This window comes from Crocodylus siamensis, chromosome 4 (genome assembly GCF_052110815.1).
Source record: "Crocodylus siamensis isolate JL-2025a chromosome 4, ASM5211081v1, whole genome shotgun sequence".
Classification (NCBI taxonomy): Eukaryota; Metazoa; Chordata; order Crocodylia; family Crocodylidae; genus Crocodylus; species Crocodylus siamensis.
Window position 1 is genome coordinate 44180329 of NC_143398.1, and position 62040 is coordinate 44242368.

Here is a 62040-nt window from a genome sequence, read left to right on the forward strand (position 1 = left end):
GAATGGCCTTGTGGGCCGGATGTGGCTCGTGGGCCATATTTTGCCCACCCCTGAAGTAATAGGATTCGTTCTGAAGTCTAGACTGGTCCAAATTCATACTACCTGAGAGTTTATGTACATTTTTTTCCTGACATTTATAAAACACAGGACCAATTTAAAACATGTTATCCTGCTTCTCACTCCAAATTTTTTAAAAGTAAATTATACTTTTCTTTTTTCTAATAAAATACATAAAAACAATAATAAACATAACTTGAAATTATCAGTTAAATTGTTACAAAAATGTTGTTGAATTCTGACACTCAATTTTGTTTTGATACAGGCAAGATCGCGATCTAGCGCTGGGATGGGGATTTAGCGCGGGGGATGGGGAGTCAACCCAGCTGGACTGACTTCCCATCCCCAGCCTATGGTCGAAACATTTCGACTAGCCTTGTTTTGTTTTGAGGCTATTTTGACAGCCTTTGTTTCTTTCCAATTCTGCTGTTTTGACCTCAAAATTGATCAAAACAATGTTGAAACAAAATTGATGGAGACATTTTGCACAGCTCTACTGTTCAATGCTCCGTCATGGGTTGAGGCTAGCGTAGAACATGTTCCACAATTACCAATCTATAACCAGCCCACTTCCTCTGCTTTGTCCAAGGGACACTGAGAGAAACTAAAAATCTGGACCGTTGTTTCAAACTGTTTTTGAATGCTGATTTTTATCAAATTACCCCAGGTATTACATGCTGTACTATAACATTTTTTTTAATTGTTCTTCTGGCTGACGTATAGTGGAAGTTGGCAGGCCTCGGAAAAATATACAGAGTGGTTATTGGTGGCCTGATTTTCTGTGAGAAAGCATCTCCCATATCTCATAGATTCACAAGTACTGGCCTGGAAAGGACCTACAGAGGTCATCTCACCCATCCCCTGGCTCACGAGGAGAATCATCTCTGGCGAGACCATCCCAGACAAATATTTGTCTCAACTGCACTTAAAAACTGCCAGTGACAGATATTCCACAACCAGTTTAGGTAACCTGTTCCAGTGCTTAATCATTGAGGGGGGGAGTTGTTTTTAGTACCTTATTGTTTAATACCTTATTGTTTTTAATACCTAATATCTCCCTTGTTGTGATTTAAGTCCCATACTTCTTGTGAAGACAGAGAACAATTGTATCACTGTCTTGATTATAACAAGCCTTTTTATATTTGAAAACTATTATAAATCCCCCCCCCCGCCCGCAGGCCCTTTAATCTCCTCTTCACTAGATTAAATCAAACCAATTATTTCAACCTGGCTTCATATGTCCGGCTGTCTAAACCTCTAATAGTTCGTGCTGCACTCCTCTGGACCCTTTCCAATGTGTCCATGTCTCACCTAGGCCCAGCTTTCCAGCCAGGGGCACTCCAGGACTGACACCGCTCCGGGCCGGGAGGGGGCGGGGCAGCGGCCGAGTCCTCCAGCGCCAGGGGGCGCCCGAGCGCTGCGCCCTCCCCTGTCCTTCCCCGCGGCGGCCGGGCCGGGCCCGCAGCATCGCGGCTTCCTGCTCGCTCGGCGGGCAACTGCCAGTCCCCAACGCCGCCCGCGGCGGGAACGCAGGTAAAACGGCGCGGCACTGCTGTAGGCCCCGGTTACCTGGGGCTGCCCTCGCCCCCGCCCGCTTCGCGGTCCTTGCAAGGTCTCCTGTCTGCTTCGGGTCCCGCCGCTCCCCTCAGGCCGCCGCCGCCTCCAGCGGCTCCCCGGCGCTTCTCTCTTCCCTGCTGGCGGCCAAGGATGCTGCTGCTCTGCGGGTCCTCGGCGGCCAGGCTTTATTGGCGTAACCGGGCAGTGAGCGGGAGGTAGTTTCCTTTGTTGGCAGCCCAGGGGTGCGGGGCAGAGCCCCAGCGAGGGATGCCGTCGCCGGCTCGAAACGGGGTTCCTCCATGCCCGTGTACCGGGTGTGCGCGGATAAGATGGACTGATGCTTCTTTCTCAGGGAAGGTCACAGCTCACTGGAGTTGGTTGCCTTTTGCTGCAGGGACGAGCTCTGCGTGTAAAAGGATGTGCCGCTGTTTGTCACACTAAACTCAGTTGCTACCGTGGTGGCTGGGTTTTTTACTTTCGATATGTCGATGTTGGTATCAGACACTGTAGGACAGAGCGAGTCAAAGCCTAGAGAGTCTCTGTCCATGGAGGATCCTGAGGCTCGGCTGGGCAAAGTCTTGCCTGGGATGATGCAGTTGGGGCTGGTCCTGCTTTGTGGGGGGGGAGGTTTGGACTAGATATGACCTCCTGAGGTCCCTTCCACCCCTTACTTTTTGGTTTGGGACAGACATTTCAAAAACTGGTTTTACCCAAATCAGTTGAGAGTGGGACTGCATTCAACCAGGTTTATCTTAAACCAGTTTCAGCCATTTTGAAACTAGTTTATATATACTGAGCTTTTGTTTTGTTACAGGCTTAAACAGGTTTCTGGTCACTTAAACCAGTTCATGTGTAATTGATTCAAATGTGATCCCTTTTTAGCCCAGGTGTTAAGGTTATTTTCTAAATAGTTTCTTCTTTGTTTGGACTTTTTCTTTGCTGCTGTCAGTAAGGGCTTCTACTTCTTTAACTATATCAGTGTAACTGAAGAAGTACACATTTTCTGCTGGAGTCTGGAAACTTTGACTGGGGGATGCCAGTGCTCCTGCTGGGACCAGAGCTGGTGGCCAAGCTGGCCCTGTACTTGACCAGGAAGGAGGCTCTGGCCAGGAGGGTCCCTGGGAACTCCAGAGTTGCTCCAAGATGTTCCTTGCCTTGATTTGCTCCCGTCTCCAAGCAGAGTATCACTGGGCAGTGTCTGCTGGTTCCTTGGACTTTTTTGAGGGCCAGTGGGCACTCTCTGGTGTGCTCTGCTTGTTGCTCCCACATTTTTTGAACCTCTGATCTGCACTCCCATCTCTGTTTTTTCATTTTTAGCCTCACAAACTCTGTTACCTTTTCCTGTGGCCTACCTGCCTAAGGGAGGCCAGTGAGTGACTTGGTGGGCACACGTTTTTTAAAGGTGTACAGATAGGCTGCGTGCTGTGAGCAGACCAAGAAAAACCTGTTGTCTCATCGTGGCTTAGGTAGGTCCCTATTAATGATAGTTTGTGTTGTTGGAGGAAGTATTGCTCTGAGGAAGCGTATTCTTCAAAGGTTTTGTGATTCTGTCTTTTTTAAAAAATAAAACGGTTAGTAAAGTTTAGTAACTGGTCATAAGAATTGTCAGTACAGAATTTATAAAGAGCAATCCTAGATTATGCTTGCAAGAAATCTTTGTAGGAGGCAGTGCTAGCCTGGCAGGGAGTTGGGCTAAGACCGAGCTCTTCTGTGGGAGAAATGTGGATACGGAGTTAGATTTTTTTTTTTTTTTAAATGCAATTCTCCCGTATCTCCAAGTTTCATGCTTCTGTGATTGCGAAGTGGAAAGGTAAATAAAGCTTTAAGATAGCATTTCCCAAACTTTTGATACCACAGGCAGGTTTTTTTCTAGATTAAACCTGGAGGCACATTTTACTTGCTCGTCTGAGGGCCAGATCCCAGCCATGGGCTCAGTCATGCACATGGTGCTGGCCCAGCCAGAGTCCCGATGTCTCTTTAGGGCTGGTATGGCCAGAGCCCCATCCAACTGCGTGGGGCTGATCCCTCTGCATGCGGGCTGGCACAGCCAGAGCCCCATCCAGCCCACCTTTCATAACATGTTTCCTCTGCTCTCTGCTGTAGACACTTTGGGAATTGCTGCTTTAAGAGCATCTGTCACTACTACTAGGTGCTACTAGGTAAGAGGAGTGGGATATTACATTATGTTCTGTTTGGGTTACTGACTAGTGCTGTGTTCTGGAACAGCTTGCTTAATTTCTCTGCATCTAAGTTCCCCTATTTTTTGGAGTGGGGACAATGATATACTAGACACTAATTTTTGTAAAGGACTTTGACAACAGATGGAAACTGCAGATTTTTATTAATAATAAGTAAAGAACCCATGCAATTCGCTAATAAAACCAAGCAATAAAACTTGCAATACAATGACAGTGGACATAAACAAAAACAGATACTATTTTATATTGTGCTCTAGAGTTCATTTGCAATTCTTTTGGATGAAGTCCAAATGCTGTATATAGTTGTGCATGTATTTACCTTTATTCCTGTTAATAGTCTGATTGAAGTCAATGAGTTTCAGGATTGAGAATTAACAGATTAGAAACCTATCCTACAAATCCTTTGTTTGCATTCATATTCCCACATTCTTCTCAAATTTGTGTTGTTTCCGCATTTTCCTTTGGAGTATAGGCATGCAATCCTACAGTTTTATGCAATTGCTTTAGTACTTAACAGAATTTTAAATACATTCATTTTAATGCATAAGTCTTAGCCATAGTAGCAAGAATCTTAGTAGCCATGAAATGCCAGGATAACACTTCCCCCCTTCCCGTACAGTTGTGACTAATTTGATTTAATTGCCATTCAAGCAGCATGTGTAAACAGCTGTTTCCCTGCCTGTTTTGATGGGACAATCACTACCTCCTCCACCCAAAGATAGGGATAATCAGCCCCTGAGAGGAATCTAGTCAATTGTTTTTAGCCTCAGGCTCTCTTTTTGATTTTGAATGGAAAATACCAGTGCTTTGCTCTAAACTCAAATACCCCTTGTTTTTTACAGATCAGAAAAACTAATCCTAATGAGAGGGAGCTGGCATTTCTCACTAGCTGAGAATATACCTGTATATGCTAACTAGACATTAAAGTCTCCTGGAGACTTTCAGAGACACATTGCTTGTGTTCCTCATTGTTTAAGTTCCTGGGAGGTTTGCTTAGAGAACATCTACTTAACTTGAGAGGTGCCTTTCTGCCTCTGCCTGGTCTCTGAGTACATGCCTTCAGGGTTGAGCCTCACCTCCCTTGTGATGTGTGTGAGTCAACCTCAGCTCCATTAGAATTCTGCAGTTTTCAGCTTTCATCTGATCCAGTGCCTATATTTCAACCCTAGCTATCCAGCAGATTTGGTTGGGTTTGGTGCCTGCAGTCTTTCTCTTTAGAGTCTGTGGTGAATATAGTGACCAGGGAAGTATTCTTAAGCCCAAATATTATTTAAACAATATCAGAATTAAATGACTTGAGGAAGATGGTTTTTATACCACAGATAGAAGTGCACACGAACCATCTTACCTAAAGTCCCATCATCTGACTTATAGGTTCTTCAGACACATCACTGACTGCTTGGTATTAGTCTGAACACTTCCACAAAAAATTGACTTACCCTGAAAAAAAAGGAGAGAACGCTTCTCTGAACTACTTGTATACCTGGGGCTCTTCTGTTGTGTCATGTTGACTAGGTATAGCAGAATAATTTGTATAATTTGCTTGGGGCCATATCTCAAAAATGTTTCTATGCTGTGCTTCTCATCTTAAAGCACTGCCATTTATATAAAACTGTATACCACCTCTCAAACCTGTCCTGTCTGACAGATGTGGAGCTACATTTGATCTTAACCTAAAAAAAAGGCCAAGGAAGCCTGCACAGTGACCTAGTTATTTAGATGTTTAACTATCCTATCTAGTTTATCATTGTAGTACATGAAATGGACAGGTTTCTTGGAATCATAGGCAGGAATTGAAACAGTAGGTTGGGATATGATGTATACTCCTTTATCTTGGTAAAGAGTTCAGTGCCATCAACAGCCAAAGCATTAATAACTGTGAAGATTCTATCTTTAGGCCCCAGATTAGAACAATTTTATTGATGATGCATTCTGTGTAAATAGTGTAGAAAAGATTATATTTTGGGGGCTTATTTACTTGTACTTCCTTTATCATAGGCCTGCTACATGACCTTGCAAAAACAAATACATTGTTAGGATGATTCTAATTGTAGATCACTAATGCAGTGGTCTCCAACTTCTTTATGGTGCACATCACTTTTTGGCACCCCGGGATCTACTGCCCCCTGCCCCGCTCTGCTCTGCACTCTCAATCGTGGAGCCTCTGACAGACTAAGATCAACTGTACTCTTCGATAACTTCATCAGTGACTTGGATGTGGGTGTGGTGTACTCTGTCCAAGTTTGCAGATGATAGTAAATTGTGGGATGAAGTGCACACTTTGGATGGTAGAGAACAATTGCAGGCAGACCTGGGCAGGTTAGAAAAGTGAGCAGTACACAATAGGATGCTGTAAAACAAAGACAAATGCAGAATGCTGCACCTAAGGCGCAAAAATATCCAGCACACCTACTGGCTACAAAGTGACTGTCTCAGCAGCACAGAAGCAGAAGGGGATCTTGGAGTTATGGTGGAGTCCAAGATGAACATGAGTCATCAGTGTGACGAAATCATCAGCAAAGCTAATCGCACTTTATTGTGCATTAGCAGATGCATGACAAATAGAACCAAGGTATTACTTCCCCTCCATTCCCCTCCATGCTGCATTGGTCAGACTGCAGTTGGAGTACTGCATCCAGTTTTGGGCACCATACTTCAAGAAGGATGTTGATTGACTTGAGAGTGTCCAGAGGAGGGCCACTTGTATGATTAGGGACTTACAGGACAAGCCCTATTGGGAGAGACTCAGCAATTTGGACCTCTTCAGCCTCTGCAAGAGAAGGCTGAAAGGTGATCTTGTGGCTGCCTACAAATTAATTAGGAGGATGCAGCAAGGGATTGGAGATGGTGTGTTTACCCGGGCACCTCTTGGGGTAACAAGGAACAATGGTCACAAACTGACAGAACAGATTTAGGCTACATATCAGGAAAAACTTCTTTACGCTAAGGGTGGCCAAAATTTGGAATGGGCTTCCAAGGGAGGTGGTGCTCTCCCCTACCTTGGGGGTCTTTAAGAGAAGGTTGGATAGGCATCTGGCTGGGGTCATCTGACCCCAGCACTCTCCTCTGCCTAGGTAGGGGTCGGACTCGATGATCTATTGAGGTCTCTTCTGACCCTAGCATCTATGAATTGGCAGAGGCTCCATGATTGACCACTGCTATAATGTGTAAGAAGTGTTATGCAAGAACCAATTAACTCATTTATGAAAAACAGTATGAATATAGACAAATTGTTTTGTGTAGAAATTTTATTTGGTGTGTAATCCATTTCATTCCTCTAACACGCAACTCAGATCATATCCAGTATTACAGCTGAAATTAGAAATATTACAAATAATCATAAAATCAATGAAATGTAGGGTTGAAAGATTTTGAGAAATTATTCAGTACATTCCCTGCTCTGAGGCAGGTTCAGTATACCTCAGTCATGCCCTACAGATATATTTCTAACTTATCTCTAATGAAGGAGCTTCCCCAGCTGGCCTAGATAGCCTCTTCCAGTGCTTAACTACCATAATGGGTAGAAAGGTTTAGGATTTCCCTCCTTAATCTCGAACCTAAATATTTCTACTAATAAAGCTAATTAATGCTTGTCATTTCCCCAGTGTATATGAAGAACAATTCACTGCTCTCTTCTCCCTAATAACCTTGTACATATTGGAACACAGGAATATTTCCCCCTTATTTTTACTAAAATAAATCATTCCATTTCTTTCAATGTTTCTTTGTTGGTTATGTTTTCTGAACCTCTTATCATTCTTCTCTTGTTTGTCTGTATCTTTCTTTAGTGGAATGTCCAAAACTAGACAGTATCCACAAGTTGATGGCTCCTCAACAACAAATAGAATGAAATTAATTACTCACTCATGTCTTTCATCTTATTCTCCTGTCAATACAGACTAGAGTGAGATATTTGCAGTAGCATTACATTGCTAATTCATATTCAGTTTATTATCCAGTACAGCACATTGATTCTTTTCTACAGCTTTGCTGCATAGCCTGTGCAGTTCATCATTGTGTTTCGTACATTTAATTTTGCTTTGTTTCAGTGGAGTACTTTACAGTTAGCTTCACTGAATTTCATTACTGATTTGTTAAAAGATCTCTCCAACTTGCTGGGTGTGTCTACACGTGCATTTGATCTAGTAGCAGTTTACTTGCGAGTAAATGCTCCTGAGTAGCTATCTACCCTTGCAGAGACTAGGGAGATTTGCTGGTCGTGGCAGCAATCTGCTCCTGGTCCTGCAGCAGCCAGGGGGAGCTCTGGGTGCTAGCCCAGGGGCTGGCAGGGAGCATGAAGCCAGGAGACAGCTGTCTCCTGGTGGGGCCTGGGACATTACTCCCTCCCTCTGGGGAGCTCGCTGCTGCTGGGTTAGGCTCTGCCACTGGATCCTATGTAGGGACAGTATCCCCCTGTTCCAGCAGCAGGGAACTCCTGGCCCTCGCTGCCTGATCAGGGACAGGGGGCTTGGAAAGAGATGCAGGGGGCAATTCCTGACTGCACCAGGGGCTTGCTGCTAGTTGTCCCACTGGCAGATGGGAGCAGAGGGCTGGGACCTATCCCACCCCTGCAGCTCTTTCCTTGTTCTGCGCTCTGATCACCTGATTGGGGCACAAGGCTGGGACTTGCCCCTGACTGGACAGTTCCCACCCGCTGCTTTATGATCACAAGATGGGGACTGGAGAGCCTGTTCCTTGTCCAGCTCCACACCTGTTCCCCACCCAGCTCCGCATCACAGAGCTGAGGAGGGAACAGGCTCCCCAGCCCCCACTCTGTGATTGGGGAGCCTGGGGGCTTGGAGATCCTCATCCAGAAGGAAGAATCTCCCAGCCCGAGCCTTCTGACTGCGGAGCTGGCACTAGGAAATAAGAATATCCCAGCCCCCATTCCCTGATCATGATTTCAACCAGGGGGCTGGGAGTTTCCTGCTGCCAAGGTCCCAGTGGGGACTGAGCCCACCACAACAACATTGCCCCTGGAGCCCCAGAGGGGACTGAGCCCACCACAACAACAGGGAGCAATCCCCCAGCCCCTGCTGCCCAGCTGACCAGGGGCACATTTGCTTCTAGTCAAGTGTCTACATGAGCGCCAGCAGGTAGCAAATGTACTCCCAATTGGCAAGGTTTACTGCACAGTAAGCATGTGCACATGTAGATGCACACATTTACTATGCAGTAAACTGCTCTGTGCAGTAAAGCGTCTTGTGTAGCACCTGCTTAGTTGGGGTTATTTTAGTACTTATTTCTCCTTCAGAGTATTTACAGTCCAAATCTTGATATCATCCTCACATTTTTGTAAGTGTGTTGTTTTGTCACCTATGTCATTAAATTGAATAAAACTAGGCTTGATGGGGGGTGGAAGTCCTGTGGTATTCCACTTGAAATGGCTTCCGAGTCTGATAAAGAATGATTAGTATGTATTCTGGATTTGCTGTTTTTAAACTAATTGTACACATGGCTTGTGGTATCCATGCTGAGGCTGGCTCTTCAGGGGTAGAGCAAAATTGCTGGACCAGTGATTCCCAAGGGTTCAGCTATGGCTCAAAGAGTGATGGAAAAGTACTGTAAAAAAAATGAGCTGGATCAACTCGCAGTTGTGCCAACTCTCTATGGCAGGCTAAAGGCCTGGCTGAGCTCACCTTGCATAGCAAACTCGGGTCCACAGACTGAATCTGGCCTATAGACCGTGACTGAAGTGTGCAGCCAATTTTAATGGGGGGGAGGGGAGAGAGTGAACCCCAGGCAGCAAAAATTTAGGAAGCACTGCACTAGTGTTTTGGACCTGCCTACATACAGACGCTCTGATTATCAGTGAGATTGTCAAGAAACCTCTGTCGTGATTCAACCAATACTTCCTAGAAGTCTAGATATGTCTTCTGTTGTGCTTTTTGGAGTGGTGCACTGGCTTGGCTGGTTCCCTCCCTCTCTCCCGCTCTACCAGAGACTCACCGACCAGTGGGATTCCAGAACATTCCCACAGACGTTGATGGTTTCTTTGTTGATGGCCTGATTGATCTGTGAAATAGCACGCTGACCATAGCCATGGCCACAGTGGCACCCAGGCATCCGCTGCTGCTGCTGAGGCAATGCTGTTGGTATATGAGGGAGGTTAAGGAGGAGGGCAGGCAGGTAGAGCGCTGGTGGCTCTCAACCCACATCCAAGTCAACTGCTTGTGACAGATCTCTTTCTCAAAGGACTATGACATGGTAAGGTGGCAGCAAGGAAGCTTTTTTCATCACTGCCATTGTACCTGCAAAGCATTTTTCAGTGGAACTGTTCTGGATAGCTAGTGGCTTGGTTAATCTAGCTTGTCTTGGCCTGGAAACTTAGTCTGCTGTGATGAGTTTGCCACCTATCTTGGATTAAAAACTGCCTGGGTCTGGCATTACTTGGGGACCACTACTTTTGTTGCAAAGTCAGAGTGTTAGGTGGAAGAATCTCGGTCATTCCTATTTATTTACTTTGAACTTCTGTCTCCGAATGATGCAAATGATGCTCCTGGGGACACATGGTCTGTAATCTTCATCTGGAGATCAACAATAGAAACTGTGCCCTGCTGATCTTAAAAGGTTGCTGAAAAATTTATTAATATAGTTGACCATGAGGTGTTGATAAAGCATTTACAGGACCTGGTGGGTATTCACAGGGCAGTATTAATTGATTCATAGATTCTGGGGTTCAAAGGGACTTCAGTGGGCCATCTAGTCTGACCCCCTGCCCCTGGCAGGCAAGAAAAGGGTGACCAAACCTGGGATTGTGTGATACCAGCCAGGTGCCTGTCTAGTCTCCTCTTAAAGACCCCCAAGGATGGGGCTGGCTGAGAACTGACCCAGTCAGGGTCAGGTCCCAGCCCCACAGCTTTTTCCCAGGCCCATGCCCCGATCAGGCAATCAAGGTACGGGTCTTGGAAAGAACTGCTAGGAAGGAGCAGGTCCCAGCCCCCTGCCCCAATCTCCTGGTGGGGCAGCTAGCAGCGAGCCCCCAGCTGGGTGGGGGATTCTGCCCCCCTGCCAGGTGCTAACTGCTAGCTGCCCCACTGGTGGATTGAGGCAGGGGGCTGGGACCTGCCCCTCTGCCACAGATCTTTCCCAGCCCCCTGCCTGTAGTCAGAGAGCTGGGGCCAGCATTTCTTTGCTGCCAGGGCAGGGTGACATTGTCCTCACCTGGGCTCTGCCACTGGAGCCTGCCCCAGCAGCAGGCTGTTCCTTGCCAGCCCCTGGACTAGCACCCAGGGGGAGACTAGAGCCCCCCCTAGCTGCTGCTGGCCAGGCGCAGCAAATCTGCTCCCAATTGGGCAAATGTGTAGAGGCCTGACCAGAGTGGGTTTACACTAGAGTAAATTGCTTTAGAGTAGATCCATCAAGCAGCATTTGCATGTGTAGGCACACCCCGAGAATATCATACAATCTCAGAAATTAGAGGATGTAGCTTGATCATGAAGCAGAACTGTTTTAACACCAGAGAAAACCCAGTTGAGACGGTTAAGTGGTTAATAAGTAAGGGAGAAAGAGTCCTAGCCAGGGCTGTCCCTTGCAGTAGGGTAGTCAGGGTGACTTCCCTGGGCCCTGCACTTTGAGGGTGGAGCAGCAGCAGCATGGAGCCAAGTGGAGCGGCAGCTCTGTGGCCAGCTGCTCACTACCCCCACCCACCCTCCACTGCCACCACTGGCATCGGTGCTAGCTTCTTTGGGTCCTGGGCTCAGATTGGAGTGGGGGCGGGTTCCCGCATGGGTTGGTTTGCCCCAGGCCCCACACCCGGTTTGTGTCAGCTCTGGTCCTAGCCACTGAGGTCACAATCTTCTAGATTTCCTTCATGGTGTTCCTATATGAGGGCTCTTCAACCTGGGTCTAACAGAGGCCTTGATGAAGTACACTAGAGAGCTCAGGTTCTTGAAAATTCAAAGGTCTCCAACTCAATACCTGCTACCCAGTGACAAATCTGGCATATCATATTGTACATAAATATGGATGGTGTACATTAACAGTTTTATATGCTGTAAATTAGGGCTGCCTGGCCTGTAGACCACCATGCAGCCTGCGAGTGGTTAAAGTGTGAACCATGAAGCTTGTTGACATAGCTCTGAAACTTGGGGGGGGGGGCGGGGGGAGCTGAACCATTCCCTCTTCCCACCCCCTTGCCCACTGTTGAATTAATTCAGTGTTTAATCACTGCTAGTGACTTGGCTTGTCAGCAGGGGAAAAGTGAGGAAGTCACGGTGGTGTTTAACCCCCAGGTTTTGGAGTTGTGAGGACAAACTGCTGTCCTGCTGCAGGAAACCCCATGGTCCGGGTGTGCAATATAGAGCCACAGTGGGACATCCCCGCCATAAATCTGTGTTATTTCAAACATGCCATGCTGTTGTGGAAGACATCTCGTAAAAAAATCCTTGGCAGTAGAAGCACCACTACCTTGAAGTAGCTTCTTGCCTGAAACAAAATTCAATGAAGAAAGGGTGGAGTTAGGAAGGGAAGCAGCCAAAAGCCTCCTCTTCCAATTGTAATTTCTTGCCACAGCTGCAATCCCCCAGTTTTTTGGATATGTAAAGACTATCTGGCTTTTGCATGGCAGAACTAGTAACTAATACAGTTCAGTTCAATTAACCGCACAACCACACACCACTTCTTAAATTTTAGTCCCAAAACTTAAAGTTTAGTCCCATAACTAGCTTTGTCAGTTCAGTAAATTGTCTAGACTGTTTTCTGTTTCAGAGAGGCTGAACAATTTATCTCTTGGTCTGGACCCAGTAGAGCAGTTCCCAAAGTAACTGATAAGGCATAATTGACTAACTGCTTGCTTTCTTTTATTTTGGTCAACAGCAGCTCATATTCTGTTAATTCAGTGAGAACTTTCTGAATCAACTTAACTAACAATGCATTCCCCTCTTCTTTGTTTTCTACTGTTGACTAATTCACAGCTTTTATATACAGGAATATGTTTGTTATCCCACTGAATCAGCATGGCTGGCTGACTGCTCTCTACTTTATTACTGGACCTCAGAAAAAATTACCAGATGCCTGTCAGCCAGAAGTTACCTGTAGGTGGCTGGTATTTTTTTATGAGGCCTGGCTGCCATCAACCTACAGCCCGGAGGCCAAAGATAATACAGTAGTACATTAGTGCAGTCTGGGAACCAATACTCACCTGTAAATTTAAGCTACCCCTACATACTTTTCATGTGTCTTGGATATCACAGAGTGTTGTGCATTTTTCAGATCTCCCTTTTCTAGAACAATACAAAGCAAGGATTACTTAAGCAGGTTGAGGAGGATAAGACATGAGCAGGGATCTGGGTTTTCTTCTTTAACAGAGAAAAATGTGGAAAAATGGCAGGTCCCTCTTGCAGGCTGGCAGGATTCCTGCCTGCAAGAGGCTGTTTAAGGCTGGGAGGCATGGAAGGAGAGCAATCACAAGAAGGGGGTGCCAGTTGCATGTGGGCATGCACACTTGCATGTGGCAGCTAGGCAGTGTGGAGAGCAGCTCCAGTAGCTCCCTTTAGGTAAGTCTCTGTGGGTGGGTGAGGGGGGAAGGGCTGATTAAGGCCCCTGTGGTGAGGGAGGGAGTAGGGCAGGGCCTGTGGCTGGGGGCACTGGCCAGCCAGGCTTGCATGGTGCAAGGGGCCTCGGGGCTTTCTAACCTGCTGCCCTTCCCCCTGGGGTGTCTGTGGCCCAGCTGGTGAGACCCGGCACAGGAGAGCAGAGAGAAGTGGCCAGCCTTGGTGCCACTGTCAAAAGCCCCACATTGGCCATGTCTCCATGGCAAGGTACCCCTTGCCTGCCCTGCAGCAGTGGGGAGCACAGTTGCCCGCTGCCACCACTGCTGCTGGGTGGGCACAGGGAGTCTTGCCGTAGCAATATGGCCTGGGGCTCCCAATGCCAACACCAAGCCTGTCCACCCCTCTCTGCTCTCCTGCTCTGGATCTTGCTTGCTGGGTGGTAGAGCCCCTGGGGAGAGAGCACCCAGGTGGGGAGCCCTGAGCCCACAGTGGACAGCCCACATCCTCCATCCCCCTCCTCCCCCCACCCCCCCAGCGCACAGATTTCACTCTGGTCATGCTGCCCAAGAGGGGAGGGAAGGGGGGGGGGGGGCTCCGCTCTGGGTGCCACAGCCACCGCTTCTCATGGGCAACAGCCAGGGGCTTGGGTGCTGCGGTGGGGTGGGGTGGGGCGGGGCGGGGCGGGGCAGAGGGCTGTGGGTCCTAGCATTATTGTCGTGGGAGCTGGGCCCCCTCTCTAGCTGTGCTGAGGGGGAGGGGCACAGGGCTATGGGTCACGATTGAGGGGCACCAGCAGCACTGGGGGGGTGATGAGTGAGGGATGGCAGCAGGGCCTGGGGGTAGTGTGGGTGTGGAGTGAGGGGCCATGGTAGGGGCAGGGCACTGGTGTATCAGGGCTGCTCAGTGCCACAGAGTTATAAGGGGCAAAGCAGCAGCTGGGCCCACATCCTGGTGAGCAAAGGGGGAGGGGGAACTCTGACTTTTCTATCATTGAGGCACTGGTAAGTTTCCCAATTGCTTTAAAATTGTAAATACAGGAATAAAACATTGTGTTCACCTGGTACCAATACATATAGTTGTATTTCATTTTAATCACGGAAAAATCCAGATTTGGGGTTTTTCAGTCAGAGATGGCCATTTTTACTTGGTATCAGAGAATTTGCAGTTTTTAAACAGAGAAAACCAGGATCTCTGGGAGACTTGTTAGCCAAATACGTTTGTGCTAAAGGGAATCCTGTGCTGTTTTGCAGCCAGGAGGTCGTGATTTCTAAACTCGCCTCTTCTGCTGACTGCCTATATTTCTGTTTGCTTCAGAACATTTGCTGCAGTGTGCCCCAAGGCCTGGGTATCGCACTTTTTTGTGATTTGCTAAATACAGGTTCCCCTCACTTTATGCTGTACATGTGTTCCTGGAAAGCGGTGCATAACTCAAATTTGCATAAAGGGAAGCCACTTCACAATGTAACAAATAGGGAAATGCTCCGAGACCTTGACTGTACTGACCCCTGGAGCCATTTCTCCCACTTTTACAAGACAGTATTGGTACTCGCCAACAGCAGACAATGCACGCGAGCATAAGGTGGTTGTGGTGAATGTTTAGTTGGTGTGAAGACAGGGTGGTGAAGGGTCTTCAGTGTCTGACTCCACATTACTGGTAGTAGGAACAGGCAGGGTCACATCCATAAGAGCATCAACAGGCATGTGGCTCTTATCACCAGTGGGGTGGGGCTGGGGGTAGCTGAGTGAGGCTTCAAGACTATATTTTGGTGCATGTCACTCCTACACTGCACCACACAAAGCAGCTGACTGTGGACTTCCATGACACCGATCGCGTAAGAGTGAATTTAATATATTTCATAGACATTAGGGGCTGGAAGGGAACCTCACAAGATCATTGAGTCCAGCCACCCTGCCTCAGTAGACTTCCTGCCTATGGTCAAATGATCCCAGCAAGATATACACCCAAACACACCTTTTGAATGAGTCTGGAGTAGGTGCTTGCACCACCTTTGCGGGGAGTCTGTTCCAGTCCTTGGACGCTTGGACTGTAAAGGAGCTTTTCCTTATGTCCAGTCTAAATCAGCCTTCCGGAAGTTTTTGATTATTAGACCTTGTTATCCCTTGGGTAGCCCGGGAGAACAACTGTTTTCCCAGATTTTGGGGCACCCACCTTATATACTTACAGACTGCCACCAAGTCCACCCTGAGCCTTTTCTGCTCCAGGCTGAAGAGTCCCATGTCCCTCAGCACCTCATCAGGTCTGCTCTCTTGTCCTTTGATCATGCGGGTGGCTCTCCATTGAACTCTCTCAAGCTTATCCACGTCTGTCTTGAAGTGGGGGGCCCAAAACTGGATGCAGTACTCTAGCTTTGGCCTTGCTAATGCCAAGTAGAGTAGGAGGATGATGTCCCTGGTTTTGCTTGAGATGCATCGGTGGATGCATGCCAGAGTTTGGTTTGCTTTGCAGGCTACGGCATCGCATTGGTGGCTCATGTTAATCCTTGGTCAATCGAGACCCCCAAGTCTCTTTCGGTCGTGATGCTGGCAAGTGTAATACTGCTGAGCCTATAACTATGATGCTGGTTCTCCCAAGGTGGAGCACCCTGCAGTTCTCTGTGTTGAATGCCATCTCGTTAAATTTACCTCGCATATGACTTTTTATACTAAAAAGTCATTTTTGCATAAGAGTGAATTTGCACATACAGAACCTGCATACAGTGAGGGAAACCTGTACTTAAATTATTTTTGTTGCATGTTAGCAATTTTGGAGTTTTAAAAAACATTGTGGTCTTAGCTCACTGTTAGGGTGCTAGGATTTTTTGCTGTGTCCCTTCTTTGAGAGCTGATTATTCTGTTGGCCAACCTCTAGCTATGAAGTGTGTGATAAATGTGACCTTCATACCTTCCTCCTTACAAGACTAAGAGCAGAGCTTGCTTCCCTTATTGGACTTTATTACGTTATGCAAGCATTTGGGTAGTAATATTCCTATCCCTGTTTAATGGGTTCATATCAAAGTAAAGAGAAACAAATTTATTTTTCAGTCAATTCATAAGATGATTTGAAGGACTGGTAGAATTATTGTGTTACCATACTCCATCTAGTGAACTTGAATTCTCAACAAGGTGCTTGAAACTGAAAGAGTCTGTGTGGTATTTTTTTAAATGTAAATGAGTCATCAGAAATAGTACTCATACCACTTCCTTAATATTTAAATAGAGTGGAGTTTTCATATCTCTTCTTGAGCCAATTAGGAAGTATCTCCTACTAGAGATGAAGTACAGTTGTCTTCATTAAGTTTTCATAAAGGTTCTGATAATATTCTGTGCTCTTCCTGCTTTGTCTTGTAATGAAATTTATTGTAATGAAGTATTACAACGAACAGGTTGTAACAAAAAGTTTTGAAGTTTGTAAATTACATTTTCTTTCAGTTTAGAATGCTTGTACAACTTGCATCCATACTTTTTGGTATCTAAACTAGGTATTATAACATTAGAATTTTAATTGTTCTCTTAGTATAAAACCTAATAATAATAATAATAATAATATGTGGACCACAGAGCAGGCCAGAAGCAGTCAGAGTTAAAAGTTTGCCGATTTAAAGTTTTGTTGAAGGTAGCACAGTACATCGGAACATTTGGAATCTGTTCAACATCCTGAGATGGATAGAATCAGTACAATCTGCTGTCATAGATGAGGAAAAAATCTAGGGTAGTATGACCAAATCTGAAACAATAGATGCATAGGGATGCTGCAATTTAGTGAGTTCATTAATCAGTAAGTTGTAAAGAGTCATGGCATGGGCAAAACAGGTAGTATAGTACAGCCAAACCTGGTACAATAGGTATGAAGAAGGAAAGTTGTAATTATAAAGATTATTAATCAGCAAATTGCAAGGTGCAATGATGTGTGCTTGATGTAATTACTTATAAAAGAGTGGAATAGAAATGCTCTTTTGATTAGTGTTTAATCCTGTGTTGTCCTTGCTATCTGCCAGTCTGATCACCTGACTAGCAGAATAAAGGCTGTACTAAGTTTATACTCATAAAATAGCTGCTGTATGCTTATGTAAATCCAACTGTAATAATAGGCCCTTGGAGGCAATAACAAAGTTAACCTTGGGTTTTTTTAAGTGCAGATTCTTCTCCAGTTCTATCAAGGTGAAGCTCAATTAGGCATCAGATATAGAGGGGGGTTAAAAAAAAGAAAGAAAAAGAAGCCCCTAAATCACCCTTTTCCAGATAAAATGACCTGCCTTTAAGTATATAGGTAATTCAAAGAATTTGTGGATTTGTGGAAGATGTAATACTTCCTCTGACCAGAGTAGATGTGCTGCTGTGACACCCCTATACTAATAATAAGTTTTATGTGGCTATGGTGCTTTATAAGTGCTTTGAAATTGAGTTAGTTTTTGGTCAGATGGAGGGAAAAGGAGAAGTATTTCTATCTGGGGAGCCAATTGAACAGGTTTGTTTATCATTCCAGTACAAAAGATACCCAGGGTTACACAGTGAAATCCCTAACATTTCGGCTGCAATTTTTAACAAGTGACTTTTGGGTGACTATCCAGAAGACTTATTCACTGGCTACCCAAATGTGCAGGTATGAATGGGAAGGTCAGTTCATTGTTCCTTCTCCTTATCCCATTTTTAGACCTCTTAAAACACCTTGTGTCTGGTAGGGCCTTTTAGTTCTTCCTTCTGCAGTCTTGGAGTCTGAACACCTGCTTCATGAGTAATTTTAGCTTGTGACTTTCACATAGGAAATGTGTGTGTAGATCTTTTTTTCTCCTTGTGCTTCATGTAGCATATCTTTTTTGCTCACGCAGTATTTTTTTGTGCATAGACTTTAATCATTAATTATTTTAATCTAAATAGTAGAGAGGCAGTACTCAAAAGTTTGACATGCCACAATACCATGAAACAATCTTGGTACAAAAAGAACCTTAAAAGTATAAAATGTATAAAATAGCTGTTTGTTTGCATTTGTACTGTACAAATTGAATGACTACAAGAAAGCAAAGGATAATGTGTGACCTTCTAGGTAGCTGATTGAGAATATGAATTGAATTTGTAGACCTAATGTCAAAGCAAAGGTCAAAAATGGAGAGCGTATACGATGAACTTGGTGAAATTCAAACATGAATGATTAGAATAACACAATTTTCAAATAGTTTGTGTCGGAAAAGTGGTGAACGAAAGCAGCACATCAGAAATGCAAATTTCATTTCTTTGTCCTTTCACTTGAGCATAATGGTTTAACTCTTTCACCTAAAAAAGGTCACATGTTAAATGGTCTGTGAAATTTTTAATTAGTACTATTAGCTGGGAAATTCTCATTATTATGATAATGGTATTAACAAAGATAAACCGCTTGTTTGCCTGTTCTAATACTGTGTTTTTTCTTTGTCCTTTTTAGGTGGCTTTTTTAATGCAGTAGTGCCATTAACTGGCTGAAGAGTAAACATGAGGGTAGCAGGTGAGAATAATGTTCAGTGAGATCATTCTGCAAAATGGAATAGTTGATCATCTACATCTTGTTGAATCAAGAAAAACTGAAGAATATCCAGTGCTTTACAACCATCACCTGGCTTGGCAGGTGCTATGGAGGGCATTGAGTAACAAAAGCAGATTCCACTGACTCTATATGTGTACATATAAAAATGACTGGACTTTAACAAGTGACAAATTAGCCAAAATGTTTTGCATCCAAATCAGTAGGGCTCTGGTAGGGATTCAGTGCTCTGACTAATACCATAGCAATGTGACTTCCTGATGCTATATAACTACTATTTAACTGTGTACAGGACATGATATTATACAATCATGAGCATTGGGAAAACATCACGAATCATACTTTGGTGTCTAGTTATATGTAGCACAACCTATGCATGGTATTAGTCCAAAGCCAAAAGGCTCGTGATTTACCATATAGTTCATTGGGCTGGACTTCACCAGAGTCAACAGCATTTCAAGCCACAGTGACCCTGCAGCTCAGCACTGTTCAGTATGTGTATACTCCAGATCCTTCTGCTTCTCTTCCCCCACGCCCCCAAGAATCCATGTCCTAAATAGCCTCCGCTTATGCTCAGAACCTGGTGTTTTTTGTCACAAATTCTGGGATGCTCCAAAACTTTTTATATTTGCAGATGAGGCGCAGGACAGCCTAGTCCAGTTGCACCTCATGGAGCTGGGGCCACCCTAATCATACGTGTCATGCTGAGAGAGGGAGTGGCAGAGGGATTTGGGATATGCAATGTTGTGGGTCACCGTGACTTGAAAGAGTTGGTGGTAAAGGGGACTGTGCTTAATGGGCACTACCATATATTTTATTTAGATGAGCTATACTGACATTTCCTTGTGGTAGGTTCCCATCACTATATCGAATGTAGCATTTTTTGGCACCGGGGTGTTGGGGCAGGCTGTGACCCTCCCAGTGCTGGCTTGGTATTGCAGTGCTGCTGGGCTTGGTGCCAATTCTCTGAGGAGGAGATGCCTGCCTGCCTGTTTTTTTCCCCATGGCCTTAAAAAAAACCCAGGGTTCCCATCATCATGTTTGCCCAGTGTAGGCCATGTGTTGTATAGTCATGCTCAGTGTTGGATGCATTTAATCAACACTATAGTTGGTTTCCATTGCTGAGCACATGCTGCTTTTGGCAGCAATTTAATTGTAATGTATTTAGTGAGATTTCCTTGTATATGGTTATAAGATGAAGCGCTTTTTCCCCCATGCTAGTTATGGGGGAAAGGCCTCATCTTGTATTCAAGTAAATACAGTAGTTGACTAAATGCATTCTTTAATATGCTGAAAGAGGGGGCTAAGACCATAAAGATTCTGGTAAGGTCTAGAAAGGCTGCAATTTTTGAAAGACCAGTAAGTCACTAGTGATGTTCATCCCCCCTCCTATAATCTCCCTTTTCTCTAACATAGCAGAGAAGAACTGAGGACAAAGGTGTTATTTCGATGCCTGGTTGCTTTCAAACCCAGGTATTCAGTACATACCATAAACTAAGAGCAATTTATTCTGTAAATCTGTTGGAAATAATGAGGGGAGGTGGCATATATGTAATAAAAAACAGCAGGAGTTAGTTAATATGGTTGTCCTGTCCTCAGTACAAACTGAGTTTCTATTTCAGATACAAGCTGCTGATTACTAGGCTAACAGTTCTTTGAAATCCACTCAACTCTCAGCATGTTGCTTGACCTCCAGTATCACAAGTGTAGCAGGATAGCTGGGTTCTTATGCTTTTGAGGCACCTAAAAAGAAAAGGGGGAGGGGACAGGAGGAATTATTGCTTTTTATGGGTCTTTAACTGGGCTTTATCTAACTGTTTCCTGTTTTTCTTTGAGAAGGAAATACAGTATACATTTAAACATACTTGGAAACTTTCCGATTAAAAAGGTGTAAAATTGATAACTTATCTAAATGTAATGCTTGGACCTGATGAGGTGTTTAGCAAAGCAGCTATTACAGTATAAAAACAGGGTCCATAATACTCACTGGATCTCATACAGAAAAACAAGGATAAATGGAGGTAGAAAGAAAAGGAAATGCAAGAACAAAAGAAGTAAAGAAAGACTCTTCCCCACTCGTACATAATAAAATTCATGTGTAACATGTTCATAGGTACAACAGAATGTCTGTTAATTCTCCCCCTAAGGATTTTCATTAATATAGCCTTTTCTAGGTGGCAGTTTTGTCTAATGTGCTATTTTCAAATTATACGTGAATTTGTGTCCTATGATAAGGAGAAGGTGTAGCTAAACTTGACAGTATGCAGGTAAGAAAGATGCATTGCAGTGATTGAAATTCAGACCTTGAAAGTTCTCCTTTTGATTTTCCTCGTATATCACTTTTTAAAATTTATTCTGCAGTTTAATTGTCATTCTATTTATAGACATACTTTATTTAGCATAAGCCACTGCAGATTTCTCGTGTAACTTTTCATAAATAGAACCTGATTGCTATATATAAAGTTATAAAATATAAGTAGATACTAAGAACATTTTTGTGGTTCTGAATAGGTGCGGCAAAATTGGTGGTAGCTGTAGCAATATTTTTGCTGACATTTTATGTTATAACACAAGTATTTGAAATAAAAATGGATGCAAACTTAGGAAACCTGTTTGGTAAGTAGTTTCTAATTTTTTTTCATAACTCCCAGACTTGGGACATGTTTTCCAATAGCCTGGAATAATAATGCTCCAGAAGAATTGCTACGCTTCTAAGAGTATATTTTTAATGTCTGTATTGATGGACTAAGATTCCACATGCAGAATATTTTAGCTATAATATAGGTTTACTTATTTCTGCATTTAAAAACTGCACCAATTTTATCCATTCAAAGGCTGTGTTCAATCTTACCCAAATGCTCTTATAGACTAACTATAAGTGGATATTGAAGATAAACTACATAACTGCTACACAGACGATTCAGAATTTACTTTTTGTCACTTTGTCCATATAGTGTATATTTTTTGTAGCATACCGCCTCGTGCGCTGTACTCCAACGGCGTGTCCAAACGAGCCTGTGCATGCCTCTTGCTGCGTCTCACTCAAAGCAGTTTGAGATGTAGCAAGAGGCACGTTGGGAACAAAAAAAGTGGATATCCAAGTATCCAAAAAACCCCCCCAGAAAAGTGAGGCAGGGCATGATCCAGGACCATGCTTGGAGGCAACCGGACGCTCGGGTCATCCATAGAGATGCTCTGGTAGCCAGCCAGAATGTCTCTATGCCTGCCCCTTGCCCCTGCCCCCTGCAGAGCCCACATGCCCCCCCAACAAGATCCACAGCTCACTGGCGGCAGCAGCCAGTGGGACACTTGAGGCCTCCTAACACACACTTCCCACGTGGTTCAGGGCAGCACAGCTCGGCCCTGGCTGCCTGGCTACTGGCGCTGCCTGCATCATGTTGCGTGGGCCCTGCCTGGCTCCAGGCTGCTCAGGCTGTCACCCAGGGCCCCATGCTGCTCGCGGGGACTACCTGTCATGCCAGGCCAGGTCTTGCATGCATTTGGGTCTGGCAGGTGTGTAGCCTTGGGGCCACATGCTGTTTCAGGTGGCAGCAGGTCATAGCCAGGCAACCGCTCCCACAGCCAGACTGCTGCAGTGGGTAGCTCAGGGAACTCAGGGCTGCTTCAACAGTCCAGCTGATACAACGGGCTAGTTTCCCCAGGTACCAATTGACCAGGCCCCAGAAGCTCCCGAGAACAAGTAGTCCTGAGTTATTTGCGAGGACAGGTATATACTGCTCAGGTGCTGGCTCCTCCTGGCTGCAGATTTGAGAGGAGCTGGGCAGGGTTATTTTGTCCCAAGTGGCACAACTTGCCTTACACCAAAGTGCATGTCCAGGCATGTGTGCTGAGGCAAAAATCCCAAGCTTAAATTTGTGCCACTCCTATTTGAGCTGGTGCAAGTGCACATGCATGTGTGGATGCGCCCAAATGTGTCAAGTGCATGTACTTTTTCTGAAGTCCATGTAGCCTAAAACCTAACTTTAAAAAATGGCTTCTGAACAGGTGTGCTCAGTTTTTAGACTCTCTCTGTATATTTTTTTCAGATGGCATTAGTAAGAGAAATTCTATGGATCTATAAGTGTTCACCTGTCATCAGCATCTTGGTACCTAAAATTTGGCAAACAAAAACTGATGGGCGAAAAAAAAAGGAGGGAGATAAAAACTGAATTTTAGACTTTTGATACCTTAATCATTCTTCTGCCATAAGTGGTGGTGCTTTATATTTGAATGGGAGGCTTGTAAGCATTGGATGAGGTGTTGTAAACAGCCAGACTTGTATCGATAGTTCTATAAAGGGCTACAGGATAGTCCTTATAGGATAATAAAAATTGTATTTCAGGTGAAATTTTACTCTTGCTAAAACCCATTAAAGACTTTCTTCTGCGTTTTAGCCAGATCAGCGTTGGATATCGCTGCACGTTGTAAGTATTCATAGTCCACAGTTAATATAGTTGGTATTTAGTTCCCATTGCCTGGTGTATGTAGGACTTGTCTGCATATAAGTGCCGAGGCTGCACTGACGCGCTATAATTACAGAATGTCCAAGCAGACTCGGTCAGTTGAGTCTGCCAAAGTATGGTAATTGCCACACTCCAGCAGCCTCCTGTGTATCAGTGTCCCCGTGCTTCAAAATGGCAGGGGCATTTGAACTAATGTGCATTAAATGAGTTTTATTTTAAGTGTCTCTGATGTTTTGAAGCACGGAGAGGCTGATGCAAGAGGCACTGTTGTGTTTTAATTTAGGGCAGCACTGGGAGCTTTGACTCACTCTAACAAGTAGCAGAGCATTTGATTTTTATAGTCACTAAAGCTTTGCTTGTATTTAGACCTCAGCAAGAAGCTGATTTTTTTTTTTTTTTTTTTTTTTTTTTTTCCCCTTATTTCTGTTGATCCTAAGTCTAGTTGGCAGTTGCATAGCTAATTCATTCAGTGTCTGGGGGCTGGAGGGATGGTATGCCAACCACTGGAGATGTAGATAGCTGGGGTAAGTGATGAGGGATGGGGATGTCTTACCTGCCCAGGCTATCTGTACTGTGAAGGCATCTATACTGTTGCCACTGCTGCTTCCCTTCTACCCTACCCCCCAAATATAATAAACTCCCAGGGAGGGGTGAAGGGAGGAGATGCACTGCTAGGTGTGGGGCTGCGCTGCCCAGTTCCTATGGCCAAGCAGTACAGCTCTGACCCTCCCATGGCAGACTCGCGGGGAGGGGGGAATTCTGGCACTCCCTCACAGCCTAGCTCTCTCCCACCCCCTATAGTTATGCTACTGTTGGTGGGTTTGCTTATTTTGTTTTTCCTGCCCTACCCTCGTCTAGTATGGGCTAGGAAGAGGCTACAAGTACTAAGACAAATGCTGGCTAGTTCAATAAATGTGTTACAGGTCCAGCTTATTTAATAGTAATTCTTGCTGCAACATAGAAATTGCCATCAGAGATGATAATTACTGAAAATAGCTTCAGAAGCAGAAGGTTGTTGTTAGTCTAATTAAAGAATTGTCTCAATCAGATCAGACTAGTTAAAATAGATATTTGTTGTCATACTGTCCAGTATTTAAACTATAGTTCTGTTATTTATTTGGTCAGTGTGATCTTTTGGAAAATAAAAGGAAGCATGCAAGTTTACCAGAAGTAATTGTAAGATTCCTTTTATGAAGGATGAGGAAATAATTTATCAGATGAAGAAATAGGTTACTTTTGTGGCCCTACATCTGAAGCTGGTTCTTCCAACAATTACTGGTGTTAGCACTGTTTTTGCTGGTATCTGTCATGCCTTTCAAGTGGTTCAAAGTTTACATAACGAGGAAGGAAAGTTGAGAAATGTTTTTTGAATTGTAGGTTTGGGATCCAAGTTCTTTTCCTTTGTCTGCCAAAGGCAAGCCACTTAGGGCCTGATGCAAAACCTGCTGAAGTCAGCAGAAAGGTTACCACTGATTTCAATGATATTTGCATTAGGTTCTTAATTTTTCTATATTTCAGTTTCACTGTGCCTCATAAGTTGGACCATTTAAGACATGTTTCCACTTTTTCCTTAAAATCTATTTGAAAATTGACTACACCTATTTTCTCTTAACAATGTATCTAAATCTCTTTTCTTTCCAAAGCTACAAAACCTCCAAGATATAAATGTGGGATTTCAAAAGCTTGTCCTGAAAAGCACTTTGCCTTCAAAATGGCAAGTGGAGCAGCCAATGTAGTTGGGCCCAAAATTTGTGTAGAAGATAATATGTAAGTATCTTTTTTTACTGATATCTGTAAGTACCTTTTTAAAAGCTACTTTGGATAATTTCTCACAATCTTTTTATTTTGCTGTAGTGACTAGAACATCTTGTTGTTTATACTTGAAATGTAAATAAATGTCTGTTCTTGTCCAAATCCCTGTTTTCAAGTATTTTTCTAATTGTCATAGGTTAACAGTATTATAAAACTGTTATTTGCAAGGTGTTTTTAAATGTTACTGCCATAGGATCAGTAGCGGATCAAGTATATTTTTAGCCTTTCTTTGAAAGGAGCCCTGCCAAGATGTCACAACGATAAAGAGTCATTATCTTGCATTGCTGATGCTTTATTTTACAAAAGAAAAAGAAAAATCAGATTCAATTGTCTTTATTTACAGTAATTTTTTCTTTTTGTCCTTCAGGCAAAGGTTTTCTTGTGATTACTTTTAGAAAGACTGCCTGAATTGTTAACAACATCCCTTTAATAAGCAAGCTTAAGTGAATTACTTTATCAATATGCTACTTTTTCTCTATACAATCTCATTTTAATTTTACATCGTGATTACCCATGATCTCATCCCACAGAGTATGTGGAACTTCAGGTTGTGACCAACCAGATCAATTTGAAACAGTCACGTGTCAAAGGAATCTTCCCCAACTACTAAGAGCTTTATTTATTCTGGCTACAATTAATCAGCCTTTATCAGAAGTCTGGGATTTAAAATATTAGAGTAGAACTGCAGTTTTCTTCTGCCAAATGGTTTCAGTGTTTTACAGCAGTCTATGTTGATCTGTTAAAAGAGAAACAGCAGCTTTTTCTTGAGTAAAAAGGACAGCATTATAAGAGAACTTCTGATAATTGATTAGCTTTCCATCACTGCATCTTGTAATTAAAGTGACTTTATAAGATTAGCTACAGTCAGTTCCAAAATATAGATTTCGTTTCCAACATCGGGTCCTGCCATAATTACTAACTTGAGTAACACATAGAATCTTGAGCTGGAATATATACCAAGATAACTTGTGGAATGATGATCTTTGAACACTTCATTTGTTGTCAGCAAGGAACACTAGTGTTGTTGTTGCATACCCAGTACTGTATCAGGATGGCTTCAGCAAGTATGACAATGAAAAATTGGTTGGAATTTGCATGTCTGTGCCAAAGTGCATTTTAAATAGACTATCAACCTTGGCTGAAAGCTTGCCTAGCTACTTTTATAGCACCTCAGTTTATCGCTTTTGAATGTAGCACATGTTCTTTTGAAATGACTCAGCTTCATAAACTGAATTATTTCAGAAGAATATGTTTGCTATATTCAGGGGATAGTTTCAGACAATGAAATTAATTGTTTGGTGTAAAATTGATCTTTTGGTAGACACTTTTAAAACTTGGCAATGGCCATAACACTTTGCATCTTTCAAATGAAACACATTGTTCTACTGACCGGAGTAAAAGTGTTAGCCTCAGTCAGATTTAAATTACATTTTTTTTCATTAAATTTCTCTTTAGTTGCAGTTGAGGGAATTTTTCTTTAATCCTCCTTCAATGTAATGTATTTTTAGTGCAGCCAAGTGTAATGCCATGTTCTTCCCCAGTGATAGCTTGATTATGCTGGTGGCCAGTTGATTCCCATGTTATTTATACGACTCCATATGAAATGTAGTTTTTAAAACCTTCAGGATTAAAGGTACTTTTATTTCAAATTAGCACATTGATTCCATTCAAGATAAACTAGCTCTGGTAAGGATTATCATATAACGGACAATAACCAAACTATAGAGAATCATAAATTAGCAGCACAGAGAAATTGGTTCATCAGTTGTAATCTAAAATGTTACTGCATTCCTGCTACTTTACTAGTTCAAGTAACTATGGCACTTGACTTCCAAGTCATACTCACTTGAGGTTAAAGCGCCACTTAACTTGAGTTAACACAATAGAAAGCAAGCCCTTTATCACATCTTACAAAACTTAATGTGAAGTTGTAATGTATGGATAGCTAATGTAGTTCCACAGTTAGCACAGAACTGGGAATCAAGACCCTACTGGATTTTGTTTCCCTTGTCTCTGGCTTATTTTACCTTGGGTATTCCAGCTAACCCCTCTCTCTCATTTTACAAATTCATCAGATAGGTATAATAAAATCTACTTGTTTTTCACAATGTTTGCCTCTGAGGTTTAATATTTACAAGGATTTTTTAAGCTCCACAAATGCATAATACTTAATTTATCGAGTCTTAACTATATGATTAAGGAAGTTTGAGTCTTTTATGGCAGGATTCACGAAACTAATACGCTAGATTCTTCAGAGCAAGTGATTTTAAAAAACCAGGGATTTACTAGTAAGCAATAAATATTTCTACTTGATAACTGCACTTAGCCTAGAAGATCTGTGCTGGGATTGCTTCCTGATTGTATACATTTGGCAAAAAAAAAAAAAAAAAACCCTCTGAGAGCAACTGTCTATTTATGCATACAATTAGAAGTTTACATCTGTACCAACTGTGTGTGTAATGCCTTTAACATATGTTTTAAAAGTCTGTGTTCTGTTGACCATAAGTTTGGATAAGAATTCTACAACCAACAAGTTGCTGCCCTCTTGTGAGACATTTACCATATTACCTTTATACATACTGGTGGCTGCTACTGCCATCTGGAGCCTGTGGAGCAAGAGCTTGCCTCTTTTAAAAGAACCAACTCTAAACAGTACAGCTTTGTAGTAATTGCTTCAGTTTACCTGCTTACACAAGTTTCCTGTTTCAAGATGATTGTTCAGATCTGTTTGTATAGAATGGCACAACAGGTCATTTCTTTTCTAGTGACTGAATTTATCAGGTTCAAAAAGAACTAAACATGTAGAATGGATATTTAATATTATTTGATTCTACTTATTCTAGTTAAAAAAGGGGAAAAGGGCATTTGATGTTTTCTGATCTGGATATTGCAATAAGAGGAAGTGCACTTTTGTGCTTGACTGGAAGTAAGAAGGGCTGTTCATGTTTTCGCAATTGTTGGGTATGCCTTGCAAACAGGTGAGAAAATACTTTTATAGCTCTGTAAGGGTATATACAGTCAGATAAAAATAACATGTATCCAAAGCCTACATTCCAATTCAGTAGGGGATAAATTGTTGCAAAGCACACAGGTTAAAAGTTACACTGATGTCAGTTTCCCATTTAAAAAAAAAAAATCATGCTTCATCTTTCTCTGTCAAATTTCTTGCTCCATCTGTCCTTATACAGTAGACTCCCAAGTTCACGAGTGTTGCATTCTGGGGGAATTTCGCACAAGTCAAATTTGCGTAAGTTGGGACGGCTTTCACCATAGGAAATAATAGAATAGTGAGGGGTTGCATACCCCAGACATACCTTGAGTCATAGCTTTTTTTCCCCTTTTTCAGCACAGAATTGCCTTTAGGAGGAGTGTCGAGCATCTCACCCATGCATCTTGAGATGTTGCTACAATGGTGGCACAGCTCCGCTTGCTTCTGCCTGCAAATCTTGTGAGGCATTTGCGTATATAGGTGAATCTTACGAGTGTTTGTGTATATACGCGAATGACGCGCATCTCAAGGGGCATTGTCCAGTCTGGACTCTAATATAAAAATCACATAAACATGAGACATGCTTAAGTTGGAATTGTGTAAACGGGGGTCTGCTGTACTAAGGAACTTTATTTCATTACATTTAAATAATTCATAATATATCTCTTTTCTCTTCTGATGTGACACCAGGAACTAGAAGAAGCTTTTAGACTCAGCATTTTGGCGTTCTTTCCAAACGCAGATGTATTTTCTTCCATTTATGTTACCAAAATGTATGAAAAGTAAAAGAATATAGACTTTATTGTTGATCAAAATTATTTTTAAAACTTGCATCTTTCAATAGGTTCTTGCTTTAGTGAGTAGTACCTGTCCTTTACTTCAAAGCTATTCAGTCGAGTTAACATTTCTATCTTCAGAAATAATTATTTTTACTTCTTAAAACAAAAAAGGTTTTTTTGGAAGGGAGTGTACTTTTTAAAAAAACAAGAAAGAAAATGAAGTGTCCAGGCATATAAATATGGGGCTATTAAAAGCAGCTATGTTAAGAAAAGGCAACAGATATTTAAATGTTTAAATTAAACAGGGATGACTTAACCTCTTTTTTTTGTCAATTTGGAGTTCCATCCAGTCATTTTAATCCTAATATTCCCTTTCCTCAGATACCTGTTTATATAACTAAGCCTTTTCTGTGGTTATTTTTGTAGATTATGCAACTGTATAGAATGGACCTGTTCATTTTATGTCTTGCCTTTTTTAAAAATATGAAATGATTTGGATATGAAGCTTGTCATAATTCAATTCCACATTTCTTTTTGTTTCAGTTTAATGAGCGGTGTTAAGAACAATGTTGGCAGAGGAATAAATATAGCATTAGTAAATGGTAAGTGCTTTTGTTTTAAATGTGCTAAGTGCTTTAATTCTAAGAATATTTCTCAAATGGTTTCTAAGGTATTTAGAAGAGGAAGGAGAAAAGAAACCAGAATAGTAAGGGAGAAAAACAGGAGGAGGCAGCCTTCTGATTTATGTTAAAAGAAACATTGTCTCTTTTTCATTGTAATTACTTTCTGCAAGTGTAGAAATTAAATTTGGTTCAGTTATCTGTGAAAAATTATGGTAATATGGTACTTGCGTATGGCCTACAGTTACTTTATCTTTGTTACCATGTAAAATGAAAAACTGCCAGACTTCTAAACTTAGTCTGGGCTTAAAATGTTCAGCTTTTTTTTTTTTTTTAATGCATGTTATGCAAGTAATGAACACTCAAAAGACCAAAGCTTTTGTTACTTGTAGTTAATGGAAACAATATTTCATTAATAATGCCAGGTAAGAATCCAGTGGATTTTTCTACAGTTGAGAATGAATCTCCTATGATTCTGCAGTCACAGGATTATAGGATTGTGTTCCAGTATCTAAGTTTTTTGGGAGGTTTTTTTTTTTTTTTTTTTTTAATTCTCTTCATGGTTATAAAGGCAGTAAACGTGAAACATTCTTTCATCTCTTTACACTGCTAGATTTGTCTTTCTGCTTATGTAAGAAGCACTTGCTTTGAAAGTTTCATAATATCTGTTCATATATGTATATTAATTTTGTTAATAATACCAAGATAGAGAAATACTGACACTTAAAACATTTCAGTAATTGTTTTGAGGAGAAACACCCAGCTAATATGCTTTCACTCCCCTCTTAAATTGCCCTGAGCTGCTCAGAGCCTAAGCTCTTCAGCTGACTCCTGCCTGCCAGACCTTTCTCATCTCTGCCAATTTCAACAATGCAATTAAAACACACAAATCTACATCTAACAAAAAACAATTTTGAAAACAGCATAAAGTTCTGAGTAGCAAGTAAAGACTCAGTGCCGGTACTATTTGTATCGTTAACATTCACGTCAAATTCATTCAAATCCTCAGTGTCTTAATTTAATTGGCCATGGAATTTTTCAGGCAGCAGCATTAAGGTATCACTCGTCATGTAGCATACATAGTTTTAGCCATAGTAATATGGACCTTTCATCACTAACACAGACCGTAGTAGTAAAAGCTTATTGTAGTTTTAAGTAAGCAAATACAAGGATGAGGCTTCTCAAAGCAACTGTAGTTCAGGGTTTTCTTTCTTAACATTTCACCATAAAAATTTAAATATCCATATTTATTCTGCTACTACTGCTATGGTAGCTTAGTCACTAAAATGACAATGCCCCTGTGCAGCTGTTTTGTCTGTTTGATGCATTTTAATATAGTAGCCGTGGGCACATCCACACATGCAAGCATGTGTGCTTGCAGCAGCTCAAATAGAAACGGTAGAAATTTAAGCTGGGTCTTTTTGCCTCAGCACACATGCCTGGACGTGCACTTTACTGTGGTGCGAGTTGTGCCACTTGGGGCAAAATAACCCTGCCTGGCTCCTTCTAGATATTCAGCCAGGGAGAGCTAGAGCCTGAGGCAAGCACCTATGCTGGCTCCAGTAATGTACAAAGCTGCCCTGTCCTGGTCCAATCAATACAAAAAGCTGCCCTGGCAAAGGTGCTCTTGGGAGCTTCTGGGGCCTGGCCAGTTGGTACATGGGGACACTACCCGTTGTGCCAGCTGGACTGCTGAAGCAGCCCTGAGAGTTCCCTGTACCCACTGCAGGGGTCTAACAGTGGGGGTTGCTGCCTAGCTATGACCTCCTGCCAGCTCTGACAGCATGTGGTCCCAAGGCTGCACACCTGCCAGACCTGGATGGGGACTGCACAGCCAGTAGAGGTATCTGCTCCTCTGGGCCAGCTGCCAGCGGGCTGTGGCTGCAGAGTTGGCCTTTGTGTGGCACTACTGCTGTGTGCCCCTGCCTGCTTTCAACTGGAAGATGTTCTCACTGTGGTGGCCTGCTTTGAACTACCCTCCATCCCTCACTTGCATGGCCCATATACCCCACCCCCACTGCTCTCCCAGCACTCTGATTTGCTGCCCCACCCAGCCCCATCCCCTGCTGGTTCCTGCAGCCCCCCCCCCCCCATGGCTGCCCCACATGGCCCTACCCCCTGCTTGCACCCCCAGGACCCCTGATGGCTGCCCTACCTAGCCCCAGCTCCCAGCACCCAAAAAACAAAACAAAAAGCCACACACTCACCGGCAGTTGTAGCAACTGTCAGAGTCACCTTGCTGACCCAAGCTACACCTATGCAATGAGGCAGTGGCAGTGCAGGTGCCAGGCAGCCAGGGTGGTCCCCGCTGCCCCCCGCTCTGTGGGGACTTTGCCAGGAGGCTCTAGTGACCCCAATGGCTGCTGCTACTGCTGGTGAATGTGGAACTTCCTTTTTATTTATTTTTTTTAATTGCTGAGATGCTGGGGCCAGGTGGGGCAGCAGTGGGGGTGCTGCAGGAGCCTGCAGGCAACGGGGCCAGGTGAGGCAGTGATTGGGGGGGGGGGGGCGTTGGAGGGCAGACGGGGGATGGGGCCAGGCAAGGCAGTGATCTGGGTGGCTAGGGGAGTGGGTGGGAACTGGGGCACAGGTAGTCAACATGCTTCAGCAATGGGGCGAGGGCCAGCCATAAAGATGCTCTGGCTAGCTACCAGAGCGTCTCTGTGGAGGACCCAAGCCTCTGGTTGCATCAGGGCACGGTCCTGGATCATGTCCTGCCAGGCATTTTTTGACCCCTTGGTCCAAGGGTCTAATTTTGCCCCTGTACTGCAGATTTGCAGCTCAGGGAATTTTTTTTTTTTTTTGTTCCCGCATGTGCCTCTTGCAGTATCTCAAAGGGCTTTGTGACTCTGCAAGAGGAATGTGCGCACGTGTCTGGATGTGACTCATAAGAGAGAAACAGTCTTTGTGCAAGAAAACATAACAGTTGATAGTCTTTTGCAGCGCTTCTTGAGACTGTCCAAACTCTTAACGTCATCTACTATGTTAAGTATATTGTTTATGAAAAGAACTTTGATATAAAGTTTGGGATAATTTGTCAGTATGGTCTTATTTGTGAGTCCATTGAATCTTTGCCAGAGTCCTGTTGATTTGAATACAAAACACTTTGGCTAATTCGTCATTTACCAAAGCATAGTCATTTCCATATATACACAAATACTAAATCACAGTGGAATATGCTCCTTAATTTAAAATGTGCTAGGGAGGACACCTTTGAACCAGCTGATGCTCATAAAGCATTGGAAGGTCTTCAGGGTTATTTTGCTCATCCACGTATAAATGATCAACCAGCCCATTTTATAGATTTTTCTTTTATTTTGATGATGAGTATATATAAAAGTGAAAAGCAAAAACCTTTGACTGATCATTTTACTGCATAAAAGTGATGGTATTCTATCTAGCAACCAGTCCCGATTTTTGTCATAAGAAATTCAACACTAAACTTACATGTTTCTCATATGGTACACACATTTGACACTTGAAATTCTTATAATGACTTTTCCATAATTATTAATATCAAAAGATCATTCTTTATTGTGTCTTGATGTGGCATGCAAAATTTGACTTGCAAAGATGAAAATAATTGTACTGATAGTAGTCATTACCAATCTCCTTGGAGGGATGAATTAAGTAGATTTTACTATATCTTAACTTTAAGGGCCAGATTCTATTCCATGTATTAGGTTTGAAAGTGGACTTAAGGGCATGTCTACACATTCATTAATGTGGTTTTACTAGTGTACATTAAATAAAGTACTTCTGTTGTGAGGTACTAGAAAAAAGTACATTAGCCTATTTTAATGTGCCTTAGTGAAAATGCACTTTTTGCTTTAATGTACATTTAAAATAAACTGTTGTGCATTAAAGTGCATGTGTAGATGCGCCCTAAGTGTGTAAATGCAAGTTTGTTCCATCCTGCTTGGGTCTTCACAACTGTTAATAAAAAATGGGCGGGTCCCCTTCCCCCCCCCCCGGCTGTTTATTTTTTTATGATTCACTCTGAAGGATGAAATTGGTGGTCTGTTGCAAAAACAGATGCATACATGGATTTTCAGGGAATCAAGCAAGGGGGAAATAGCACTGCATTTATGCTCCTAAATTAACCTGGATGCCTAATAAGTGAAATAGAATCTGGCCTTAAGTTTAATTGTATCCAAATGTATGTATATCCAAACGTGTTTTTTTGGGGGGGGTTTTTCCTAGGAAAAACAGGAGAAGCATTGAACACCAAATATTTTGACATGTGGGGAGGAGGTAAGTGTCATGAAGTATTTCCTATGGAGAAACAACTTGTATGGCAAAAATAGCCTCTGATTTCTTGTCTAAATAGACCATCAGTCTGTCAGTTCATATATACCATCATAATCATGAGGAGAGGACAGTTGAAAGGAAACACAAAAATCTTTTGTTATCTACATACAATGAATACAAAAGCATTTGCTCTCCTGACCAACTATCGTACTCAGTATGCTCTAACAGTAAGCTCTACAAATCTACCTGTGCCAAAATGAGTATGCTGGTAAGAATTAAACTTATTTTCTAAATTATTAACATGGTTCTTGTATTACATAATTTTGGCTTATTTTCCTCTTTTGTTCATTTGGCACTGAGATTGCTTTCTCAACCTGAGCAACAGCATCTTTACCCTTTAGAATTTAAATTGAAAGTCGGTCATTATATCATTAGAATAAATAGATGAACCTGCAGCTATACAATTAAAGAGTAGTCAGTCAACTTAGTCACCCCTTTTTTTTTTCTACTTAATTTGTTAATATTCTTATGAAGAATACTTCAAATTTAGTTACCATTGTGGATTTCTTAATAAGGTATAGTTACGTATTATAAAGTAATTTTGTGTATTCTGTTTCTCTTCAGATGTGGCACCATTTATTGAATTCCTGAAGTCCATTCAGGATGGAACTATAGTATTAATGGGAACCTATGATGATGGTGCAACCAAGTATGTATGAGCCAAATGTACATACAGTATATTTTTAAATACTGTATGTACAACCCCTCCTTTCTCTCCCCCCTGCATTCTTCATAAAACCCATTTGTAGAAATGTTCTGTTTCCAGGTAAATGGCACTGAAGCTATCCTTTTTTTATGAGAGTGTTTCATCATATGATGATCTTGGATGTCAGTCATACTCCATACGGTTACAAGTTGTGCAGGAAAAATAAATCAGATTTATGTATCTGCATATACATGTATTTGCATATGGAAATACTATGATGCATATATTTTTGTGACCACTCAGGTATAAAGGAATGATAAATTAGGTAACAAAGGGTTTTATTCCCCGGTCAATATGTTCTATACGTTACTCTAGCATTGAAACGACTAAATATTTCATCTGGTCATCTTCTGTAATTGTAGCAATAGATCATACTTTTTTTTATTTTCCTGGTACAGAAACTGCTCCCATGAAATCAAAGTGGTGAGGTCTGTTGTCTATTCGTTTGTTGAATGTGTAGGTTTACATACATGAAAAAAATGAATCTTGGGTCTCAACTTTCTGAAAATTGGGTTTTAAATCAATGCAGGAAAAGAATTCTAGAGAGAAGATGACCATCATGCCTTAGTTGATTCCCTTTCTCACAAATATTATACTTTGTTCCTGTACATGAATGAGATGGTAGCACTTGCAGTATTTCAGTAAGGTACAATAGAGTATGTTTAGTATGCCATGCAAACAAGGAGATGATGTCAGACAAGTTGCCAAAACACTAGAAGTTTCACCAACAGCCAGCTTTAATGCATACTATTCCTTATTGCTGTTAGGGTATAGTGTATCTATTGTTTTAGTATTTAAAACTAAATACACCTCCTCTCTGGCTCTATAAATCCTGTATTTGGCCACATTCATCATTTATAGGGGTGTGCAAAATGGACTGTATTCAATTCAGATTCGACATGAATTGGGGACCGTGATTCAATTTGTTGATTTGGATCACTGTCCCAATTTGATTCGGCCAAATCTGAATCTGAAGATTTGAGGCTGATTTAGGAAATCAATGATTTGGCCGTAGACACAGTTTAAATGGGTTTTTTCCTACATACCTCAAGGTACCAGGTGCAGCTTGTGAACGCTGCTTTGCTGGGGTGGATGAAATGTCCCACCGGAGCGTGGGGGGCTCCCCCGCAAGCTTGGCAGCGGACTCGGAACTGAAATAGAAGTATTTCCTATCCACTTCCAGGTCTGCTGCTGAGCATGTGGGGGACCCCCCTGTGCCCTCCCAGCTCAGTATACCAGTATTTCAGATGAGGTCTCACTAGTGCCTTGAACAATACATTCCTCTCTCTACTGGAAATACCTCACCTGATGCGATTAAAGGAGTAGTATTTTGCCCTTTTCACTGCTGCCATAATGGTGGTTCATAGTCATTTTGTGATAGACTTAGGTGAACTAATTTTTCTCCTCCTATTTAGGCCAACCAAGGAGAACAATTTTCCAACAATTTAATTGGTCTAATAAAAGATATCACATTTACCCAAAGAACCTTGTCTGCCTATGTCCTTAGGCCAAGATGGCTACAACCAACATCCCCAAATATTGTGTGGCTCTTGCAAGGATCTCACAGCATCCCAAAATGCCTCAGAACCCTGGTTGACAAGCACTGGTCTAGAAAAATGGAGGTTGAGAGGAGATATGATTGCTCACTTTGAGAGTAGACTAGCGGGAGGCATAACATCTATTTAAGCTATTTAATTTTTTTTGCCAGCATTGGCACAAAACAATTGTGTATGAATGAGCTAGGAATTAGGAGAAGGTCTCTAATCGGGGTAGTGAGGTTCTTCCAGGAGGCATCCTCAACATCTAAACTAGTTATTAACATGAAACTTGACTACAGTAGAGAGAGGAATGACAAGTTTGCCTGGTATAGTAGGAGTCATGGTGCCCAGAAGATCTGTTCCAGCGCTGTTCTTGAAGGAAGGAAGAAATAAGTGAAAAGGCTATGAGCAGCTTTTCCCTATAGTTAGAAGTATACTTAATCATTTCTAACATTTTTCCTTAACTTTTTTTAAAGTTCTCCTGACCCATCCTTCTTCTCTCTCCAGACCCCACTAGTTATTTCTTCAGTTGCATATTATAGCACAAAAGCCACTTGCAGTGGTGAAGCCCACACATGTAATACTGGACAATTTCCACATTAGTTTGTGGAAGTACAAGTGTACAGGTGACTTCATTTTCTGATTGCTGTTCCTAGGAGAAAAGTGGCTTTTCCCACACTTCTACCGTTAAGTCTCCCCACCCCACCTTTCATTGGCCTATTACCTGCTTTCTTTGCTCTTATTACATCCATTCGTGATATTTAACAGAATATATGCAACAATTTCTTTTGTTTCAGCAATTGTATCCCAACAGTGTATTCTCAAGTGCTGATGCATAGGTGCGAGACCAGCATAAAAATGCAGCAGGCCATCAGAAATATGGATCAGTCTCTGTCAACAGCCTTGTTCTAATGCTAGTTTTAGGAATGTGATTAACAAACTTTCTTTGCACTACATCTTGGTAGTCAAAACTGGCTCATCTTGTCAGTAAAGCAGTGTTGGTAGGATGCAGCCACCTAAACGTTCTATGCAGTCTTGGACCAATAGTCCACAAAATATCAATACTTGTGTTTATGGTCTAGGTTATTATGTACTTTCTAGAGTTCATACCATCTGATTGTACTACATACTCTTAGTTTATAACAGCCAAAAGCTTTGTAAAGTGCCTGGAAACTAAAATTGGGCTAAGGACTTTTACTGATCAAAACTTGCAAGAGGAAATACAGAAGACTTGCTTCATAAGTTATAGAAGAAAGCTTGTCTCTTATGCCATTTGTCTATTTTAATTAGCCTATCCAGAGTTATAATCGCAACAAGGGATAGTATCATTAATGATGCTGTGTGTTGTCTTTTATTTAAGATCAAACTAAATGGTCAGAGACCCCTCGCATATAATTGCTTATACCATTAAAAATGTAATAAATATAAAACTTGCAGAAATACATAACACTTTACCTGTTTTTCTTATAATTTGTATTTCACCAGATGCATCTTAGAGTGATGGGTACTCTTCCAAAAATCTTTTTATATAGATAGATACAGGCTGAGCCGAGTGCTCAGATCTTGATATAGTTGTCCCCAAATCCTACAAAATGTTGTGTATGCTTACTTCAGAGCACAGAAATCGTTCTTTTGAACTTGGGTAACTGCTGACAGGATAAGGTTTTTGGATTTTGATAGTATATTTTGTACATTTGTACTCTACATAATTGCATTCAATAAGTGAGAGAGACATACTCAATTCTAATTTTAGAACTCACCCAAATACCACCTAATTGAAAACTGTATTTGACTGAAATAAAAACTAATTAGTGAATTGATTAATAAAGTAAATATTTGCATATTTAACACAGTTTTATGTTTTGTTCAAGACTTAATGAAGAGGCACGGAAACTTATCGCTGAATTGGGAAGCACGTCCATTAACAACCTTGGTTTTAGAGACAACTGGGTCTTTTGTGGTGGAAAAGGAATTAAGACTAAAAGTCCATTTGAACAGGTTTGTTGCTAACAACTTTTCAGAGTTTAGTAAGTCATTTTACACTAGCAAGGGATTAGTCTACTTAGAAATACCACTTACTGGTTCATGTTTTGAACATACTGTAGTGTATTATTTTACTTTATTAATTAGCATGTAAAGTTTCATAAAGTATTTGACTTGTTTCCTCCTTTTAAATATACAAAAGTCTGCTTCAGTATGCACTTAAGAAAAAATTATATGGAGTTCTATACTTAAATGGATGAATTAAGGACAGAGAGAAACTTATAACTGCATCATTTTGAAGGGGGTGGAAAATACTACCACTCAGGACCATACAAAAGCCAATTTGGTGTAGTTGTTTCATTTGCCCCCTCCATTCCTCTACTAAGTGACACAAAACTGCTGCTTAGTTGACTGCTTTTCATTTAGGAGTAATTGCCCTGATTTAACTTTAACTTTCATGGACAAAACTGTCAAACTGGACTCAGATGAACTGAAGAAATTCTACCTCCTTTCCATCTGCTTTTAGTACAGTTGTTTCGTCTGCCTGTGCCTTTAAAACTCTAATGCGGCTTGGCTTTTCTCTTTATAAAAGCATAGTGTGTTAAACCAAAATTCGTGTGCCTGAAGTTCATGGTTTAAATAAGTAATCTAATATACCAAAGTGTTAAGCACAAAATGTTTCTATTTGTGTTCCTAAATTGATAGTGTCCAGTTGTACTTTAAATTTACTGTTGTTGCCTTATATTCTAACATGGTGGTTTTAGTACTGTTTTTTAATTAGTGCTCATGATAAACCTGAGATTTTTATATAGAGGAGTACAAGTGAACTCTTTATTTTATAGGCAAAAATAAACCTGAAATCATTCTGCCACCCCTGGTGATTCACAGAGATAGTTGTATTTGATACCACGTATGAAAGAAAAAAAACATTGTGCTGATTTCGTTTTTTTCCTGAATCCTCAAGTTTCAAGTTGGAAATCACCTACTATTTGTTTCTTTACAATAGCTTTTAAGTAAAAGGAGCAGGACAAATGATTTTTATCTTAACAATAGGTTCTTTTCTATTTGTAGCATATAAAGAACAACAAGGACACAAACAAATATGAAGGTTGGCCAGAAGTTGTTGAGATGGAAGGCTGCATCCCTCAAAAGCAAGACTAAAACAAAAAGATATAAAAGAGACATTGTGGAAGAAAATGCACTTTCTGTTATTCTTAGGGAGAGGGATCTGAAGGAGAATACTGTGTAATGTAAATATTTTTAAAGCATGCATCCATCTTATGAGTGTGCGCATGAGCATTGACATTTTGAATATCGGGATTATTTATTGCTGACAGAGAGAAGTCTTTTTGTAAATAAATCCAGAATAAATAAGATAGTGAATAGTTTCTAAACAGTTTTTCAAGAGCACAGCATTTAATTTGCCGATAGTAAATAAGAACTTTTAGATCTACTGGCTAAGCAGTTGAGTATTCCCAGTAATAAACAGATTGGAAAGGATGCTGTACTGTCCTCTAACAGTGTAAATGTTGCCTGTGAGTTACACAACCTTTGTGAAAAATGTAGATTTTAGTGTGAAGTTAATAAAGAGCTTTAATTTTTTATCCTCTGCCTTTTTGATGGCAGTATCGCTTTCTTTTAAAGATAAATTTGGTTACTTTAGTACGATGTGCTCTAGAATTTTGTTTTCTGACTTCCCAGCCCAAATCTTATAATCAGCAAGAGCAAAATACTTGATATCAAAATGTACATCAGCTGTGAGAAGCACAATTAAGTTCTTTTTATTATGAAAAAGCAAAAGTAAATATATAAATGCTTGTACATGGTATTTAAAAACCGCTTGGAAGGATTCATGTTTAACAAGGAAGTAGTGTTTACTGTGTAGAAGCTACTTGGCTTGATAATGTCTTGGCACTGTTAAGCGACTCAGTACTAGGACTAAATTGTTCAGTTTTTATTACGACTTTTTGTACCTGCTGCCTGACTATCAATTCTACCAAGAGCTACTCAGCAATACTAATTAGAAAAATGATAGAACTGCATCATGAAATGCCTTCCTGTTTAAGTTCCAATAGGAAGTAAATTTCCCAGTGCATAATGCATGTTAGATAGTAGGCTGGCACCTGATGAGAATTAAGTAATATATTCAGTTTTGCATAGTTTCACTATGTGTACTACTTCTAATGTGAACTGAAACAATCACTGGTTAGAATGGGATGCTGCAAAATGCATCACATTTTAAGATATTCATCTAATGGTACTCAATATAGACTAATAATGCTTTCTTCAACCCCTTTAAAAAACTGGACCAAGTCAAAGTGGCCTTATTCCCTAGCTCATAGTAGAATAAACAACATCAAACATTTTCATAGAAAGTCATTTTTTTTTTTTAAATTGCTTTTGGTTTTTAGTTAGCAAGCTTTGAATGTTTTCTGAAAATGAAGTGAGCACAGGGAAACTGACAATGCAGGTGATCACTGTGTAAAGACTAACAATTTTGTGTAATCTCTGGAATTTGTTGCAAACACAATTCTGATAGAACTGTTCAATCCCTTTAATACCATGAGAGAGAGAGATTTACAGGAACTGCAAATGAATCGAAACAAATACTGCTCAAATGCTATATAATCAGCAACTTCTAAGACAAACCTAAAACTATGCGCACTAAAAACTTACAGCAATATTGGGAATGAGTACTTTATTATATAGCTCAAAATAAATATCAACCTCTAATACAGGAACGAGGACAACTGGAATTTGAGTTGTTTTGTATGCCTAATTACCCTATTATGCATTTTTTTTCTCACACATTCAATGTAGAACAGCAATAAATGCACCTTATACAGTTGAACCATTCATTTGTAAAACATCATGCAGATTTTTTGTTCTTATTTAGGAGAAATTGCATCACATGTCAATATCATGTATATTTTTTCATCAAATAAAGTGAAAATCCCCTCTGTTCTATAAACTGGAAGCTAACTTTTTATTTCACATTGTAAGGTTATCTAAGGAAAGTAACTGTATAGACAACAGAATTTCCAGGAAATAAGATTTCTGTATTGTCAGTATTCCACGATTCATTATATTAATCTTTAAGATTAATGTTTGGAACAATATAGAAGATACATGGTACTTGAGATGGGACATAAAAATAATTCCTTAAGTCTTCATTATTAGTCTTCCTAATCTGTTGTCTTAAATAGCATATGTTTTGATCTCTGAATTTGTTTAGTCACTCACTAAATATGGCAGGCATTTTATTTTCAGAATTATTCTAAAATATTAAATACTTAGCATTGCTATCCCCTTGTTAAATTAATCAGTCTGATCACAGTTATTTTTTTTTTTGTGAAGACTGAGGCTAAGGAGGCAATAGATTACTTTAACATTCTGTATCATCTATTATTTGCTTTCTGCCTCTGTTAAGCAATGGTTGTATACTTTGTTTTTCTTTTACTTTTAACTTATAGAGTCTTTACTTTAGACTTTTACATCCCTTGGTATTTCTACCTCATTTTACATTCTCTAGCCTTTCCGATTTTATCCCAACATGCTTGTACTGCTTCTTTATATTCATCCTTGGTCATATTCTTATTTAGACTTTTTGGACGAAGCATTTTTTATTATTTTATTTTTTTCCTTAATGACCTAATGCTTCAGCCAAAATGGACTCTTGCTGTTGTTTCATATCTTCTCTACATCAGAATAACTTGTCATTGTGCCTTTTTAATACATTTTCTTTCTACTGCTGTCTATTGTCTTCCTTTATCCACTTATGGTCTTCCCAACCAGTTCTCTGCCTTTTGGTCACAATACTATGCAGCAGTTCCTAAGCAAAATGGAAAGGGACTTCAGGGAGTGGAACACCATCTTCTTCCTCCCACAATGCCTCTGGCCCCAGGTGGCTTTCTTTATCCTGGATGTCTCTTCATGCAATCTATGGATCAATTCTTTGGCTTCTGGCATATGTTAAAATAGTGGTGCAATGGGCATGGCAGGACACATGTTTGAAAGAGGACAAAAACGTCTTCTGAACCAAATTGCACTACTGCAGACCTGCCCCAAGCCCTATCCCATAGATCGGGCAGGGAGAAGTTCTCTCCTGGATCAACGACTGCCCCAGCCTAATCTTGGAGATAAGGCTGGGGATAGCCCTGGGACCTGGGGCAGTCAAGTGTCAGTGTTGCTTGTTGGCATTGGCCCCAAACAGCATCAGTTCCCATTTCCCTGGGGCCAGGGCACATAATCAAGTGATTTTTCAGCACCAGACCCAGAACAGAGCCCCAAGACTATTGGAGACGTAGAGCAGAATTGGGCCAGGGCTTACAAACAGCTAAGTGTCAGCCCTGGTCCTGGACAGTCCTGCATCCAGTCCAGTTCAAGGGTTTCCCCTGCTGTGGACTTCAAACCTCAGGGTTGCTGGGCATGGAGGATCAGAAGCTCCCCCATGGGGCTGCCTCATGCAGGGTTTTAAACTCCTGTACAAGATTGTCAGTACCTCAGCCTGGCAACCTGGGCCTACCCAGTGCTGGTTTCAACAATAAGCTCATTGTTGGGCATTTGCTTCATCAGCTCTGGTGTGTGAACATGCCACATGTTAATTTAAGACCCATACAAGTCAGCCATAAGGTGCCATAAAATATGTGGAACATTTTTAATTTGGGTGCTCATATACCCCCTTGCTATTGACAATGTATTTAGCATTGCATAATTGTAATATGCATCAGGGGCTTGTGTTCCAGGATGCTTTGCAACCGAGCCATTTCCTTCTGCAGCTCAGAAGAAGCTAATTTCTTTATGTATATCTTTTATAAGTATAAACAATAAAAATGTCTCCATTTTTCTGAACAGGGACCGGGACATCTGCCCCCCCAACACTGGGATTCTGGACAGACTCAGGGTAGGCACAGCCAGGCCTAAGGTCAGAGAGGACTGAGGGAACTTCTGGTGGGGCTGGACATGTTCAAATGATTTCCACCCCATGGTGCTGAGGGAATTGGCAGAGGTAATTGCAGGACCCCTGGCACAGCTTTACAAGCACTTGTGCTGCTCTGGTCAGGTGCCAGAGGACTGGAAAAGGGCCAGTGTGGTCCCCATTTTCAAAAAGGGGAGGAAGGAGGACCCAGGAAACTATAGGCCTGGTAGTCTGACCTTGGTCCTGGGGAAGCTCTTTTGAGAGAATTATCCAAGTGCACAGCTGCAAGGGACCAGCAGGAGAGATTATGCTTGGCGGCAGCTAACAGGGGTTCATTAGAGACAGGTCCTATCAAATCAACCTGGTTGCATTCTACGACCAGGTCACAAAATCCTTGGACACTGGTGTTGCGGTGGATGCAGTCTTTCTAGACTTTAGGAAGGCCTTTGACACTGTGTCTCACCCCATTCTCATTAAAAAATTAGGTGACTGCCCTTGATGCCCACACAGTCAGATGGGTTGCAAATTGGCTGGGAGGCCACACCCAGACAGTGGTGGTAGATGGGTCATTTTTGAGCTGGAGTGGGCAGTGGGGTATCCTAGGGCTTGGTCTTTGGGCCCGCAGTGTTTAACATCATCAGCAACTTGGACAAGGGGGTGAAAAGCACCTTGTTCAAATTTGTAGATTACACTAAGATGTGGGGAGAGGTGGGCAGGCTAGAAGGGAGGGACAGGCTACAACTAGATTGGACAGATTACAGGGGTGGGCAGATGAGAATAGGATGGGATTCAATACTGACAAGTGCAAGGTGATGCACCTGGGGAGGAAGAATCATCAGCATACCTACAGGCTGGGGAACTCCCTTCTCATCAGCATAGAGGCAGAAAAGGATCTTGGAGTCACTATTGATTCCAAGATGAACATGGTCTGCCAATGTAAGGATGTGGTCAGTAAGGCTAACTGCACCTTGTCATGCATCCACAGATGCATCATGAGCAGGTCCAAGGAGGTGATCCTTCCCCTCTATGCAGCATTAGTCAGGCCGCGGTTGGAGTACTGCGTCCAGTTCTGGGTAGCGCACTTCAGGAAGGATGTGGACAGCATTAAGAGGGTCCAAAGGAGGGCCACTCACATGGTTGGGGCAGTAAGGCAGGCCCTATGAGGAGAGGCTACAGGGACCTGAACCTGTTCAGCCTCCACAAGAGAAGGCTGAGAAGTAACCTGGTGGTCATCTATAAACTTACCAGGTGGAACCAGTGGGGAATGGGAGAGTCCCTATTCCCCCCGAGCACTACCAGGAGCAACTAGGAATAACAGCACAAGTTGAATGAGAGTAGGTTCAGGTTAGACATCAGGAGGCGCTAATTCACTGTCAAGGCGGCTAGGATCTGGAAGCAACTTCCAAGGGAAGTGGTGCTCGCGCTTACCCTGGGGGTCTTCAAAATGAGGCTAGACATTCACCTAGCCAGGGTTACTTGACCCCAGTACTTTTTCCTGCCATGGCAGGGGATTGGACTTGATGATCTGCTCAGGTCCCTTCTGACCCTACCAACTATGAAACAAACCTACTTTTAAGCAGCTTTGAAGGGAAGGGGGAAGCTACTGCTCAGAAGTGTGGATGGGCTGTTACACGTCGTTACAGTTGCAGGTTTCTGTAGTGATGCAAATGAGCTGAAGGTAGCAGGGTTAAATTTAACAGATTTCATAGACATTAGGGCTGGAAGGGACCTCATAACATCAAGGGCAAGAAGTCAGCTAGGATCAAAGGATCCCAGCAAGATAAACATCCAAATGTTTCTTAAAAGTGTCCAGGGTAGGTGCTTGCACTGCCTCTGGGGAGAGTCTGTTTCAGGCCCTGGGGCTCAGACAGTAAAGATTTTCCTTATGTCCAGCCTAAAATGTCTTGCAGAAGTTTGTGACTGCTAGACCTTGTCATCCCTTGCGTGCTCTAGTGAACAGGGATTTCCCCAAATCCTGATGCACACCCCTTATGTGCTTTTAAGCTAGCAATAAGTCGCACCTGAACCTGCACTTCTCCAGACTGAAGAGTGCCATGGCTTGTAGCCTCTCTTCATAAGGCCTATTCTCTTGCCCTCTGATCATATACATGGCTCTCCTCTGGACTCTTTCAAGCTTCTCTGTGTACTTTCTAAACTGTGAAGCCCAGAACTGGATGCAGTATTCCAACTGCAGCCTCACCAAGGCTGAGTACAGCGGGAGGATGACATTCTGGGTCTTGCTTGAGATGCATCGGTAGGTGCAAGCCAGAATTTTATTCACTTTATAAGCTGCAGTATCGCACTGGTGGCTCATGGTCCTCTTGTAGTCAATCATGACCCCCAAGTCTCTTTTGGTTGTGGTGCTAGTGAATGTAGCATTGCCAAGCCTATAAGTGTGATTGCCCTGAGGTGGAGCACCTTGCATTTCTCCAAATTGAATACAATCAGGTTTTCATCCACCCACCTGTTCAACATCTTCATTAACGATGTGGATATTGGAGTCAGGAGTGGATTGGCCAAGTTGGCCGATGACACCAAACTTTGGGGCAAAGCATCCACGCCAGAAGATAGGCGGGTGATCCAGGCGGACCTGGACAAGCTCAGCAAATGGGCAGATGAGAACCTCATGGTGTTTAACACCGATAAATGCAAGGTTCTCCACCTTGGGAGGAAAAACCTGCAGCACCCTTATAGGCGCGGCAGTGCTACGTTGGTTAGCACTACAGAAGAAAGAGACTTGGGGGTCATCATTGACCATAAGATGAACATGAGCCTGCAATGCGATGCTGCGGCTAGTAAAGCGACCAAAATGCTGGCATGCATCCATAGATGCTTCTCGAGCAAATCCCGGGACGTCATTCTCCCCTTGCACTCGGCCTTGGTGAGGCCGCAGCTGGAGTACTGCGTCCAGTTTTGGGCTCCACAATTCAAAAAGGATGTGGAGAAGCTTGAGAGAGTCCAGAGGAGAGCCACGCGCATGATCAGAGGTCAGGAAAACAGATCTTACGATGACAGGCTGAGAGCCATGGGACTCTTTAGCCTGGAAAAGCGCAGGCTCAGGGGTGATCTGATGGCCACCTATAAGTTTATCAGGGGTGACCACCAGGATCTGGGGGAACGTCTGTTCACCAGAGCGCCCCAAGGGATGACGAGGTCGAACGGTCACAAACTCCTGCAAGACCGTTTCAGGCTGGACATAAGGAAGAATTTCTTTACTGTCCAAGCCCCCAAGGTCTGGAACAGTCTGCCAGCGGAGGTGGTTCAAGCACCTACATTGAACACCTTCAAGAGTAAATTGGATGCTTATCTTGCTGGGATCCTATGACTCCAGCTGACTTCCTGCCCTTTGGGCAGGGGGCTGGACTCGATGATCTCCCGAGGTCCCTTCCAGCCCTAATGTCTATGAAATCTATGAAACCTTGCAAGCCTATCGAGGTCGGCCTGGATCACCACCAGTCTATCCTCAAGTGTGGACACTCGTCACCAAAGTTAGCCAATCTGCTTCTGACACCAGTGTCCAGATCGTTTATGAAGACATTAAAGAGTTCAGGTCCAAGAGCAGAGCCTCAGGGGACACCGCTACTCAATGAGTTCCATTTTGATTTGGTTCCGTCAACTGCCACTCTCTGGATCTGACCTTGGAGCCAGTTCCCCAACCATCAGACTGTGGAGTAGTCGAGGCCACAGTTGCCCAATTTTTTCCAAAAGGACATCATGGGACACTAGGTCAAAGACTTTTTAAAAGTCCAAATATATGATATCAACCCTCTTCCCTTTTGTCCAGATGATACATCTGGTCATAGAAGGAAATGAGATTAATCAGGCAAGACCTACCCGCAACAAACCCATGCTGGCTATCCCTGTTTGGACCCAGCTCTGGAGCGAGACACAGGCAGAAGCCCATGCACCTCCGTGAGTCCCAGGACCCCAGTGGATACCTGATGACCACCAGCATAGTTGGGAGATCAGCAGGGCCCACGGTGGGAGGGAGCTGGCACAGCTGTGGGGCAGCTAAAAGATGTCAAGGAGGGTCACACCCCCCCCTGCAGTTCCTCCTTGGCCCAGCCTCCCAGGGAGCCATGCAACCGGTGCCGCCTGTCATGTGAGCCAGGGGAAGGGGGGGCACTCACCTGTCCCTACCTCCCACCCAGCCCCCCGAAAGTGGTGCGGCACTGGCGGACCCTACCACGATTTAAAAGGACCCACCAATGGCAGAAGCTGCATTTTGGACCTACGTCTGGAGTGAGATGCATAGGTGGAAGCCTGTTGCCACCCCTGTGAGCCCCAGGACTCCCAAGACCCCAGCGGACCCCCAGCAAGCCCCAGCATAGCTAGCAGGTAAGCCGGGTCCATGGTGGGAGGGAGCTAGCATAGATGCGGGGCAGCTGAAAGGAGCTGAGAAGGGTCATGCACCACCCCCCCGCCTGGCTCCTACTTTGTCCAGCCCCTCAGGGAGCCACACAACCAGACCCTCACGACTAGAACACGCAAACAGGCGCACTCTTGGCCCAGCATGCAAGTTAACATGGGCGTTCATGCAGGAGGACAGGCAGGAGGGGCACAAGGTCCTAGGCAGTAGGGCTGTAGGAAATTTCAGAGCAGTTTCATTTTGGAGGTGTTTTGGGCCATCTTGGTGCCAGAAACACTGAATCCAAATTGAAATGGAAGGCTCAGAAGCATCTCCGAAATGAAACGGGGCATCTGAAATGTTTCAGAAAATTTCAGAGTTTTGGAGCTAGGCTTGCAGAGAAACAGTTGTATGTTGCTGCCCTGCTGCATGACTCTGCTCTGAAGGGAGCAGAGATCCATGCTGGGAGTCTACTCACCAGGGCTTCAGGGCATGGCCAGCAGTGGCAAGGAGACCCCAGTGCAGATCTCTGCTCCCTGCAGAGCCAGGCTGTGCTAGTCCCTGCTGCGTGACCTGGCTCTGCAGGGAGCAGAGATCTGGGTCTGCGTGGGGTGGGGAGGAGACCCTGGCATGGATCTCTGCTCCCTGCAGAGCCAGGTCATGTGGCAGGGACCGGCACTGCCCTGTCACGAGACCTGGCTCTGCAGGGAGCAGAGATCTACGCCAGAACCTCCTCACCGCCTGCCCACCCCGTGCAGCCCCATGTCTCCAGGGTAGCACGGGATGGGCAGCGGTGGCAAGGAAACCCCCAGCACAGATCTCTGCTCCCCGTAGAGCCAAGTTGCATGGCAGGAACCAGCAGGCTTGCTCACCGCTCTGTGCCACTTCCCTGCTCCACAACCTGGTGTGACAGGGATCAGAGATCCACGCAGGGGTCTCCTCGCCTGCACGGAGGCCAGTGGCATTTCCCCTCCCCTGGACAAGCCACCCATGGCTGTGTGCCGCTCCCCACTGGGGCCTTGCAGACCCCGGCCCCAAGCCCTGCTTGGTGGGGTAGGGCTGTGCGAAGCTTTCCTTGCAGCCCATTCAAAACAGAAATGGGGGAGATGTGGCCAAAACAAAACAGGTTAGTGATCCAAAATGAATCACTGTCCTCCAAAATGGCTGAATCTGAAACCAAATTGAAATAGCCATTTTGCATCGCCCTACTAGGCATCAAGCCTCAAGGGAATGGTTGGTACAGTAGTAGCCAAACTACTATTTGTGCAATAGTGGGTGGGACACATCACACCCTGAAGTTCCCTCCCGCGGCTGGATCCTCTGGTACTTCTGAGGTTTCCACCCAGATGGAACCAATAGTTCTCCATTCAGATGGAGCCCCTGGCTTTTGGTTGTGGGGGCTGCCTGGCATGACTCAAGGCACATGGGATCAGGAGCACTGCAAACTCCCCTTGCGAGATTTGCTCCGTATTGGAGTCTCTGGAATGCCAGATAGTGAAGCTCCAGACCATGGTGCAGAGGTAGAGATTGACTCCTACTACCAGGCTCTTCACCCCAGGAAAGAAGAAGGAAGACCTAGATCACCTGCCAGGACAAGGGAGGCCAAAAGGCACTCCCATATTGTCCAGTCAGGGGTTTTGACAAAGGTTATCTCCAGCCCCAAGGCTCACCGCACCAGGGTCACCACCCCCCTGCATCTCTGCAATAGGTACAAACCTCTTGCAGCATGACTAGAACCTGCAGAGCTGCCAGCTTCTGCAAGTGAGGAAGAAACACAACCAGCTATCATCCCTAAGATGAAATGAAGAGTGATAATTGTGGGAGACTGCCTCTTGAGGGGAACAGAGGGAACGATCTGTTGCCCCAACCTCGTAGCCTGGGAGGTCTGCTGCTTCCCAGGAGCCCATATCTGGGATGTGGCTGAGAGGATCCCAAAACTTATCTGGCCCTCCAACCACTATCCCATGCTCCTTATCCACGTGGGCACAAATGACATGGCTTAGAGCAATCCCAGCCAGGTCATGACTAGGTAGGAATGTGCAAAACAGGCCATATTCGATTTGCATTCAGCCTGAATCAGGGATGGTGATTCAATTTGTTGATTCAGATCACTGTCCTGATTCGATTCAGCCAAATCCAAATCTGAAGATTTGATGCTGATTCAGAGAATCAGTGATTCAGCCATAGACACAGCTTTAAATGCATTTTCTACATACCTTGAGGTACCAGGCACGGCTCATGAGCTCATGAGTGGAAGTACTTCTGGTCCACTTCCAGGTCTGCTGCTGAGTGTGCGGGCCCCCCCCCCTGCACTTCCCCAGCTCGGCAATTAGCTGTGGGGGAACCCTGGATGCCCCCCCCAGACCCAGGAAGCTCCCATTAGCAAACCGGGGGGCGGGGTCCCCTGCGTGCTCCCTGGCGGACCCGGAAGTGGATCAGAAGTGCTTCTGGTCCACTTCCAGGTCTGCTGTCGAGGGTGCTGGGGACCCCCTCCGCCCCTGCTCTCGGCAGGGGGATGGCCCCCTTCCCCCCTGCTCTATGCTTCGTCCACCCCAGCATCAGCATTCATGAGCTGCCTGGTACCTTGAGGTATGTAGAAAAAACATTTAAAACTGTGTCTGTCTGAATCATCGAATCTTTCTGAATCTTTCCAAATTGAGTTGGAAGATTCTGATTCAATTCAGAGAGATTAAAGGGTCTCCTTATTCAATTTGGATTCAGAGATTTGGCCACCGAATTGAGCCAAATCTCTGCCAAGTCGAATCAGTGATTGAAGCTTCACACAGCCCTGCATGACTGGCTACAGGGCTCTGGGAGCAGGTCTCAGAGGGTTGGGGGTGCAGGTGCTTTTTCCTCAATCCTTTTGGTTACGGATCATGGGCTGAGGAGGGAGAAACTAACTGAAACAGTAAACAGAAGGCTGTGGCACTGGTGCCATTGTGAAAGCTTCGGCTTCTATGACCACAGCCTGCTCTTTGGAGAGAGAGGCAGTGGTCTGTTGGGAAGAGACAGCCTCCACTTCACTCCGTTGGGGAAGAAGCTCTTCTCAGCCAGAATGGCTGGCCTGCTCAACCAGGCTTTAAACTCTACTCACCAGGGGGTGGGCAGATAACCACCGGAGCAAGCTCACCAAGCATCAACCTCAAAATCAGCAGGTTAGGATGTTCACTCCTACCCCCGCCTAGGAACAGAGCTTCTCCATGAGTACAAAGAAGCCTAGGGCCTCCAACGGCATACTTCCTTGCCTCCACACTAATGCTTGGAGTTTGGTGAATAAACAGGAGGAACTGGTCCTTCTGTTAACCAAAAACGACTATGATTTTATAGGGATAATGGAGATGTGGTGGGACTCCTCTTATGACTGGACTATGGGTATAACTGGCTATACTCTGTACAGGAGAGATCATATTGAAAAAAGGGGCAGGAGTGTAGCTCTATATGTGAAGGAGAGCTACATGTCCCTACAAGCTAAGATTGGTACCCAGGAAAGATGGCTGGAGACCCTTTAGATTAGAATACAAGGGGAACATAGTGAAGGGGATACAATGGTAGGAGTCTACTACAGACTTCCAAATTAGGAACAAGAGCTTGACCAAGAATTCACCAGGGAACTGGCCGAGGCTGCATGCTCTTGGTGCATGGTTGTCATGGCAGACTTCAACTACCTGGACATCTCATGGGAAAAGCACTCGGCTAAAACTGATTGGTCTCAAAGCTTCCTTAAATGCATGGATGAGCTCTACCTGTCTCAAGAAGTTTATGGGCCAACAAGAGGTAAGGTGCTGCTGGACCTGGCCAAAGCAGGTGATCTAATCAGCAACCTAAGAATCGAAGGGAAGCTGGGTGACAGTGAGCACGAGTTGATCACTTTCACTATCCATCGCAAAGGTGACAAGTCAACCAGCAATGCAGTAGTTCTCAAATTTAGGAAAGATGACTTTCATGAACTCAGGAGGCTTGTTCTTGAGGCCCTGAGAGGCCCTGATTTCACAAGGAGGAGAGTTCATGATGCGTGGTTGCTTCTTAAGAAAGCAATCCTAGAAGCACAAGGGGAGTCCATCCCAACCTGTAAGAAAGGTAGTAAAAAGGCCTTGGCTCAACAGGGAACTCATGGACCTCGTACATCTAAAAAAAGAGGGCTTATAAAAAGGATGGAAGACAGGAAACACCACTAAAGAGAAGTATTCTGCACTGGTCCACACCTGCAGGGAGTGAACTAGGAAAGCCAAGCCTGCAACTGAACTCCATCTGGCTACATGAATCAAGGACAATAAAAGGTCCTTCTTCAGATATGTGGGGAGTCAAAAGAAAAATAAGGGCAACTTTGGACCTCTGCTAAACCAGTTCGGGCAGCTGACTACTGACACCCAGGAAAAAGCCAATCTGCTTAATGATTACTTTGCATCGGTTTTTCACCAGCCCAAAGGGACCACCCTGCCTAACATGATGTGGGATGACCAGGATGAGGATGAATATATGCCCACTACTGGTGTGGATCTTATGAGAGAGCATTTTGAGAGGCTGGACCCCTACAAATCAGCTGGTCTGGATAGATTGCACCCAAGAGTGCTAATGGAACTGGCAGACATCATAGTGCAGCCACTGGCAAGGACATTCAAGAATTTATGGTGCTCAGGGGAAGCCCACAGAGATGCTGAAGGATTGAATTCTTCTCTTAGTAAAGTCAATACTGAATTCACTTGAGAACTGAACCAAACTGTTTGGGATAGGAAATGAAGGACACCATATCTAACTCTTTTTTTTTTGTCATTTAAGAAGAACAATTTTAGTGCTACAAATTAAATTTGATTAGAAGAGCAGTTTCAATAAAAAAAGTGCCCTTGGATCTTTTAAGAACTAAAACAGGGCCTCAGTTATATATCTTAGTTTAGAGGTAATCTACAGCAGCATGTAGTCTCTAATGTCACACTAGTGCTTAAGTTCAGTGCTGAATTAATAGAAAGAGTGACAGCCTCTGAATCATCACTACTTCTTGCAGTATGTTGGCTTTTTCTGGGAGACATACTAGCGCTCAACACAGCTTTATCTTGCAAGAAGTGAGGTCATTAACTGCAAACAGATGTTAGCTCTGTGCCACCATAAAAATGTTTATAACAGCACAAGAGTTGAATGAAAAGACATTTTAGCCTTGTGATGCACCACAAATATTTAATGTGGTGCCAACAAAGGTATTAACAATTTGTGTTGCATTATTGCAGTTGATGTCTGTTTATTGTGGTAGCAGCCTGCATTTTCCATCCACCCCATGCAGAAAATCCCCTGGCTTTGGGGGCCCAATCCAATGGGGAAAGGGCCTCAGGTGTCCCACCTTCACTTGAGGCATGTGTCTGCAAGCAGGGAACCCATCTGCAGATATGCCTTCATGTTGGGGCACAGGGCAATCCCTGTAAGGGATTTCCCTCCACCACCTGTCTGCAAAGCACAGCAGTGGACTCCCCTACAGATTCAGCCATCTGCTTTCACTGCTGCCCCCAGGTCACGACACCAGTACTAAAAGTGTGCCAGCTTTAGCATGATTATCATGTTCCCCCCTCTGTGTTTTGCTGATGTGTCAAGGGAATCTCCCAGGGGTGCACCTGTAAGCAAGGTTTTCCTGCTTGCAGCTGCATGCCCCAAGTGTGAGTGGAGGACCCAGGGACCCTTTTTGCTCAGTATCAGGCCTCACACCCTGGGAGGAGCAGGGGGGCTGACTATGGAGGGAGCAGCCCCAGTGATGTCTTTTAGACATCTGTGAAGTGGATTAGCTGTGCCATGACATATTGCAATACAGCTGTTCACACTAAAAAGGATGTCTGTTTCCAGCCAGATGGGAGCTGGTAGGATTGTCAGTTTCAAAAATTGCTTTAAAATAATTGCTTATGATAGTTAATACAACTATTAAACCAACAGGCTTCCCATTATTTAAAAAAATTGCCTTCAGAACTTTACTCAGAGTTTATGTACCATTTACGTACCTGTTCAAAATCATTCAAAGCCCATGACAGGATGTTTCATGGTATGAGACTACAATAGATACTACTCAGCCCATAAACCAGCAGGCAAGAAATGAAGACCATCCACTTCCAGTTTACAGCTAGCTTGTTCTAGATGCTGAATAAGCTCACCCCACCTTTCTTCAGTTGGTCTTTGTTGATCAAAAAGATGGTGGTTTGAGTTCAAACAGGGGCACTCTTGACTTCCCATCCAGTCTAAGATCCGGTTGTTTTTATGACCTGAAGCAGGGCTGTCCAACTGATGGCTCATGATCCGCATGCACCCCATCCAAAGGGGTTAACTTGTGGCCCTTCAGCTTCTAGTCCAGGTGCTGCTGCCCTCATCGCTTTCCCAAAGCTGTTTTTGGGGTCTCTGAGCTTCCTCTTCCCTCCACCCAATTCTGCTGCCCAACCCTGGGCACAGGATGAGGTGGCTTATAGGACAGAGGGAACCATGGCAAGGAAAGTGGGGGGACCATGCACAGCATGGTGATGCTGGTACAGTGCAGCAGGAGTTGTCCCCTGCGCCCACATGGAAGGTGGAGTGCCCATAGCACAGCAGGAGGTCTACACAAGCTTGGTGCAGTGCAGCCTGCATTGCACGTGGCCAGGGAAGGGGGTGGCGTGTGGCCCCTGGACACTCAGAATTTGGACAGCCCTGTGGCCCTTCTCACCTGCGAGTTGACCTAATGGTCAGCGCTTTTTCAGGCTTCCCTGAAATCTCACTGTTCCGTCAGGAAAGACAGGTAAGGATTATTCCTCAACATAAAGCCTTTGACAGGGAAACATTAGTGCCCTTATATAAAGCACTAATGAGACCTTGTATGGAATGCTATAGCAGTTTTGCTCACCTATGTTTCAAAAAGATAGTCAAATCACAACTGCAAAAAAAGGACTCCTAAGATGATTTGGGTGATATTCTACTACAATGGTTCTCAACCTTGTTAGACTCAAGGCAATCCTTGGAAAAATGCCAGCTCTTAGCTTTTACTCATTTTTTACTACAGTAAAATTGAGCAATTCACCTGTTGCAAAGAACTTGAAAAGACCATAACAGATTCCAGGTTTTTTGACACTATGGATTCCTATTTGAAATCTCTGGATTTATCTTGTGAATCATGTGTAGGTATTTGCAAACCTAATAGTGCTAATATTGAGCAGAACCCTGCCAGGACCCTTAGATCTCAAGGCACCTTGGAATGCACCAGCACCCTGGTTGAAAATCACTGGTCTATTACATGACAGGAAACTAGAATAACATGGCTTGTACCATAAAATGAAGGCTAAGAAGAGATATGATTGCTCTCTCCAAATATAAGAGGGGTGAAAAACCAGAGGGAGAGGAGTACTGTAAGTTAATGGATAATGTTGATGCTAACAACAAATAGGTATAAGATGGCCATGAACAGTTTCAGGCTAGAATTAGAAAAGAGTTGCTAAATATTTATTAGAGCACTGAGGTTCTGGAAGAGCCTCTTAGTCAGAGTAATAGGAGGAAAACAGAACTGTTTTTAACATGGAGCTCAATAATTTTAACATGGAGCTCCAGAACTGCTTTTAATATGGAGCTCGAGCCACCTGTGCTGGCCCCAGCAGTCTTACTTTGTGTCCTGGTGGTGTGCTGGAGAAGTAAGAGCACAAATTGGGTATTACAGAGGCCTGGCCAGCAGCCAGAGCATTGTTTTGGATGCCCTAGCCTCTCTGGGCGTGTCCACACATGCAAGCACATGTGCTTGCAGCAGCTCAAATAGAAGCGGTACAAATCTGAGCCGGGGCTTTTTGCCTCAGCGCACATGCTTGGACATGCACTTTATTGTGAAGCAAATTGTGCTACTTGGGGCAAAATAACCCTGCCTGGCTCCTCCCAGATCTGCAGCCAAGGGAAGCTAGAAGAGCCCAGGGCCAGTACCTCTGCTGTCCCCAGCAGTATAAAAAGGCACCTGGGCAAGTAGCTCAGGGCTACTAGCTCTCAGGAGCTTCTGAGGCCCAGCCAGTTGATACCTGGGGACACTACTCATTGTGCCAGTTGGACTGCTGAAGCAGCCCTGAGAGTTCCCTGCACCCTCTCCCCACTACAGGGGTCTTGCAGTGGAGGCTGCTGACCTGCTACTGACCTGCCAGACCCGGATGGGGACTGCACAGCCAATAGAGGCATCTGCCCCTCTGGGCCAGCTGCCGGTGGACTGCGGTTGCAGGGTTGACCTTTGTATGGCACTACTGCCATGCGTGCCCCCTGCCCGGCCATCTGGACAGCTATCACCCAAAAGATGTTCTGGGTGTGGTGGCCTACTTTGAACTGTCAAAGCCTGTCCTCCTGGCCCCAACTGGCCAGGAGGTCAGCCACAGCCAGCTGGGTCCAAGGTGCTATCTCTGAACACACAGGGTCCTGCCACTGCCTCCCTAGCAGGAATTCTGGTGTTCCCTATTGGAAAACTGAAAAATCCCTGATAAAAAAATCCCAAAGTCACTTTATAAAATACCCCCAAATCCATGTTCCTCCACAAGTAAAACAAAAGACCACTATAAATAGAAAGAGAGAGAGACAGAGACAGCGATCAGTTGGACAATGAGTTATTGATATATCTACAGTGTTAAGGCATGTCTCTTATCATAATAAAGTGAACTCTAAATACAAGTTTCATGAATTCATGAATATATATTTTGCTGCCCTCTCACAGGGGCAATGGCCCCCATACAGGATTTACGGCCTCCCAACAGAGGGTTCGTCCCCCACACAAGAACTACAGCTCCTCTACAAGGGGTTCAGCCCCCCCAACAGGGGGTTCAGCCCCCCCACAAGGGCTACAGTCCCCCCACAAGGGCTACGGCCCCCCCCCCCACAAGGGGCCAAATGGCCCCCCACAGGGACTACCACCCCCCTGCACAGCCTACATGTCCCACCCCAGCCCCCCAGTTGCTGTCTGACCTGGCCCCATCCCCTGCCAGCTGCTGCAGCCCCCCACGATGGCTGCCCCTCCCAGCTTCATTCCCCCACAACTTGCACCTCCAGGCACCATCACTTAAAAAAACCCCCAGAAAAAAACCCCAAAAAAATTGGGAAGAAAAGCCTCTACTTACCTTATAAGCAGGGATAGTGGGACTCCAGGGCCTCCTGACGGGGCAGCAGGGCCTGGGCTGGGGTTGCTGGGGCAGTCACCCTGCCCTGCACTGTGTGGGCTGGGCCCCAGTCAGCAGACAGCAGTTCCAACTGCCGGTAAGCGACAGGGGCAGGTTGGTTTTTTTAAACTATGTGGGGGCAGGGAGCAGTGGGGCTTGGGGGGATGGGGCCAGGCAGGGCAAGGGTCGGGGGGGCTGGGGGACTGGGTGAAGCCGGCAGGGGTCCCCCCCACAGTCCCCTCCCCCCTCCTCCAGCCCCCCCCATCCCCTTACTTACTGGCACTGGAGCCCTGGTGCTAAACAGGTAGCCTGGCTGGCTGCGTTTCAGCACCAGAGCGAGGGGCCAACCAAGGAGATGCTCTGGGAGCCAGAGTGTCTCCATGGAGGATCCAGCCTCTAGTTGCCTCAGGGCATGGCCTGGGACCATGCCCTGTTCTGTTTTTTTTAGTTTTGGTTTTTTTAGACCCCTGGATATCCAGGGGTCTAATTTTCTCCCTGTACTGCAAGTTTGCAGTGTGGGGAACATTTTTTCATTCCCACGCATGCCTCTTGCCCCACCTCAGAGAGGTTTTAGATGGGGCGAGAGGCACATGCACGCTCGTCTGGACGTGCCCTGTTTGCGCTGGTGCATGCTTGTTGTACATGCATTGCACTGCTTCTGTTGCTGTTGGGTTTTTTTGTGCAAATTTTGCTGGCGTGCTGCAAATTTGCAGTGTGGCACACATTTTAACTTTTACTGCGTGCAGTTTGTGGCACTGGAAATCTCTCGGTTTATGAAGCTTCAGGCCATGTCCAGATGTGTAGGGGTGTGCAGTTTATGGCACCACAAATTTATGCAGTGTATGTACTCATCCTGGATGTGGCCTGCTTATCTAGACATGGCCTGAAGCGTCATAAATTTAAAATCAGCTTGTATCATGCTAAGTTATTCTGCACTTATACAGCTGATTTTTAAATTTGCAGCTCTTTGGCACAGGCATTATTTTATATAATCCTAAATTAGTGCATTGTAAACTAGTATGAATATCTTAAGGTTATGCTATTTTAAAAGTAGATGTCTAGTGCTGGACAAATAATTGTCCAATACCACAATATACTTCACCTTAAAATGCTGTTTAGAAATAAAAATACTATTGTGTTGTTTTTCAGTGACACTTAAGTTTCTCGGTTTACAGAGCCAGCTGTTTGGTGAAAGAGAATGTGGTATCATTTTAGTTATGGAACTGTTCCTCTGTAGCTGACAGGAGGCACAATGTACCTGTTAGCAAAGAAAAAAAAAGATCACCCACCAGATTATATTGCATTTTTTAACTCTTAGGTCAAAAATTCAAGTTTTTGTGGGTTTTGTTTCGGTTTGTTGTTGGGTTTTTTTGCTGTGGAAAACAGAAGTGGTCATAAAAAACTTTTAGCAGCTGTTCTCAAAGCTGTTATAGAGAGGTTACAATTTTTAGAGCTGTTAGAAAGAGGTTACAAATATATTTCCTAATATCATAGTATACTGCAAATTTGTGGACATTAAAAACACTATTTTGGCACACACACATTGGTACTTTGATGGTAAAAGAAACCTGATAAACTGATGAATGTTTAAGTCATAATGGGGGAAATGACATAGCTCTAACAAGTCAACTTCACAGTTGAAAAATGGTCAAACTCTGAGCCAGATTCTGATCTTGAATATGAAAAGAAATTTGCTATTGAACTTCCTAGGGTCAGGTCCAATTACAAATTTAATAAAATGCATAACTACATTATCCTTGAAGCTATGACAAGGACTTGGACTTTTATTTGGTTTCTAAGGAGTATATCTAATTAAGGTGCATGCTTCTTAAAAGGTAGTAACTCTGCTGGCATCTTTCTTTATTGCAGCCCATTGTTGAGAAAACTAGCTAACTGTTAGCTGCCATACATCAGGAGCAAAGCATTTGAATTAGCTGCTTGATTCCAGATTCCAGCCTGGACCAGAATTATTACAAATCGCTGTGATCAGATATGGGTAAAATGAATTGCAGTGTTGCATTCCACGTTTTTAACCCTCCACATAATCCATAGTACTGATTCTGATCTCATTCTGTACTGCTATAAAATGTAAATGAGTTGAATTATAAATATGAGTCAGTGTATTGGAGTTAACACCTGTGATGAATTTGCTAGCTGTCTGCAAAGAATCACATTTGCTTTCCGGAAATACAAACCACAACATTCCATGTTTTAGAAATGCTTTTTTTTTAGATTAGTTGATTGATTAGTTATTTTATATTATCACTTGTGTTAAAAAATAAATAGTGGAATTTAGAAGAATGCTTTTTTAGTGCTGATATAAATAGTAAATAATAATATGAAAGTCAGTCATCATGCAGTGGTAACTAACAAGCTGCATTTTTCATTATAAGGTGATAAGGAAACAATTGCATTAACCTAGTAACGGACAGAGAACTGGACTGAGACTTAGCACATCTGGATTCTGTTCCCGGTTCTATCGCTGTCTCCCCGACTTCAAGCAAGACACTCCCCTTTCCTCTGCCTCAGGTTTTCCATCTGTAAAATGGGAATAACAACAGCCATCTTTCATAATACTTTAGATTTTAAGGATGAAAAGAAATTTGTATTTGTGCTAGCTCTAATTAACCTCAACGGTATTTCCTAGTAAGTGCTAACACACCAACAATGAGTGCTGTACCAACACTTACAATTTCTAATTTATCTCTCCTTTTTGAACTCTGCTTTCTGAACAGCCTTTCATAGCATCTGTTGAAGTGAACGTGGGTTCACAAAAGCTTGTGCACTCTCTCTCTTTCTCTCTCTCTCTCTATATATATATATACACATACACACACACACACACAATTTTATTTATTTAACCTGTAAAGGTATATATCTAGTCTGCCTTGTTTCATAGTTTCATAGTTTCTAGGGTCGGAAGGGACCTGAGCAGATCATCTAGTCCGACCCCCTGCCATGGCAGGAAAGAATACTGGGGTCAAATGACCCCAGCAAGATGTTCATCTAGCCTCCTCTTAAACACCCCCAGGGTAGGAGCCTGCACCACTTCTCTTGGAAGTTGGTTCCAGACCCTAGCCGCCCTGACTGTGAAGTAGTGCCTCCTGATATCTAACCTAAACCTACCCTCTGCCAGCTTGTGACCGTTATTCTTGGTCACTCCTGGCGGTGCTCGGAGAAACAGTGACTTCCCCAATGCCTGCTGATCCCCCCTGACTAGTTTATAACAGGCCACAAGATCCCCCCTCAGCCTTCTCTTTTGGAGGCTGAACAGGTTCAGGTCCCACAGCCTGTCTTCATAGGGCCTGCCCTATTGTCCCCTGAGTGGCCCTCCTCTGGACCCTCTCCATGCTGTCGACATCCCTCTTGAAGTGTGGCGCCCAGAACTGGACGCAGTACTCCAGCTGCGGCCTGACCAGTGCCGCATAGAGGAGGAGGATCACCTCTTTTGACCTGCTCGAGATGCATCTGTGGATGCGTGCCAAGGTGCGGTTGGCCTTCCTGACTGCCTCTCCACACTGCCAGCCCATGTTCATCTTGGAGTCAGTGATGACCCCCAGATCCCTTTCCGCCTCCGTGCTGACAAGAGGGGAGTTCCCTAACCTGTAGGTATGGTGCTGGTTGTTCCTCCTGAGGTGCATCACCTTGCACTTGTCTGTGTTGAAGCCCATCCTATTCTCGTCCGCCCACCCTTGTAACCTGTCTAGGTCTGATTGTAGCCTGTTGCATCCTTCCAATGTGCCCACGTCCCCCCACATCTTAGTGTCATCAGCAAATTTGAACAGGGTGCTTTTTACCCCCTCCTCCAAATCACTGATGAAGATGTTGAACAGTGCGGGCCCAAGGACCGAGCCCTGCGGAACCGCACTGCCCATGTCCTTCCAGGTTGAGAAGGACCCATCCACTACCACCCTCTGGGTGAGGCCCTCCAGCCAGTTGGCGACCCATTTGACTGTGTGTGTGTCTGCACCACAGCCCCCCAGTTTCTTAATGAGAACAGGGTGAGAGACAGTGTCAAAAGCCTTCCGGAAGTCCAGGAAGACTATGTCCACTGCTACCCCTGCGTCTAATGATCTGGTGATCTGATCGTAAAAGGCCACCAGGTTGGTCTGACAGGACCTGCCACTGATGAACCCATGTTGGTTGCCCCTAAGCATGCAGTCGGACTTCAGACTAACTACCTATCCCAAATTATACAAGCGTCATGCAAACCAGTCCTATTTAACTTGGCATATCTCTTTATATTCTCCCTTCTTTATTTGTGCTTAGATTTGGGAAATGATAGTCTCAAAGAGAAACTATGTATTCCAATTGCAGATGGAAGAATTGTAATGCCATACTGAGGGACTTGATGACTTGGGAAATCTCTTCCAGTTGCATGGTCCTGCTGTAAAAGTTAATGGACCTGATCCACCTGAAACAGTCACTGGTTCACCCGACTGTCAGCACTTGCCATGAACAGCTCAGGTCTTTTTCTAAACCCCAAGGCTCTCCAGAGCCAGTGCCCACAATCACCTGGTTGTTGGCACTAGCCTGGGACAGTGCTGGGTCTGGAAGCAGACCCAGGGCTGTCTGGGGCTGATGCAGATAATCAGCTGATGGTCAGCATTGTCTCTGAGCAGTCCAAGGTCTTGGATAACCTCTAGCCCAATCCTTGGGATCAGGCTGAGAGCAGCTCCGACTCCTCCCTTGAGGCTGCCTATACCCAATCCTTCAGCTGAGGTCTGGGAAAGAGCTGTCTGTTGCCTGACCCACAGGTATAATTTGGATATGAGGAATTATATGCACCAACCTAAACACTGCACGCTCTGCTGTGCATATCCAGCATGGCAGAACTCACAATGCTTGGGGCAGGGCATCAGATTTCTCAGATCCTAATCACACCATTCTTCTAATGTCTGCCAGAGACCCAAGTGAAATGTGTGTATGGATAACACACCCCTTCTGCTCCCCACCCCCAGTTACTATAACATCAATAATTGGAGGTGTTAAGTGCACAAACACCTATACATGATTCACAAGAATCATAGAAACATAGAACTGGAAGGGACCTGTAAGATCATCAAGTCCTGTCCCTTGCTGTGGACAGGAAGTTATTGGGCTCAGATAAGCTCAACAAGGTACCTATCCAACCTCACCTTGAACACCTCCAAGGGGAGTGATTGCACCATCTCTGCTGGGAGTGTGTTCCAGGTTCTGGTGACTCTTACAGAGAAGTTTTTCCTTATGTCCAACCTGAATTTACTCTCTAGTAGTTTATGCCCATTTGTCCTCATCCTCGCTTGAGGTGCCCTCCTGAATAGTTGCTCTCCTAGTTCTTGATGCTCCCCTCTGATGTGCTTGTAAGCAGCGATCAAGTCATCTCTCAGCCTTCTTTTGCTCAGACTGAACAGGCCCAGTTCCTGGAGTTGCTCCTCATAGGGCCTACCCTCCATGCCCTTAACCATACGAGTGGCCCTTCTTTGTACCCTCTTGAGCTTATCCCCATCCTCCTTAAAGTGCGGTGCCCAGAACTGGGCAAAGTACTCCAGCTGAGGCGTCCAAGATGAACCCAGAGATTTCAAGTAGAAATCCATAGTGCCAAAAACATTTCTGATCTGCCATGGTCTTTCTGAGTACTTTGCAGCGAAGAATCACTCTTATTA

General features: G+C 43.8%; 1 protein-coding gene across 1 annotated transcript; it reads left to right on the forward strand.

Moving 5' to 3' along the window:
- Positions 1 to 1479: 1479 nt before the first annotated feature.
- FAM3C (FAM3 metabolism regulating signaling molecule C) lies at positions 1480 to 40990 on the forward strand. Its single transcript, XM_090042200.1, has 10 exons — positions 1480 to 1590; positions 18723 to 18782; positions 21330 to 21434; positions 23213 to 23242; positions 24925 to 25048; positions 29405 to 29463; positions 33685 to 33735; positions 34357 to 34441; positions 37908 to 38034; positions 39091 to 40990. Exons 2-10 carry the CDS (start codon positions 18770 to 18772, stop codon positions 39178 to 39180), a joined length of 684 nt encoding a protein of 227 aa, XP_089898326.1. The 5' UTR covers positions 1480 to 1590; positions 18723 to 18769; the 3' UTR covers positions 39181 to 40990.
- The last annotated feature ends 21050 nt before the right edge of the window (positions 40991 to 62040 follow it).

Coding starts and splice junctions, on each gene's coding strand:
- FAM3C (XM_090042200.1), top strand. Junction 23,243..24,924: donor GTTGGATATCGCTGCACGTT/GTAAGTATTCAT, acceptor TTCTTTCCAAAG/CTACAAAACCTCCAAGATAT. Junction 29,464..33,684: donor AAATATAGCATTAGTAAATG/GTAAGTGCTTTT, acceptor GGTTTTTCCTAG/GAAAAACAGGAGAAGCATTG.